The sequence below is a fragment of the Gastrolobium bilobum genome, unplaced genomic scaffold (genome assembly GCF_033153095.1).
Source record: "Gastrolobium bilobum isolate Gb01-03AN ecotype WA unplaced genomic scaffold, APGP_CSIRO_Gbil_v1 utg909, whole genome shotgun sequence".
Lineage (NCBI taxonomy): Eukaryota > Viridiplantae > Streptophyta > Magnoliopsida > Fabales > Fabaceae > Gastrolobium > Gastrolobium bilobum.
The window spans coordinates 68,770-129,739 of record NW_026895707.1 but is presented as its reverse complement, the minus strand read 5'-3'; the positions used below and the strand labels follow the sequence as shown (position 1 = coordinate 129,739).

General features: G+C 33.4%; 3 protein-coding genes and 1 pseudogene across 10 annotated transcripts; 3 read left to right on the top strand and 1 right to left on the bottom strand.

Moving 5' to 3' along the window:
- Positions 1 to 511: 511 nt before the first annotated feature.
- LOC133293498 (transmembrane 9 superfamily member 2) lies at positions 512 to 4,030 on the top strand. Its single transcript, XM_061492077.1, has 7 exons — positions 512 to 663; positions 1,580 to 1,620; positions 1,718 to 2,303; positions 2,398 to 2,535; positions 2,647 to 2,803; positions 3,200 to 3,684; positions 3,811 to 4,030. Exons 1-7 carry the CDS (start codon positions 512 to 514, stop codon positions 4,028 to 4,030), a joined length of 1,779 nt encoding a protein of 592 aa, XP_061348061.1.
- Positions 4,031 to 4,777: 747 nt separating this feature from the next.
- LOC133293051 (pre-mRNA splicing factor SR-like 1) lies at positions 4,778 to 15,679 on the bottom strand. Of its 2 annotated transcripts, XM_061491576.1 has the most exons (6): positions 15,574 to 15,679; positions 14,611 to 14,984; positions 13,242 to 13,322; positions 12,691 to 12,762; positions 12,384 to 12,456; positions 5,861 to 5,993 (listed from the first exon to the last, which is right to left on the bottom strand). In XM_061491576.1, exons 2-5 carry the CDS (start codon positions 14,896 to 14,898, stop codon positions 12,385 to 12,387), a joined length of 513 nt encoding a protein of 170 aa, XP_061347560.1. In that variant the 5' UTR covers positions 14,899 to 14,984; positions 15,574 to 15,679; the 3' UTR covers positions 5,861 to 5,993; position 12,384. The 2 variants fall into 2 exon arrangements, with proteins under 2 accessions (XP_061347553.1, XP_061347560.1); XM_061491569.1 differs by lacking the exon at positions 12,384 to 12,456 and having other exon boundaries at positions 4,778 to 5,993.
- Positions 15,680 to 25,014: 9,335 nt separating this feature from the next.
- Positions 25,015 to 33,881, top strand: LOC133292610 (protein OPI10 homolog). 7 transcript variants are annotated; one of them, XR_009748952.1, is made up of 5 exons: positions 25,018 to 25,316; positions 25,412 to 25,877; positions 29,008 to 29,145; positions 30,009 to 30,107; positions 33,358 to 33,881. XR_009748952.1 is itself a non-coding variant. In XM_061491039.1 (3 exons), the coding sequence occupies exons 1-3, from the start codon at positions 25,214 to 25,216 to the stop codon at positions 30,055 to 30,057; spliced, it is 618 nt and encodes a 205-aa protein (XP_061347023.1). In that variant the 5' UTR covers positions 25,015 to 25,213; the 3' UTR covers positions 30,058 to 30,072. The 7 variants fall into 7 exon arrangements, 5 of the variants coding, with proteins under 5 accessions (XP_061347023.1, XP_061347036.1, XP_061347029.1 ...); XR_009748951.1 differs by lacking the exon at positions 29,008 to 29,145 and having other exon boundaries at positions 25,016 to 25,316; positions 33,358 to 33,879; XM_061491039.1 differs by lacking the exons at positions 29,008 to 29,145; positions 33,358 to 33,881 and having other exon boundaries at positions 25,015 to 25,316; positions 30,009 to 30,072.
- A 26,857-nt stretch (positions 33,882 to 60,738) lies between these two features.
- Positions 60,739 to 60,970, top strand: part of LOC133293482 (transcription repressor KAN1-like) — a 5,853-nt pseudogene continuing 5,621 nt past the window's right edge.

Genomic DNA, 60,970 nt, shown 5'->3' with positions numbered 1-60,970 from the left:
AAGGAATGAGAGAGAGAGTTGACAAAAAAAAAATAAAGATGTGGATCACACCTCCCTCTTTATAAGAGTAAAAGAATATAAGTTGTTTCATTTTAAAGTATAAATATTTTTCCCATAAATCAATCAAAGGAGGACCCTTATCATTTATGAAATCGAGACAAAACAACAAAAGAGGACGGATATAGATATGTTAAAAGGAAAATAAATCTGAAACAGGGAAAGAGTCGAGGCACGATGTCGTTACTGCCATATTTATTAATGTTAGACACGAACTTGTCATCATTCACCATTCACGAAGACGATTCATCTTTAACTTCATTCATTACGATGTAAAAAGTGCATGGAAATTGAAAACTTCTGAACTCTCTTTTTTCTTCTTTTGGTTGAAGGAAGTAGCGTGGAAATTTCTTCTTCTTCTTCTTATTCTTCTTCTTCGTCTCATGCACCTATTTGGCTTACGAGTACAGGAAGAACCCATTGCATTGCAGAGTCTCTCTCTCTGTCTGAATTTATGGGAAAGTCAACGGCATGTTTGGGTGGTGCCATTGTGATCCTGTGCTGCTGCATAAACCATGTCACATCTGATGCAACAGATCATCGTTACACAGAAGGAGATTCCGTACCCTTATATGCCAACAAGGTGGGACCCTTTCACAATCCCAGGTCAGATTTTCAATCTCTGTCACTTCCACTCTCACCTTTTCATTTTTGCTTCAAAACTTTTCAATCCCAATCCTCTTGAAAAGATAAATGAAGATTAAAGGGGGAAAAAAAAAACTTTTTTTTTTTCTTTTGGGTTTGGTTACCATTCAAGAATGAGATTTCCTCTGGAACTTGAGTGCCTTGCCTCTTTCATTCCCAAGTATTGATCTGATTTATATTTAATGAAGATTCAATTACCACTTCATCTTATGGTGTGGGTTTTGAACCTGTCCAAGAATGATAGTACCTGTAAAAGAAATGGGTTGAATTTTGGTTTTCTTTGATTAGTGAAAGCTAGTTGTTTGACTGATGAGCTGTTTGAATTCTACAAGATGGATGAAAGGGAAATGAATGTGACTTAGAAGTTGTGATATTAGTTAATCAACTCAAAATCGGATATTTTAGTTTTCTTTGCTTCAATGTCAATTTCAGAAATTGTAGTCAGTGTTCAATGGAAATTTAGAAAGAATCCAAGTGATCAGGTTGGCAGAGTTGACATTTAAATTGTTTTAATAAGACTTACCTTGACACTCAAGTAATGTTCTAACGTATCCCCTCAGGATATTTACCTCTGCCATTTGATCGCAGACCTTTTCATTTATTGCTTTTATTAAAAGTTTGATTTTTCTATTTTTTTATGGCCAAGAAAAAAAGTGCATTTCTTTTGTGCTGAAAGACTACTGAATTCATAAAATTTGCATTATATAACCATCTAAATGCCTCTATGTAATAAGAATGGAAATTAAAATAGTCTAATGCACTCACTAATTTCTAAACCATTAAGTTATCATGAATTTCTTCCTCACAATAGGCTGACTTTGTTAATTCTTTGTGCTTTCCCTATTTATTTAATTTTTTGTTTATTTTCATACCACAGTGAAACATACCGATATTTTGATCTTCCCTTTTGCTCACCAGGTTAGTTTGCTGTTGTCATTCTTTTTGGTTTTTCCAATTTCTTACTATTGTCTTTGTTTTCCCTATCCCTTGTAATTCCAAAATTTGTTGGTGGCAGCTAATGTGGAAGAAAAGAAAGAAGATCTTGGTGAAGTTTTGAATGGGGATCGATTAGTTGTTGCTCCTTACAAACTGGACTTCCAAATTGATAGAGAACCTGAGAGTATCTGCAGAAAGAGGCTGACAAGAGAAGAGGTTGCTCAATTCAGAGTTGCTGTCTTGAAGGACTATTTTTTCACAATGTACTATGATGACTTGCCCATTTGGGGTTTCCTTGGAAAATTTGACAGTGAAGACAAAGATGACCCAACTGGGGCCAAAGTCTATCTTTTTAAGCATATCCATTTTGAGATCCTATACAATAAGGATCGCATCATTGATGTGTTCATTAGAAACAATCCAAATGCAGTTGTGGACTTGACACAAGATAGAGAAGTAAATGTGGATTTCACATATTCTGTCAAATGGATTCAAACAGATATTCCATTTGCGAAGAGGCTGGAGAAATACTCACAGGCATCCTTACTGTTAAATCACTTGGATATCCATTGGTTTTCTGTTATCAACTCATGTGTGACTGTTATCCTCTTGACTGGATTCCTTACCATAATTCTCATGCGTGTACTTAAGAATGATTTTGTTAAGTAAGAATCATTCTCATTTACTGGTGTCTACTCTCATGAATTTAAACCTTTTAATTCACGGAACTTATTGTATCCACCATTTCAAACAAGACAGGTTTACTCCTGATGAGGAGGCAGTTGATGACATGGAGGAGAGTGGATGGAAGTATATTCATGGTGATGTGTTCAGGTACCCAAGATACAAGTCTTTGTTTGCAGCAGCGCTTGGAACAGGCTCCCAGCTATTTACACTGTGAGTGAGTTACACTCTCAAGTACTTAATTATCTTTTAAAGGGTGTTTCCTGTCTTGGCCTTGTATATTTCATCTATTTTCTGACCATGTATCATTGCTTTTGTTTTCAGTGCAATCTTCATATTTATGCTTTCTCTAGTTGGTGTTTTCTATCCATACAACAGGGGAGCTCTGTTTACTGCACTGATTGTCATATATGCGCTAACGTCTGGCATTGCAGGCTACTCTGCAGTTTCCTTCTATTACATGATTGAAGGAAAAGACTGGGTACTCTCCCATTTCATAGAAAGCATATACCATTGGTGTTCCACTCAAGAACTTTTGTTTTTGACTACTTATCTTAGTTCAGTGTTCACATTATGCATTTCATTGTCTCTAAGTAACCCATGCATTGATTGATTTGAAGTTCTTGCTGAAGTTCCTTTCTCATAGAAGAATATTGTCTAATTTCCTCGCTTTGAAACTTCATAACTCTCCACAGAGATCAAACAGATTCTTGATTTTAAACGTAAAGTATGTTATATGTTTTTATTTACTAGTCAATATTTTGATTGCTGTGCTATAGTTTTCTTCTCCCGGTTGCCTTTTCCTTAAAACAATTGAAAATATACTGCAGAAAGCACAAACCTACCTACATGAATTATACTTTTTGTTGCATGCCAGGTGAAGATTTTGGTGTTGACTGGAAGTCTGTTCTCTGGACCTTTGTTGTTGACATTCTGCTTTCTTAATACTATTGCACTTGCCTATAACTCCACTGCAGCACTGCCATTTGGAACAATTGTGGTTATTTTCCTCATATGGACTCTTGTAACCTCACCTTTACTAGTATTGGGTGGGATTGCTGGTAAGAATAGCCGATCAGAGTTTCAAGCTCCTTGTCGAACCAAAAGTCATCCTAGGGAGATTCCCCAACTACCTTGGTACCGTAGAACTCTTGCTCAAATGGCCATGGCAGGATTTTTGCCGTTCAGTGCTATTTACATTGAGCTCTACTACATATTTTCTAGTCTGTGGGGTCACCAGATTTACACCATATACAGCATTTTGTTCATTGTTTTCATCATGCTCTTGATTGTCACTGCTTTTGTCACTGTGGCATTGACGTACTTTCAGCTTGCTGCTGAGGACCATAAATGGTGGTGGAGGTGAGTATCCTGTAACATCGAGTGATCTCACTTATTTCCTTGTTTATCCATCAGAATTTAGGCTACACATTGATGTATTGTATGTCCCTCCATTCTCTAACCTCTTCATTTTTGGCATAATATTAGGTCTTTTCTTTGTGGCGGATCAACTGGCTTGTTCATATATGGGTACTGCATGTATTACTATCATGCAAGATCAGATATGTTTGGTTTCATGCAAACCTCTTTCTTTTTTGGTTATATGGCTTGCATTTGCTATGGTTTCTTTCTCATGCTTGGAACTGTAGGTTTCCATGCTTCTTTAATATTTGTCCGTCACATGTATCGTTCTATCAAGTGTGAATAGAATAGCCAGAAGCTCACTGGCACCAACAAGACGCTTTCTTTTCCCATTGTTGTAGTGATACAGAAATTTCTCCTCTTATGTCCTCAGTTCTCGTTGCAAATGGTTTACCAAAGAATAGCAGGGGGAAATTGAAAGGGTATGAGGTGCTTTACACAATTGCTGAATCCCAGATTTCTGTCAGTGCTTCAAATTGTCTAATAGAACATGAATGACAGTAGTGTAGCCCACAAAATTCTTTTTCTTGGAAATATTAAAGTGAAGCTTTTTACATCACTTTCGGGTTTCAGATAGCTTTAGGGCTTCCAGCATTGTATTACTCGCATCCCAATTGATGCAAGTGTTCTTTCGGGATTCAATACTATTTTATTTAAATACAAGTATGATCAAAACAATACCCCTTTACCTCGCATAACTTTTGCCTTTTGTTTATCTAATCGTTGGGTGTGGTTTGTTCTCGTTTGGGGAAGGTAAAATCTCTGAGAAAGCGAGCTAAGCAAACTAAGATAAGAAAACTTCAAAACTCATATAAATTTGATTTTACCATTCTTGATGATCCAGATTTAATAATAAGGTAAAAATAATAGATTCTAAACTTTTGGGCCAAAATAATATCAAAACTTTAAACTTTGCATCAATGCATCTACACAGCTACTTGTCCTACTGGAAGCATATTACAATGGCGCATCGGAATACCGCATCAATGTTTAACATGCCAAAGCCATTTCAAAATACAAACATTATCCTCAAATTATGAAGCTACACGGAAACGCAGTAAAATATTTAGTTTCAACTAATCAATGGAAGCATGGTAGTTTAGGACTACATAGAATGATCTTTAGTCTAAAACTTGCAATTACACAGCATGAAATTCAATGCACCGGGAATAAATTTTAGTATACAATATCAATAAATGCTGATATAGATAGCATTCATCAACCTATAACTTATGTCTACCAAGAGACCAGCAATAAAAGGGCAAGTTCCAAGATGCTTTTTTCCGTGAAACAGTTATCCAACATCTGATACAAGCATTCCATGATATCTCTCAATACTTCCACGTAGAACCACCAAGTCTGATAACCTCTTCGCCTCCATTATCCCTTCTAGGAATTCTTTCCGTGCTGGCATCTCCTTTGTTATCACCCAAATCACCATACATATCTTTAAGTTTAGCAAGATTACTAGAAGCAGAATTCTTCTTACTTCCATCTCTCTGTGGACTAGAATGTTTTTCCAACCGAGTAGTGCCAGCTTGCAGACTCTGACTTCTGCTCCTGCTCCTACTTCTACTCCGACTCCTGCTACGATAGTGCCTATTACCATTGCCACTGCTGTTGTCATAATCACGGCTGCTTTCTCTCTGGGGGTATCTAGACCTCCTATCATGATCATAACTCCGCTCCCTCTCTCTTTCCCGATCCTTATCCCTCCTGATTCTGTCCTTCTCTTGATCTCTATCTCGATCTCGATCTCGATCCCTGTACCTTTCACGGTCTCGTTCTCTGTCCCAATCTCTGCTCCTATCTCGATCATGATATCTGTCCTTTTCATGGTCCCGATCCCTGTCCCTTTCACGGTCCCGATCCCTGTCCCTGGACCGTGACCGGGCTCGATCCCTATCCCTATCCCTATCAGGATATTCTCGACTCTGGCTGCGTCGACTATTTGGAGATCTTCTTGTGTCATCACCACCATCTCTTTCATGAGGAGGAGGAGGAGGTAAAGTACGGCGAATAGGTGAAGAGTCCCTTGTGGAGGCACGATGTGGAGCCCTCTGACCAAAAGAGACTGAAAGGGCAGCTTTCACAGAAGGAGGTCTACGAGCAGTGTCATCAGATCCATGACGGGTGGATTCCCCAGTTGAACCAGAATGTGTAGTGGGAAGATTCAACTTTCCAAGATTAGACACAACCTGCCGCAATACAGGAACAGGGACGCGAGGAAAGAGTGTGTCGAAGTAATACTGCAATAGCAGAACAGACTCATCAATGTGCTTCCATAAAGTAGAGTTACATTATCTGGAATTAAAGGGGTAAAATAAAATTTGGGAATTGCAGCATTCAAGCCTGTCAATGAAGGCATATTGTGTACCACGCACAAAGTACCCAAAATCAAACAAATAGATCACAAAAATGACAACGACCATGAAGAGGTACCCATTTAACACAGTAAGCATTGATATAAATACTAACTATTCACGAAAATAGAAGGAATAGAAGTACAAGATTGTACTCCCGTGCTGAAATAGGTTGGACAACAAAGAAACAGTCTGAAGTTCTGAACCATAATTCACAAGAAAAACAAAGAATAAAAAAAATAAGCAAAAACAATTAAGAATCCAATCTGCACATATGATAACTGTTAGAATATTAGATATGATATGATTAGATATGATTGGATTCTGTCTTATCCGTAAATATTCTGACTGTATTCTGACTGTATTAGGATTAGGTTTGGGCCTTTCACTTAAGCCCATTAGGGTCTCTATATATTGTAACTCTCTGACACATATCAATACACAACATATTATTCTTCTATTATTTTATATTCAAGTTGGTATCAGAGCTCTTTCGTTCTGGGAACCCTCGCTTCCGCTTAGAAACCTTGTTTTTTGCTTTAAAACCTAAGCCCACTGCTTAGGAGTCCTCTTTCTTGCCGTGCGTCCTTCCGGCAAGCCTTCTAGGGCTGTAAACAGCCTCTGAGTGATTTTCCAAACGCGTCAGCACCTCCGACGGCCACCGGAACCACCGCCCGCCGTCAGAATCACTGTTCAGGCAACCAGAGACTTTTTCCGGCGACTTTTCCGACCAAACTTCACGCGATCAGGACCCTCTCTTCCCGGCGACCAGGTCTGTGGTGGTCCGGTCAGCAACGCATCTCCCACGCGCCGTCACGCGCCACCTGTCTTCTCTGCACGTGGGCTTCACGCGCCACCTTCTGCCGGCGCGAGCACTATTCCGGCGGCTTTTTTCGGCCGGTCTTGGACAGAGAAGCTCGCCTTCTCCTCCCCTTTCTGGATCTGTGATTGTTTCTCTGTGGGTCTGACCTTAGACGCATGGTTCTTCTTGATTGGATATCGTTTGCCTTCGTTTACGGCTTTTATATTTTATCTTTAAATGGCAGCAGCATCTCCTGATCTCTCGGAGGTTAACTCTCCTATTGTTGCAAATATAGCTCAGTCAGACAATGTATCATTTGGTTCAGGTTCGGACTATGCTGCACTCCAAACCCCTCTCAGGAAGGCTTCTCCTCAGTCTCAGCCTTATACTGGTAATCATGTTGCTTGTGTTTCTCATTCTACATCACTTGGCACTTGGATATTTGACTCCGGTGCTACCGATCATCTCTGTGGTAATAAGGAACTCTTTACATCTCTTACTTATTCTGATCATTTACCGTCTTTTACCCTTGCGGATGGAACCAAAGCCCCAGTTCGTGGGATGGGACAAGCTCGTCCGACCTCTACCTTGGCCCTGACATCTGTCTATTACATTCCTGGCATCCCTTATAACTTAATTTCTATTAGTAAGTTGATCCACTCCCTCACTTGCACCATTACTTTCTCTAACCATTCTGTTTCTGTGCAGGATCCGGGTACGGGGAAAATGATTGGAGTGGGTCGCGAGTCACGGGGGCTTTATTATCTGGATGTGCCTCATCCTTCAGTAGCATGCTCTCTCACAGAATCTCCACAACTTATCCACAGTCGCCTTGGTCATCCAAGTCTTTCAAAATTGCAGAAAATGGTTCCTCTTTTGTCCGGTCTTCAGTCTTTAGATTGTGTGTCATGTCAACAAGGGAAGCATACACGCTCCTCTTTTGCCAGTCGAGTCAATAAACGAGCTGATGCCCCTTTCTCTCTTGTTCATTCAGATATCTGGGGTCCAAGTCGTACCTTGTCTGTCTTAGGTTTTCGGTATTTCGTTACCTTTATTGATGATTTTTCCCGTTGCACTTGGACCTATTTAATGAAAAATCGTTCCGAGCTATTTTCCATTTATAAAAAGTTTTCTACTGAGATCCATACTCAATTTGGTGTTTCTATTCGTATTCTACGTAGTGATAATGCTAAGGAATATGTTTCTATTGATTTTTCTAATTTCTTGGCAACACAAGGTACTTTACATCAAACTACTTGTCCTCACACTCCACAACAAAATGGGGTGGCTGAACGTAAAAACAGACATCTCATTGAAACTGCCCGTACCCTTCTTATTCATATGCAGGTTCCCCTTCACTTCTGGGCAGATGCTGTACTCATCTCTTGTTTTCTCATCAATCGCATGCCTTCATCTGTGCTCCACAATGACATTCCTCATAATCTATTGCTTCCAGATGTTCCTCTTTATCCTCTAACTCCACATGTCTTTGGTTGTACTTGTTTTGTTCATGATCTCACTCCTGGTAAGGATAAGTTAACATCCAAAGCCTTTCAGTGTATCTTTCTTGGTTATTCTCGTCTTCAAAAGGGTTATCGTTGTTATTCTCCCGACCTTAAGTGTTACTTAGTTTCCGCTGATGTCACTTTTCTTGATCAACAACCCTTTAATTCTATCCCATCTCAGATGTCACAGGTTGATCATGTACTTCCTGTCCCTTTTCTTGACTTGTCTTTGCCAGCTGCAGGTGCTTCTATTCCAGATGAGCAACCTATTGCTTCTATACCTGAGGACCGTCCACTTCTCACCTATCAGCGTCGCAAAACTGTGCCTCCTGTCGACTCGACTCTTGCTGACTCATCGCCCACTGCTGTTGCTTCTTCCTCCGGATCCTTCATCAGAGACTCTTCCCATTGCTCAAAGAAAAGGTACACGTACTACTCGTAACCCTTATCCTCTTTATACCTTTTTGAGTTATGACCGTCTTTCTTCACCTCATTTCACCTTTGTTTCTAGTCTTTCTTCTATTTCTATTCCTAAGACCACAGGTGAAGCACTTTCCCATCCAGGGTGGCGCCAAGCAATGCTTGATGAGATGACTGCACTTCATTCCAATGGCACTTGGGACCTTGTTTCTGCTCCTCCAGAGAAGTCTATAGTTGGTTGTCGCTGGGTTTTTACTGTGAAAGTTGGACCTGATGGCCATATTGATCGTCTCAAGGCACGTTTAGTTGTCAAGGGTTTTACTCAAATCTTTGGCCTTGATTATAGCGATACATTTTCTCCGGTCGCTAAGATGGCGTCAGTCCGCCTCTTTCTTGCCCTTGCTGCTGTTCGTCACTGGCCACTCCTTCAACTTGACATCAAAAATGCCTTTCTTCATGGTGATTTACAAGAAGAAGTTTACATGGAGCAACCACCTGGTTTTGTTGCTCAGGGGGAGTCTGGAAAGGTGTGTCGTCTTCGGAAATCCTTATATGGTCTCAAGCAGTCTCCTCGAGCATGGTTCAGTCGCTTCAGTTCTGTTGTTCAGGCGTTTGGCTTAATCCGCAGTAAAGTTGACCATTCTGTGTTTTATAGGATTACATCTCCTGATAAGTGTATTTATTTGTTAGTCTATGTTGACGACATCATTCTCACCGGAAGTGATCAAGACGGAATTCGTCAGTTAAAACAGCATTTGTTTAGTACATTTCAAACAAAGGACCTTGGGAAGCTGCGTTACTTCTTGGGAATTGAGGTGGCGCAATCCAGACAGGGCATTTCTATCTGTCAAAGGAAATATGCCATGGATATCCTAGAAGAAACTGGTATGTTGGGGAGTAAACCAGTTGATACACCTATGGATCCTAATGTCAAGTTATTGCCCGGACAGGGGGAGCCGTTATCTGATCCTGGACGTTATCGGAGGCTAATTGGGAAGCTCAACTATCTTACTGTGACTAGGCCAGATATTTCTTTCGCTGTTAGTACGGCTAGTCAGTTTCTTGATTCCCCTTGTGATTCACATTGGGATGCTGCTGTGAGGATCCTCCGATACATCAAAGGAGCACCAGGAAAAGGTTTGTTGTATTCAGATCAGGGAAATACAGAAATTTGTGGTTATTCAGATGCTGATTGGGCAGGATCACCCTCGGACAGGCGCTCTACTTTTGGCTATTGTGTCTTCTTTGGAGGAAACTTAATTTCGTGGAAGAGCAAGAAACAACCTGTTGTTGCTCGATCTAGTGCAGAAGCTGAGTATCGTGCAATGGCAAATGCTACCTGTGAGTTAGTCTGATTAAAGCAGTTGATTCAGGAGCTTCATCTTTGTGAATAGAAACAACCCATGACACTCATCTGTGATAGTCAAGCTGCGCTACATATATCCTCTAATTCTGTCTTTCATGAGAGGACCAAACATATAGAGATTGATTGTCACTTCATTCGAGAAAAGATTCAGTCAGGAGAAATCAAGACTGCTTTCGTCAACTCCTCTGATCAACTAGCGGATGTTTTCACTAAAGCTCTTAGAGGTCCTCGGGTTGAATACATTTGTAACAAGCTTGGTGCTCATAATATATACGCACCAGCTTGAGGGGGAGTGTTAGAATATTAGATATGATATGATTAGATATGATTGGATTCTGTCTTATCCGTAAATATTCTGACTGTATTAGGATTAGGTTTGGGCCTTTCACTTAAGCCCATTAGGGTCTCTATATATTGTAACTCTCTGACACATATCAATACACAACATATTATTCTTCTATTATTTTATATTTATATTCAAGTATAACCAACAAAATAACAAGCATGGGATACAGAAATTCTCTTCAACAGTAGTATTTATTAGGGAAGCAAATGGGGTAGCACATAAGAAGCATTAAAAATTCTCTGCAGAATCCTTCCATGCATTAAAAAAAACATAACCAGATATTTCAGTTCACGCACTTGTTCCTTCATTTGAAGCAAAAATATCCATAACTTTAATCATTCAATTTCAAATCCTTGCGATACCTTATAAGAAGGAATCCAAAGCCTCCCAATCTCCCGCAGGAGATGGGCGATCCAGCAACTCCCACACCCCATGAAAAAGACTCATTTAGGAGAGGAAAAAACGGTTTGCTGTTACTCAAATTACATTCCCCTTCCAAAGAACTATTGTAAGATCCTGTAGCTATATCATATAAATTCTTGGTACTGCTTCACAGTTCACAGCAAACAGTGTATTAAGAAAATCAACAACAAGCATACCAAACACCCATACAATTAGGCAAGTGAAAAACAGGTTAAATTTCGATAGTCATCATTAACAGTATAGCAGCATAGTTAATTGACTCAATTAGAAATCATCCAACAGGAAACATCCAGCCTTCAGGGCAATAATATTGATTATTTATCTCTCCCTCCCTCTCTCTCTCTCTCTCTCTCTCTCTCTCTCTCTCTCTCTCTCACACACACACACCCACACACAACACACACAAAAATTAGATTCAAGCTCTGACACGAGAATATTTATTTCTTCCAAGAGTTTTGGTCATGATAGAATGTTAGTAGTAGTTTCTACATGATAATAATGCCAGGCAGCTACTGTTACCAAGTATTTTTTAGGTTACAATGACTAAAGACATAAAAACAGCATATTAGATAGAAATTATTTACCGCTTTTGTCTAAATCTTTCTCTAAGAACTCAAAAAAATTAAGCTACAGAAAGGATAACCTAAAAAACTCAAAGTTAAATAGAATAGAGGAAGACACGCATAAATATGGATCCATAAGAAATATGACAACTCTAAAAGTGCAGAAGCCCATTAGAGAAGGTGGGAAAGTAAGAACACGATTTCCCATACTATCAGGGATGTATTACCAAATACCAAGAATTATTTAAAAGCATATCATCATTGCAATGCAATCAATCAACTAGTATATACAATTTGCAGGTGAAACAAAACTGCAAAGTCAATGATATGAAGGACAGATATCAGCTCAACCACAGAAAAAGAAAGAAAGAAAGAAAATACGTAAAGAAGAAAAGCAAGGTGGGAAAAATCCCTTTTTAGTCCCTAAAAGATACGCCCATTAATAATTTGCTCCCTTACAAGATTAATTTATCAATTTCATCCCTCAAATTCCCAATTTTAGACTCCCTCCATCCAAATAATGAAGGTGAATGATGTGCGAACCAGACTTGATGCAGGACAAAATTATTGAGAATTTGAATTTTGAGGGATCAAACTAATTTGCAACTAAATTTATAATGTGTTTTTCAAGGACTAAATAGGTTTTACTCTAAAGCAACTATATGAAAAAATACTCAATTTCTTATGGAAAACCTCAACAGTATAGTGATTTTATAAATAAGAATACATTCTTCAGAGCATGCAATCAATAAAAAGATGTGAAAGAAAAAATGGAAGATTCCTTTGAACTAGTTTGTATCAGCAATTACTGGTAGGTATAAAAGTTTTATGTCCAAAGATACTGAAAGCACCTCATACTGTTACCGATGAGGAACATATCTGCAATTGAAATCTTGTGATGCATCTGGATTCTGGTGGAAAGCTCTGAAGAGAGAATTCTCAGTTTACCAAGTCAATACTTGAGTCAAATGAATTTTTTCCTTGCCATTGTACAACATTATATTTAAAAAATCTCTAAATCAAGGGGTCAGGGTATAATTTGCCAGTTAATCATGTAAATGCATTTGATTGTTTACAAGCAGAATGAAAGCATGAGTCCAAAGTGGTTAAATATGCTCTCATGTAAAATATAGGCTCATAGAGTTAATGATAACAAACCTGTCCAAGGATCAAATCACGCACATATACACCCATTGTAGTCGTTCGACCATTAGATCCAGGAGAAAATTCCTGAAATACAGCATCATCATTTAAAAAGAATAATAAATTGCAAACATAATGGAGCACTTTTAAATGGTAACCCAAGAATAGGGGACAATTCAAGACAACTGAAACCCAAACAAGTGACTTCTTCCACAGAAAAGGAACATATGGGCACACAATATTATTTGCATAGCTCCATATCTAGCAATGGTATAATCAGTGGTTAGACAAGTGAAAAATAGAATATTGCAAAAAGAAAAATGCATGATATCCAGATTCAAGCACCTTGAACAAAACCTCTTGAAAATAAAATCCAATTTGAGGCATGGGGAAAGTACACGTAAATGGAAGAAGGCAATAATCTATTACTTTTAAGAAAAAATATGATTTTTTAATTTGATTTATCATAATACAGAAAGAAGAAAAAGAATGAAAGCCTAAGAACTTAATAAACGTCATTGCATGAGACTTCCAGAGCTATATAGATCATAACCATATCCTCATACCTCATCATCTTTAACATATGGTTCAAACCAATTCCACAGAGTCTTCGGATCAGCAACATATCTCAGATAGAGAAATCCAACCTATAAACAATATAAGGAATCAATAAAGAGCATATGATAAACAGAAAGGAAGAAAAAATCACCAATAAGAATGTTGGCATACACCTAAAATTTAAAAATGAAGGGGGGAATCATCTATAAGCAACATAACACATCCTCTTTACTCTGATGCAAAGCAGAATATAACCAAACCAACATTTGTCTTATTAAAAAAAAAACCCCGAGAATATAATCAAACCATCCTCGGTTATGCATAGCTATCTCATGCTTGGCAGAGATAACATGTATGTAATGAGATAACAAACAAAAGTACATCGACAACAAGACCTACAATAACAGATGGTCATGCACTAAAATCTGGAAGAATGGTGGCACAAAATTCCATTTTTACCAAAATGAAATTTGAAAAGACATCAAATAGAATAATACAGGATACTTGAAAACAAAATAAGTTCAAGTGAGACCGATCAAAAGATTAATCAAGATGAGGACATAAGGTCATAAGTCACAAAGCTAAAGTTACCACTCAAAATATAAAAGACATGAGTTTTTGACAACACATGAAAACTGAAAGACTAAAAGAGAACTGCCCAACTAAAAGACTAAATATCTGGACATCACCAGGGCACAATCAGAGACAAAAGCCTAAAAACAATTGGAAACGAGCGCAAAACGGAGCAAATAATACACCAGCGAGAAGCCAAGCACCACCCACAAGTGGAAACAGAAGCAGATCGAATAGGAAATAGGAAGCAAGGAAGAGGTTGAACCACCACGCACCCTCTCTCAAACATCACCCACAAGCCACAACTGCTAGCAGCCACAGATTGAAGCCACAGACAGAAGAGGTCGTGGGGCTTGGGATCTTAAAATTTCGGGTGGGCTCAGGTTTAATTGTTCAGAAATGGGTGACTCAGCCAGCATGATAGGATAATCTGATTCTACAGATCCCACAATCAATCACAGCGATCACAGATGATCTCACCAAATCACATTTTTGGCTGTTATTGAGACAGTAGCAGCAAGCAAAAATCATGGAAGAGTATGAACAGGATTTTGACTATCTTGCATTTGACAATTAAACAAAAATCCACCAGCACAGTCAGCTCAGACTCAGTTATGATGATTTTAAGATATATTTTAAACTTGAAACAAAATGGTTAAAAAGATATTCACACACAAACCAAAAAAAATTACAAGCACAGACACATGCAATACACACATCACTATGATTACACAATGCTTTCGCCACTTAAACATAAAACAAGCCAGAAAAGTCCCATATACATTGTCAGGCACCTCTACATACCGCTCTTATGTAAGGAGAATCAGGGTGTTTTAGAAGCCCGTGCATTTGTTTGACAGTGAGCTTCATTGTAAAGAACTTGTAAAGAAGACAGAAAGCAGTTGAAGGACCACGACAATTCCCTGTCATCCACGGTTCAACGTGATCAACTTGATTGTAGATCTCATCAATAACTTCATGGTATGTTTTTAATCGATAGAGCTCCTTGAAGTAATCAGATGACAAAATATTCATGCAAAGGACTTTCTCTAGCAAGGAATCAATTGGCCTGCCAGAAGTCTGTATCTCCATGATGGGTAAAAAATATAATATAGCTCCCACAATTACAATTTCAAAATGTCACCTCCCAGAACGTATATGAAGTCACGATCCCATTCCTACAGCAAAGGAAAAAGCAGAAGTATGAAAATTCAAAACAATAATTACAAGGATGAGATAACAACATAATGGTTCATGGAACCACCAAAAAAGAACAAGCTTTCAGTTACATTTCAAGCACAAGTACACCTACTAAAAGCAGGACAAAACTACTTATTTTAGGAAGAAAGCTAATATGCTGCAAAAATCATATAAAAAAAATAAAGGAAAGTGGAAGCGCATGAAAAAAGGTTATAACACAGTAGCGGAATTTATTTATTTAATTTTTGGCGTAAATTTTACAGAATGCGTTAAAATGAATCCGCTCAGAGAGACCAAATTTATTTAATTATAGCAACAAATAATCAGCTAGTTATTCGAAAACATCTTCAACACACAAATAGAAATCAAATAGAAGAAAGGTGCATGGGCAGAGGCGCGCAGAGAACCCTAGAACAAAACAAAAAGAAATCAAAGATAAAGCAAAGGCCTTTGTCGAGAACTCGAAATTGGTTCCAAATTGAGATTTGGGATTTTCGAAGAAACCAGAGGCAAAAGGTAAGAAAGAAAGCACATAAAAACAAGTTCAAGAAAGGGAAGCACACGCACCAATTGGTAAAAGCTGTGGGTGGAACACAGAAAGAACAAGGTTGGAGCGCGGTGATGAACCCTAGCTTCTGAGGCTCAACAGCTTTGGCAATCGTACAACGCAACCCGCAACGAAAAGATAAAAACAAGAAAGGTGCGCCTTTGTGTTATAACCCGAATCGGACCGGACCGGTTGGCTAAGAGACACTTACTTTTATTTTTTTTTGGTATCATGCAGACACTTACGCGGGTGTATTGGATTAGGATTTTAAAAGAACCTGAAGGGATTGCTTGATGCAGGGATCAAACATTGCCTCAAGCAGTTTCTTGGAAAATCTTTGGGGGCCAAAGGATAAGCCAAAAATCTTCGGTTGGGGGATTAGTCTCGTCCTTTTTCCGGTTACGAAGCTTAGTGCACCCGCTGTTACAATGAGGAGCTAGCCCAAACGGGCAGTACCCCGAGGGCATGGTGCCCAGAGAAGGTTGAATGGGGATACCTCCTGGCAATGTACCAAAAAAAAAAAGAATTTTTTGAGATAAAAAATCCTACAGATTTTAAAAGACAATTTAGAATTGGAGAGACTTTATAGACTTTTTTAAAAGACTTTCTTTACAATCAAGATTTCATAGGATTGGATTTTAAAGAATTTTAATAGAATTCATAAGATTTGAAAGGACAATATGGATTTATAAGATTTTAAAAAACTATATGAATTTTTAGCAAATATTCAAAATTACAAGAGTCAATAAAAACAAATAACAAAGAAATGCAATGGTATTAATAAAAAAAAGTAAACTTAACAACGAGTTGAAAATTATCTCAAAAATTACTAAGCAACAACTCTCCACATATCAATAAAATTTAATATAATTTTCTCAATGAGTTTGAGTTTGATTTCCGAAAATAATAACCATATATCAACGGTTAACTTCCAAGTTAAATATTAATTAATAAGTTTGATTTTTATGAAAATAATAACCATTGATTGACGAAAATCAACGATTAAAATATAGTTGTAAACAAAAATAGGTTGTGAGTATAATATTTCCCATAAAAAAATAACAAAGAAATGCAATGAAATTAAATAAAAAAAAAGTAAAACCTAATATAATTTTCTCAATCCGTAAAACATAATATAATTTTTAACAAACATTCAAAATTACTAAACAATAGCTTTTCACATATCTAATAGGTTGAAAATTATCTAATTTATTTGGTATCAAAGTTATGCATATATGATTATAAGACCCAATTTTTTTTAATTATAAAAATAATTCTAAATTTGCATATAGAACCTAAAGTTCATGATAAAATTTCGTTTGAAATTTTTTGCAATTGATCTTGAAAACTTTGGAATTTTTGTTTTACGTGATGAGAGTTTTCTAACCATAAGTCATATGCATATTTTCATTGAATATTCTAAGAAAATTTTGAATATGAAATTTTGGGTTTAATTACATGAAAGTTTAAAAAAATTCTCAAATTTTTTTCAGTTGATACATTGAAACCTTAAATTGCTTTGGGGCTTTTGAGAAACAAGTTTTTAGTTATCTATTGACACAAAAATTGTTTGAAATCGTTTCCTATAGTGAAGGAATTTCGTTCATGAATGTATTGTTACGAGGGTTCATATTATGAAAGTTTCAATCTTTTTTTAAATTGATATTGCTTCATTTATGTAAAACGAAAATTGGTTTGAGGGTTCTAGTTTTCCTGTTATTTTTTCACTATTTTATGTTGTTTTTAATACAAAAATCACACGTTTTTGTGCCAAGAAAAACCACGACCCATAGCTTGAAAAATCACTTTTTAAACTTTCAAAATTTCTCAAAAATAGCTCAAAAATATGTTATTTTTGAGATAAATTATATTAAAATCTCGTTGGTTTGTTGTTTCTCAGTTGTTTTGTGATAAAAATCGCTCAAAAATATGTTTTTTTTTTTAGTTTTGACGAAACTCCCATGGTGGAACCCAATTTCGAGCAGTCAACCTGCCAAAGGAAGAAGAAAACACTTCAACAGAAGAATCTCATGAAATCCTAAGGGTTGGGGTAAAATTGTGAGAGAGACATCCTATTTATATTTTTCACTAAAAAGTGTCACGAAATCCACACCAATAGAAAATCTATTGAAATCGTCGGATTTTTGAATACCACGAGATTGTGATTGTATTGTTTAAAATTCTGATTGAATACCAACGGATTTTAAATAATCCTTTAAAATCATAATCAAATACCACGTGACTTTTTTTCAATCCATTAAAATCCTAATTGAATACCAACGGATTTTTTTGTCTAAAAACAATCCATTAAAATCCTTTGAAATCTCAATCCAATACACCCCCTTACTTTTATTTATGAAGGAAATAAGATTACATTCAATAACATAAAAAATATTAATACCTTATTTTTAAAATAAGATCACGGATAAACAAATCTTTGGTATATCATATGTATCTAATTTAGTATATCTTTTTTTTTATATTTGGAAAAAATATCATTACTTTGAATTTTTTTTTTCACACCAAATTAAAAAAAAAAATTGGAAAAAAAATATACCCAGTTAAATACATACGATGCACTAAAAATTTATTCTATCGAGAGATGCTATAAAGGACAATATATGATTTTGTTATTTTTTTTTTGTACATATGATTTTGTTATTTTTAATAGAAGCCAAGATAAAAATAATTTAATGATTTAAGAAATAAGTCAATTCTTATAATACAAAACTCCAAAAGAGATACAGTTTCAAGAACGAAAAATTATCATATTTAACCCAATAAGTGTTACTCATATGGTAACAGAGGTTGAATAGAATGAGAAGAGAACCTAAATTTAATTTCTACCAAATACATCTCTGAGGAGAGACGATGAGTTATAACACTAAGTCCTAACTCAAGATACTATGGACCTATTTATTTCAAAAAGATAACTACGATCGATATAAAAAAATATCATATTTAATATTGAGAGAATATAGCTTTTTATTTAATAATAAGAGAATGTTTCCAAATTGGTACCAAGAATCTAAACAAACTCAAAAAGTTAATTAGATTGATTTAAAATATATTTTTAGGAATTAGTATTTATCATATAATAGAAGATGATTTTATCTTCTACACATAAAAATATGTGTTTGGATGAAACTCATTCTTATCTGTATATAGAAAATAATATTGAGAAACATTAATCTCTGCTCTTATTATAGAGAAACGCTATAGTGTGGTACTATATTATAGTTCTTCCAACTAGTGCAGCTGTGTGTTGCATATAGCACCACAAAAAAAGGCACCAACACTTTCTTCAAGAACCTCCTCGCCTATGGTCATGGCACAAGAATGGCAACACCCTCACCCTCTCATCCTCCGCCCCTCTCTGCCCTCCCAACACTCTTCGCCTGAAATCTGGGTTTTCAGTGGGACCGTCGGTTGATAAGAACTACTACGAGCTATTAGGAGAGGTTTTATTTACCCATCTAATTAGTAAAATAAGGAGTGAAATTTGACCAGGTTGTGCTTTATTGTTATTTATTTTCCCGTAAATTTTTAAGCTAAAATTCTGTGTGTAACAACGATGACATTCACATCACATCTCTAATGACTGTGGAGATATATAGTTACACGTTTGGGTTGTATGAGCAATTAATGTGGAGTTTATAAGGCTTTGGACACTCCCACCTTAGTTTTTAGGGTAGTGTATCTTATGGTTCTTTATATGGTATCAAAGCTTCGCCGCCCCCCACTTTCTCTTGTGGCGTTTCTTAGCACAGCTAGGCTGAGCTTGTTGCATTGTTTACTCTTCAAGTCCAATGAGCTCTTGTGTGAGGGGGTGTGTTGAAATATATAATTTCACATTGATTGTATGTGCAACTAATGGATGTGGTGGCAAGCACGATTCAGGAAATTTGTCATCCTATTTTAGAGGAAGAGGAGGGGGAAAATCATGGTTCCTTTAAAGATGCAGAGAATGGAATTTTCCAACTGTACTGTTCTGTTGATTCAGGTGCGTTACAAACTTGAATATAGAATTGGGAAGAGACCTCATTGTTTTCATCCTTATTTGAGAAGAGACCTCATTATTTTCATCATTGACCTGTTTTTGGCATGCATATTATACTGTTTAATCCGACCGGACCGTAACTCTACTGATAAACAGAAAGAAGCCGATGTCATACTTCATGTTTAGCTATTTGTATTTAAGAGTGTATCCACGTGTTAAACAAAAATGGTAAACCCAAAATAGCAAGAATTCATCAAAAGTCTAATACAGTAGTTAACTGCTTTACTTAAAATCTGCAAGTAATCCAATAATGTGCCTTAAAGGAAGGCACATACGAAATGAAGAGAAACTATTTTGAGCATAAATACAAAGGTTAAGGATACGTCCGAAAAGACTCGGAGGAGAAGAGGGGGAGTTCAGTTCACAATTGGAGGAGCATGCAGGATTTTCAAGATTGTCTTATGTCTTGTCATCTTAGTGATCTGGGGCACCAAGGTCCGAGTTTTACTTGGAGAAGAGGTAATCTTTTGGAGAGACTTGATCGTGCTTGTGTAAATCAAAGCTGGAACATGTCATTTTCGAACAGAGTTATCTCTCACCTTCCTTTTTATAACTCTGATCATCGTCCAATCCTTCTTTGGGATGGACAACCAAATTTTAGTAATGGAGGGGCTCGTCCTTTTCGTTTTCTAGCGGCTTGGTTGACTCATAATTCTTTCTCTGATCTAGTGAAGAGGTGCTGGGCAGGTGGTCACAATTGGAAAGCATCTAGTGAAAACTTTTGAGAGAAAGCCACATCCTAGCATAAGGATTGTTACAAGGAGGAGGAGAAGTTAAAAGATAATCTTCATTCTCGCCTCCGTGGAATTGAATATAGCTTAAGTCAACATCCTTGTCATTCTCTGGAGAGGCTGCAGAAAGAGATCTGGCAACAGTTAAATACTATTTATCTTAGAGAAGAGATTACATGGTACCAAAGATCTAGAACTGACTGGATTCGGTTTGGTGACCGTAATACTAAATTCTTTCATTCAGCAACAGTTGCCAGGCGTAGGAGGAATAGGATTGATGCCCTTCAAAATGATGTCGGGGATTGGATTGCTGACCCTTCTCTTCTCATGAGTATGGCAGTGGAATACTATGATAATTTATATAAGGAAGATATTCCTCTCCGGCCTAATTTTCCCATTAGGAACAAATTCCCAGAAATGGAAAGGAGAGTTATGATGGCTCTTGAGAGCTGCCCTAGTAGTCAAGAGATTAAAGGAGTAGTGTTCTCAATGGGGCCTTTTAAAGCGCCTGGTGTTGATGGTCTTCATAGCATATTTTTTCAAAGCCAATGGGATGTAGTGGAGAGCTCTGTTTGTAATTTCATTAAGGGAGTCTTCAATGATCCTAGTCGTATAGAAGAAGTGAATCAGACTCTTCTTTGCTTGATTCCTAAAGTTGAGAATCCTCATACTTTCAAGGATTTTCGTCCGATTAGCTTGTGTAATGTTATTTATAAAACGGTAACAAAAATTGTTGCTAACCGTTTAAAATTGCAGATGGACAAGCTGGTGATGCCTAATCAGTGCAGTTTTATCAGAGGTAGACAAGGTACGGATAATGTCATAATTGCTCAAGAGCTAATCCATTCAATGAGGAAAAAGAGAGGATCTAAAGGTTGGATGGCGATCAAGGTTGATCTTGAGAAAGCATACGATAGGATCAGTTGGAATTTCCTTCAGGATACCCTATATGATGTAGGGCTTCCTGAAAATTTGATAAGACTAATTATGTTGTGTGTTTCATCTTGCACTATGAATGTTCTTTGGAATGGGGCTTGTACTAAAGAATTTCGGCCAACTAGAGGCTTAAGACAAGGAGATCCTCTTTCTCCTTATCTTTTTGTCCTCTGCATGGAAAGACTAGCCCATCTCATTTCTCAGGCAGTGGATCACAGGAGGTGGAAGCCAGTGAGGATTAATAGGGGAGCTCCACAAATTTCCCACTTATTTTTTGCTGACGATCTCCTTTTGTTTGCATAAGCTTCTCAGGAGCAAGTGTTAATAATTCAACAGGCCTTACATATATTTTGTGATTCATCTGGTCAAAAAGTCAATCATAGTAAGACTAGAGTTTTCTTTTCTCAGAATGTTGGTCATACTCAAGCAAACTATCTTAGTGGGCTTCTTGGTTTTTCTTAGACTGCGGATCTTGGAAGATACTTGGGAATTCCTTTGCATCATAAGCGAGTGGGTCGGTCATCTTTCTCTTATGTTTTGGATCGAATGAATTCTAGAATTGCTGCTTGGAATCATGCCAGTCTATCTCTAGCAGGTCGTGTTACATTATCTAAAGCAGTGTTATTAGCAATCCCATCATATCCAATGCAGGTGTGTTCATTACCGCAAGTCACCTGTGAAGAGATTGATAGGAAGATTCGAAATTTTGTTTGGGGTTCATCTCCACACTCTAGACGTTCTCATCTTGTGGCCTGGAAGCAGATTTGCATGGATAAAAAAAATGGAGGCCTTGGACTGCGGAGTATGAGGGAAATGAACTCAGCATTTATCATGAAGGTTGGGTTCAACCTCGTAGCTCATCCAGATGCCTTGTGGTCAAAGTTCTTACGTGCTAAGTACAATGTGGAGGCAGGCATGACACCAATTATTCATGCTCCAAACAACAGCTCCCAGCTTTGGAAGGGAATTACGCGTCATTGGAATATTATAATGGATCATAGTCGGGTGCAGTTAGGCAATGGTCAGTCCACTATGTTCTGGCTTGATAGCTGGCTGCCCGATTGTGGTCCTTTGATCTCATATGCAGGTTCTCAGTTTTCTATTAGTGATACTCTTCAGAAGGTGGTGGACTACGTGGATGAATTGGGGCAATGGAAATGGAATTCTCTTCGACAATTGCTTCCAGATTCTGTGCTGCATCGATTTATGAATTTTCTTCCTCCTTCTAGTCAAGATGGCAAGGATCATTTAATTTGGAATGGAACGACAGATGGCAAGTTTACTGTTAAGTCAGCATATGCAATATTAGCCATCAAAGATACTACAATCCAACAGTTTCCTTGGGAAAGTGTTTGGAGATGGCAGGGGCCAGAAAGAATTCGCTTTTTTCTTTGGTTAATGGCAGGGGAGAAGCTGATGACTAATGTTTGTAGACTCCGCCGCCATATGGCTCTTTCAGATCTGTGTCATAGATATAATCAGTCTAGTGAAACTATCCTTCATACTATTCGCGACTGTCCACAATCAAAGGAAGTATGGTGCATGATAATGCCTCATATAAATCAGCGTGAATTTTTCAACCTCAACCTGCACAATTGGATCATTTCTAATTTAGACAGCTCAAAGGATTGAGGGATGGGGTCAGACTGGCCTCTTTTATTTGGAATCTTAGCCTGGAAAATTTGGAAATGTAGGAATTCTTGGGTTTTTGAAGGTGATCGCCAGAATGCTTATTCACTTATCCGTTCAGCAATTGGTTTCAGAGATAGTGTCGCTCTTGCAGCTAACCCTGTTTTTGGAGCGGGCAATCAATCAAGGAATCGAATAGAGAGATTGGTTGCTTGGTGTTGTCCTCCTGTGGATTGGGTTAAGCTTAATGTTGATGGTGCATGTGATGCTAATGGTACTAGGACTGGGTGTGGAGGAGTTTTTCGCGATGCCTCAGGAACTTGGATCTTCGGATTCTGTAAAAATTTAGGCTCAGGTACAGTTTTGCATGCTGAGTTATGGGCTTGCTTGGTTGGTTTGGAGCTAGCTTGGGATAGAGGTTTTAGGCAAGTTTGGCTCGAAGGAGATTCTCTTTCAGCTCAACAGCTCATTACAAATGGGTGCCACCATGATTATCCTGCGGCTAATTTGGTGAATCGTATTCGAAATTTGATGCAGCGAGATTGACAGATTTATATGTCTCACATTCACCGTGAAGGAAATAGAGTAGCGGACTTTCTAGCCTCTCATTCTTATGGTTTCTCTTGGATAATTCAGGAATTTGATTGTCCATCGTCAGGTTGTATTGATAGTCTGTATGGTGACACTATAGGTGTTCACTGGTCTAGGCTTTGTGCCTAGTTTCTTTTTGTTGTGTTTTTGTTTTAATTTCCTATTATTTCAAAAAAAAAAAGGATACGTCTGAAAAGATAAAGATTTTCCTAAAAAGTTTTCAGAATAGATTGATCCCAATGAAAGATAAACGCGTCGTTTGATAAGTGGCTTTTGTTAGGATTTCTGGGAAACTGATTTTTTTTAAATTTTAAAATTTCAGATATTATAATAAATTGAATGTAAAAATTATATTTTTGAAAATCGAGATTCTCGGAAAAAAAAATTTCTCCTCTACCAAACACCCAGTAAAATCAATATCATGACAAATGTAATGGGAAAATTGAGTCTATTAGCCAACCAAATTTTATATGTATATGTTATTCGTTTTATAATAATTGTTACTTTAAAATTTTTAATTTGTTTCATATTATTCATTAAGAAGAAATTAAATACTTTTTTTAAATTTTTTATTTGTTTTATTTTTTGGAAATCAACGTGTCTCAAAGTCTGACAGCCCGCACTAATTGAATTTTGGATTTGAGCATTTTCACTCTCCTCACTAATTATTACTCTCAGATATATGCTGCTGGATCAAAAACTATTGGGTTATTATTATCTTTTATTATCTTGGTTAAGTGAAATGAGAGAGCATTAATGAAATAGAATTATAATTTAGTTAAATAAAATTATTCTTAAAATTAAAAGTATTAATAATTTTTTAGTTCTTCTTTAGACAGGTAAAAAGCTTCATTGACCTGCAAGGCATGTTGGACCCTTTTATAAAATAGCTTGCTACATAATTCTTATGGAAAGTCGTAAACATTCTCCCAATCAGTGTTACTCTTCAGAAACCTCAATCACTTAAGATAGTGTTATATCATGTTAATAATAACATTCATTCTACATAATTCTTATGGAAAGTCGTAAACATTCTCCCAATCAGTGTTACTCTTCAGAAACCTCAATCACTTAAGATAGTGTTATATCATGTTAATAATAACATTCATTCTAGTACCTGTCTCAATTTTTGGTCAACACAATAAAAATAAAAATAAGGGAAAAGTTCACCAATGCCCGTGGTTTGTTTCAGAATCATTTATACCCCTGTGGTTTTTTTTCTATCACATATGCTCCTGTGTTTTGTAAAAAATAAGAAACCATAGGGGTATATGTGATAAAAAACATACCCTTTTACAAACCACAGGGGCATATGTGATAAAAAAAAAACCTCAGAGCATGAGTGATTTTGAAGTAAAACAAAGGGGCATGGGTGAACTTTTCCCTAAAAATAAAAATACCCACAATAGAAGCAACGTAGTCTTGAGATGCAGTGAGCTAGAGCCTAGAAATATATTCGTGGCTAACTGAGAAAATTTAGATTCTTTTTGAACCAAATTGAGAAGCAGTGAGCTAGGATTGCGTAGATTAGCATCCAAAAATGAAAAGACGCATCTATCCCCACGGATATCCAGAATGTTCTAGACAACGCAGGATATTTCTTTTTCATTGGCATCTATAGAACACATAAACATCTCTGCTTGTGCGATTTTAGCATCATCGAATATTGTCAGCACAACACGAGCGAGAGAGAGAGAGAGAGAGAGACTCAACATGTTCGGAGTGGTTTTTCCAAACCGAAGCTTCCCAATGGACATCTCAACCTTTGCTCAAATCGACACTTTCCACTGGATCCTCGACATGAACACTTTCGTCGGTAAATATATCAAATTATTTGACTACACCCGCGCACATTAGCATCCTCCGCTTTCAATTTCCCTAAACCTCAACGCTTTCTTCTAACGTGCGCAGGGGAGGCCTATGACCAGGTTCGCGAGCTCTGCATCTTCCTCCTCAACAGCTTCACGCTCCCGCCGGATAAGGCGCTCGCCGTTTACATCCAATCGCCGGGATCTCCCTTCGTCTTCTGCGGCGCCGTCACCCTCGCTCGCCCATCCGCCGTACTCTCACTGCAGTGGCCGGATCCCGGAGGCTCCGGCGGGCAGCTGCAGCTGACGGCGGACGCACAGACGCTGTCGGCGAAAATCGGGGTGTCGGTGGAGGACGTGGCGTCGCTGCCGTCGCTGGATGTGGGGGCGGAGAAGCGGATCGAACGGATGGCGATGAAAGTGGGGGAGAACTTGTTCAACTTCATGCAATCATTTTGCGGCGTGGATGGGTCGAAGTTGGTTGTCCCTATGGATATCTTGGATCGGTGGTTCAAAAAGTTTCAGGAGAGGGCCAAGCGTGACCCTGAATACTTGAAGGGTTTCGCTTTGTAAGTATTTATTTGCTCCAACATTTTTTTTTTTTTTTTATCTCTTTGTGTTAAATTGCGAAAATGATAGAGAAAAGAAAGGCCCATCTTGTGTTGTGATTCTACTCTAAATGTGTCTTTATGGAAAATCATGCTTCAATTCGTGGGTAACCATAGTACTAGAGAGGCAGATACTGTTCCAGTGTTTTTTGATATGAAGTTTAATATATGCTGATGATACTGAATCATGTTCTAGATCTTTCTTAGAAAAATTTCTTTCTTCTTTTTTGAAGTTGATACTACTAAATCTTGTCTATTATGTTTTTTGAAAGCATCTTGATTTGATTGGTGAATGAAAGAATATGAATATGTTATCTAAATCAGGATAAAGAATTGGCTGAATCAAGAGGCAAATGTTGGGGTAATTGTTGTGAGGCTGTTGTAGGATCGGTTAGAGTTTGTAGCATGCTGCAGTGTTAAAGGACGATTTGGTAGAAATAACGTTATAAATCCTCTCAAAATCACCCAGCAGTTCAGAACTAATATTCGTTCTATTTTATTTTTGTTTCATGGGCTTGGACATTTGGCTAAGTTCAATTGAAGTTTTAGGTAGTGTTTGGTTGAAGTTTTTGGTGGAGATGCCCATCTATTTGAGTTTGGGAATTGATGTTGTCTTTGTTTGGTAGAGGGTTTATAAAAATTTGCCCACCAATCTCTTTTGCCTGTTGAAGTTTTCCAACTTGAACATGGTATTTGCATATATAGCTGGGCAAGTGAGTAAAAGGTGACAAAAATGATAACAATACTACCTCTTCTTACCCAATTTTCCCGGTAAAATTTTCAGCAACCAAACAATTTTTTTTTAACTTTCCTACCAAATTCATTTTTCTACCATATTCTTAGTAATTGCATTTACCTAGTGAAAAAAAATATCTCCTCTACCAAACGCCTCTCATGCAATCTTAGGGTAGGTAAGTTTCTGGTTGGTCGTGCCTATAATTCTTTTGGCATCTCACTTAGAAACGGGAACCATGTTATGCAATCTTAATGCCATCTCAATTCTCAGTTAATGGGCGTCTTCTTCATATCCTAATGAATTACGGATATGAGTAGATTGGATCATGGGTCATGGTTGCATATACTTATAATTGAATTTGGTAAAACTTGAATTTGATTACAACCAAACTAGAAACATATGCTTCGAGTTAAGAAGAGACTAAACTTAAAAATCTCAGTGTATTGAGTAGTCCTTATCTTGATTTTTTTTATTATTTATTTTAGGTGAAATTGTCTGCAGATGGTTTTAGATATTATCAATGAAAAAGGTATTAAAATTTTAAGTAATTACTAGATGAAATGTTGAGTGGGTGCTTTTATAAAAAATAAAGAAGTAAAAAAGCTTGGAGGATGATAACCATTGCGGGTAACTGATACCATGGCACACCTTCCCAGGCCATTTGTCTACTTGATCGTTTCAGCTGCATTGTGAAAGAACATAATCCTTCAGCCTGACAAGGATGGCTCAGAAGAAAATTTTGGTTGTGGGATTTTAATGCTTCCTTTTCACGCTTTGATTGATGATGGTTTCTTTTTCGTTTTACTCTAGATATTCTTAATCTTATCATAAAAATATGTAGTAAGGAAAAATATAATGTTAGAGTCCCACATTGATTGTGTAAGCAACTAGTGTGAGATTTATAAGGTCTTGGGCACTCCCACCCTTTGAGCTAGCTTTTGGGGTGGTGATCCCATGGGTCCCTATCATTTGGTGCTTTCATTGAGAGTTGGACCGCGGAAAGGGCTATCTGATAGGTGGGTGAAGCCGCCCAAAAGGGGAAAGGGCTACCACCGGGTCAGAGTGAAAGCCGCCGTGGACGTCGGCCTTAAAGGGGGTGGCAATGTTAGGAGTCCTACATTGATTGTGTAGGCAACTAGTGTGACCTTTATAAGGTTTTGGGTACTCCCACCCTTTGAGGCTAGCTTTTGGGGTGGTGATCTCATGGCTCCCTATCATATACATTGGGTTAAGTATCTCCTGGTTGATGGGTAAAGATTGCAGGTATTTGGTGCACAGATTATATTTTCTTATGGTGTTTCTATTAGGAGTGATTCATGAAGCTTGTGATTGAGAATATGTTGATAATTTAATTCAAATCTCACTCATTCCGCCTTACGACTGTAGTTGCTGTTGGGATGGGGTTAATTTGCATATATTTAATTGTCACCCCTTGGATGTATCATTAACCTGGGGAAATCACAAATTTTGGTATTCCTTTTGCAATTCAATATACATGTTTCCCACAGCAGTTGAGCTCTTGGATGTCCCTTCTGTAATCGAATCATGTAGTGATGTAAACGGATTTGGACTGTCTTACCTTTCCATGGGGGAGGTCCTTCTTGATGAGAAGTATTATTATTTCATTGTGTGTCTTCGTGGAGAGGGTTTCTAGTTGGATAATGCACTAGCTATCAACTACCTGGCTCGAAGACCGAATAACAACAGTTTGGAGTCAACTTAATATGAACAATGCAAGAATATTACTTCATGTTAGATATCAAATCACTAAATTTCAAATTATGTGCTTTCACCAAATTACTTAAGTTTTTGGGATAAAATATTCATGAAACTCTTAACAGTTGGGGGAAAAGAGTACACTGCCTTCGCCCTCCCAATAATCTTGATTTTCTTTTTAATGTCTGAATAATCACATTTTAGCATTGTATTTGCTAATAATTAGTATTGTAATACCTTGGGGTCAACATTAGTTTTATCATGTTACTTTGTCCTCCTTCTTCTTTTTTCTGGGTTATAGGGAAGGAAAAGTTGCAAAAACAGACAGAACAATAGATGCGAATGCAACTTATGTGATGGATATAAATTAGAGCTTTATTAATCTCATGCAATAGGAGAGAACTTTCTTATGCAATAGAGATAATTATGTGTGAGATTCACTCATTATAGAAAAAAAAAAAAAAAAGTAATACGGAAATCGATGTATGTATAGGAGAGAAAAATTCTTTTTCACAACATAAGAGTATATTTTCTCTGTAAATTAATGTTCCTGTTCTAAAAAAAAAATTAACGTTCCTGTCTTGCTTTTCTTTGTGGGCCCCATGTGGATTTGCATGAATGGATAATATGCAATCGCAGGTTCAAATACCATTTGGGCACGGTTGTAGTACTTGAGTAAAGGTCCAGATTGCAGGTCCGTTCCATTCTGTTCCCAATTGAGCTCGTCAAGGTGGATCCATAATTCAAAGTTATTGGGCTAATTCCAAATTTCCAATGGTAGGTCCATTTTACATTGTCACTTGATGTTAGGCCCAAAGGCTCCATTCAGAGTTAATATAGCCAATAGCTGATATGTACCAAAATTTTTGAAGCCCGCGGGATACAAAGGGTTTTCACTTTTGGTTATTCTTATTTGATTAGGTAGACAACAAGGAGAAAAAAAACTCACTTTATACTTGTTCATTTTAAAAAAAAAAAATTAATGGATAAAATTACGTATGGACTCTATAGAAAATGAGTTTATACTTTATATTATTTAGTAAGGTTCATATAAAGGTTTATACGATAATAAAGAGAAAGTAAAAAAAAAAATTAAGAGTATATTACTAATATTTGTTTATAAAATATTAAAAAGACTCCTCACCAAAAAAAGAAAAAGAAAATATAAAAAAGACTGAAAGATCAAGCATTCGGCTTGCAGGTGACACTGTAACGAATGAGCCGTTCCCTTTCCTTTTAGACTGCAGTCACTGCACTCTGCAAATTTTGAATTATTAATTTCACCTATTAAATTTCATTTTTATTCCCATCATTATTTTTCACCTATTAAAGCATGCATAGCATTACGGATTGGACAATGTAACGTTGGGTCATCTTGATGAACTAATGGATTATGGAATGGTCAATATTTGTGATTTTGATTGCATGATAAAGAAGAAAGAAAAAAAGAACGCCAGATCTTGTAGAGACGAGGAAGCGTTGACGAGTTAAAGGGTGAGCCAATAATAAGTGAAAATAGTTGAAATTGATTAGGTGTGTCGTGTGTGAATAGATAGTTATATATTTAATATTTAATTTGAATAAAAAGTAATTATTTAACTGAGATGTGAGTAAAAAAATTAATATTTGTGTTTTTGTAGGGGATACAGAACCTATGAAAGTGAGGATTGTCGAAGACTGAAAAGTTGACCTTCTCTGGTGAGCTACCGTACACCAATGGCAATGGATTACTAGTAAAGGTATATTAGTTACTCACAAAAAAATAAACTCTAATAAATAACTCACGTAATGTTAATGAGTTAATTTTTTCTACTTAGATAACTTTATTCAATGTTCATCGAAACGATGTTATTTTGGGAAGGAAATCATGGTATTTTTATAATTTTAATTTATTTCAGAGTTATAATAGTCTTTATCATTCTAATTTTTTAATTTTTCGACTCCAAAACGACGTCGTTTTGATGAACATTAGACAAAATTATCTAAAGTAACATGATAAACTTTTTTCCCAATGTTAATTATTACATTCTCTTTAACATTCTTTATCAAACATCAATGGTCTCAAATTTGTACGTGACATCAATAGAAACAAGTTATGTAAAACTACGGATCAAACGAGTCAATGTATGTCTGCTTCCATGTTGATATAGCATTACATTCTAATAATATAAAAAGACACCCTATTTTTGTAATTTGAAATTTATCAGAAATTGTCTTAAGAATTGATTAAAGAATTAAACCAGAAATTATTAAATGAAAATAAAAACATTAAATATATTTAAAACCCAAATTTTTTTAAAATATTAAATACTTAAACAATTGTTAATTTTCCAATAGACTACTATATGAACGATAATAAAATTAAGGGTAAAATGGCCACACCAAAAAATAAAATAAAAAATTAAGGGTAAAATGAGCTTTAATTACCACCCTGATTAATAACTTCAGTTTCACTTTTTGCATTAATGTATTTAATTGAGTACATAACATCCTTATTTAATACATCTCATTTTAATTTTTCATCTAATTAGCCGTTAATATTGATGAGTAATCTGCGCATGCTGTAAATTACAAAGGTTCAAGCCAGTATGATTGATCCAGTTTGGATAATCTGTATTAGGGGCTTTTATTAATCGTTTCAAACCTATTCAAACTGTGGTGATCGAATCAAAAAATTGATAATCAAAAATAAAAAAATCAAAAACTGAAAAAAATGCATATTTTAAGTGATTGGATCGATTTTCGGTTTGATTGATGAAAATTGATTCAATGTATTATACATTTATCATTTTCAAAAGATGGTAACTTGAAATCTTATTATTTTGTAGAATTGGGATTTTGAATATTATTGATAGTAAACTATCTTGTTTTAGTTTTTTATTGTCTCCTAATCTATTTTAACTTTTTATGAGTTTTAAGACTTGTTTTAGTTTGAAGATTTAAATTTTTCAGTGATTTGTAACTTTGAATGACTTTATTTTGATATAGCTAGTGAATAATATGATTGAAATTTTAGATTTTTGAAAAAAATCAAAAACTGATTTATTCTAAATCGAATAAAATTGGATTGGATTTTTAAAAATACCCAAATCAAATGGATGAATAAATGATCAAATCGAAAGAATTGAATCAGATGATTTATGTTTCAAAACTAATCCAATTCATACCGTAAATATCCACAATCTGTATGATGCCATGAGTTTGAATCTCAATGTCACTATTGTATAAGAAAAAGAAAATACAAAGTCCCCACTTCTTATATCAAAATCATTTACTCTATTAAAATCTTTTTGCTTGTGTATATATTGGAACAGTGACCAAAGTGCCACTGCTGGCCAAAAAAATTACCAGACTGCCACGTCAACAGTAAATTTTTCCAAAATGCCACGTGGCATATTTCGCTATACTGTGTAGCAAAATATGTGTGCAAATAATTCGCTACACAGTGTAGCGAAATATGCCACGTCAGACTGCTCAGAACCAAAAATGTCATGTGTCAAAATTGAAGAAATTCGCTACATGGGTAGCGAATTTCTACAATTTTGACACGTGACATTTTTTGTTCTGACGTGGCATATTTCGCTACACTGTGTAGCGAATTATTTGCACACATATTTCGCAACATAGTGTAGCGAAATATGCCACGTGACATTTTGACAAAATTTATTGTTGGCGTGGCAATCTGGTAATTTTTTTGGCCAACAATGACAAAATAGTGACTGTTCCGTATATATTCAAGGACGTATCAAGTAAGAAGTGTGGATCAAGCTAATTTTGATTATGCAATTATACATGTTGATCATCCATGTACGTAAGATTAAATAATCAATATTATGATGTCTTTTCAATAAACATATACAAAGTGCAAAATTATTGTGATAATGCCTGAGACGCGTACGTTCCAAGTTGCAACTAAGCATATATATAATATAGTGGCATAGTGCTAAACTCCCAAAAGAAAAAGAAAAAGAAAAATTACGAAAGTGAGAAGGACTGTACAAGTCGATTCCTATATATGAGCCAAAGTCCTAGCTAGTCATAGGCTTCCAATGAGGACCATTTCTTCTAGCCCCCAAAGTCCATTTTAAAACAATATTTGAGGCTGAGTCAACTGCCTTATTCCTTACCCCATTTTTTTTTTTATTCATTGATGTCTCTTCTCCTTTAACCTCGTGGTAGAGGTTCGTCATTATTGGTCTTAAATTTTCCAACAACCTGAGGATGAAGACACCATCAAAGTATGTAGGTATTTATAGATGTATCCCTAATTGGTACAGACCATTAGCAAGGACAAATCTCACTCCATTTAATAACAAGACCCAGCAATATGGAAAGTAATAGGGACTGACAATAGTAAACTTGTTGGCTGAAGCTCTTACGGGAGCCTTGTAATTGTTCCCTCATTATTGTTGAGTTTTGGTCCAGATACTAATTAGAACACCCCTTCTGTTCTCTACCTTCTTGGCAATCATTATTATTTTTAAGTTTTTTATTTTTTGGGTTAATTTTTTTTTTTTTCTAAATTCTTTAAGTATGAGATTAATTTTTGTTTGGAGTATTAAAATTCTTTCTTTTTTTCCTATAAGTTCTTTTCTACAGGTTTGACTCTCTGACATTACAAAAGTTTTTCAATGGTTGAGCTACGTGAGTAATTACTTTTAGGTTATTAGTTTTAAAGTTTGGTTTAAGATCAAGGTTAGTTATTAATTAGTTAAATGACCCATATGGAGAAACTTACTGATCTATTTTTTTTTCTTTTTCTTGATGGGTTTTCTCAATATATAACCTAGTCAAACCTGGCTAACCTGAGGACTGGTCTGACACCCCTTTTTTTATAAGAATGAAAAAAGGTTACTTGTAACATTTAAATATCATGAATGAAAAGATCCTTGTAATGAAAAGTTTTTTACTATTAAACTACATGTTATTATTAATTTATTATTATTCAACTATATATTCTGACTTTTGAACATGGTATTATCACAGCAGTGGACGAGTCAATCTTGGGCAGGAATATGAGTTGCAAGCCAATCAACAACCTTGTTTCCTTCTTTAAGAGTGTGGGAAATTTCAAATTTCCAGCATTGATCCATTAGCTTTCGAGTTCGAGAGACTAAAGAGTGGCATGGGTGATGTTCTACACATCGCAGAGATAGCAATCTAATTAGGGCGTTGGAAGAGTACTCTCCCTCAAGGATGACTTGTCTGAACCCTCTTTCCCAAGCAAGGATGAGGCCTTCAAATGCACCCCAGAATTCTGCTAAAAAGGCATTACCAGTTCCTAGGTTCCTCTGGTGTCCAAGAATCCAATCCCCAGAGTTATTTCTCTGCTGAAAAGTAGGAGTTTATAAGGGGACATATTTTTAATATTAGTAGCTATTATTACGGGGAATAAAGGAGGAATAGAATAAATATTGTTGAATAGGTTAATTTTTTCCAACTTTCATGGGTGATGTGATTTTAGAATTAATGCTACACACACGTCTATATAATTTTTATTATATATTTCATCATAATTTCTCTTGCCCTAATTTTTCTCACATTTATATTTAGATTATGTGACCTCATAAATAATTCACAAAGTCTAGGGGTGTAAATAAGTTGGGTTGGGCTAGACTTTGGTTTAAATAAATCAGATTTGGGTAAAATACTTGAGGCCTGACATAGTCTATTAAAGTGTGTGGGTTCGAATTATAAGTCCGACCTAATCTATATTTAAAAAACAAAAATCTTAGCCTAAGTCTATTTAAATATATTAGACATTTGATAATTAAAAAATAATGAAAAAAAGATTACTTTATTATTTAAAATTATTAAAATAATAATTATTTATTTTATATAAAAATAATATGATATAGACTGATTTATACACTCATGTATAAAAAAAAAATTTATGATCTAATTTATAAGCTTTTTTAAGTCATGAGCCTATTAGTAATAGACCGAATTTAATCTAATAGAGGTTGAGTCATATGCCGAGTTGTAAACACATCTTACACCTCTATGGAGCGCGCTATAAATGCGGGGCAGACAATAGAGTCAGCGACTTTCGTGAAGGACATTATTAGAGGCCCCTTAACCAGGCATGAATGCACACAGATATACACAGAAGCCCACGATGCAATTCAAATTACCAACACAACCCTTTATTCTCCAAAATATTAAATAAATTCACAAACACATACCTCTCTTGTCCCAGTCCCAGCTTTTAATTTTATAGCTCTTAGCCATAGAAAGTGAGGGGAAAAGGTAAATTAGAAAGCCCACCAATCTATTCTTCAACGGAAATGGATTTTCTAATGTTTAAAAAAAAATATTACATGATCAAAATTACAACAATACAAAGATGAATTAACAATTATAATTTTATAATTATCTATTTTGATGTTATTTTTTATTACTATTAATTGACATGATTATAATTTCACACACGACTATATCATATGATTAGAGGATCCAGGATCCAGGATCCAGCTCCATCCTTCAACTTGGGAGTGAATCCTCTCATGTAAAAAAATAGTCATGTGATTATATTATTTGATTACAACCACTCATTAGTGATGACATATAAGAGAGAAAAATGTATAATTTTTAAATGGAAGGATCGAGCTCCATCCTTCAACCTTTAGCAGCGGAAGACAGAGTGTACAATTGTACGTCATATAGTCATCATAACCTCATAATTAATAGTTCTCATCTCTGGTCGCTTTACTTGATTTGTCAGAGTTGAAAAAGTAAAAGTTAAAATAGAAGAGCTTTAGTTTTTTTAATAAAGAAAGACCCTTTTTGTAATACTTTTCTTATCTCACTGTCAAATGTTCATCAATCATAAAGCAATCGATTACAAAATCATTTCCTATCACCTCTCACATCATTACCCTCTTTCCTGTTCTGCCAAAAAAGTACTGCTTTCTTCTGCCCATTTTCATTTATTGTTCTCTTTTCGAAGAACGGGCCATTATAGGGTTATCAGTTGTCACACCTCTTCACACTCACCACCACCGCCATGGCCACCTATTCTGCCCAACCTTGTTCCTCTCTCTCACACGCACATATTCATATGTCAACTTCAGAGCGTACAACTTTGTTCCGTGTGTCAATTGTAATAACAACGTATGATGCCTATGATTTTCTTTTTGCAAATTTCTTCATTTAGCCAATTCATCAATGCAACAATTCTTTACTTTAGCTTCTGTTGAGATATATAGTCCTACATTTGTTGTATGTGCAACTAATGTGGAGTTTATAAGTTTATAAGGCCTTGGGCACTCTCACTCTTTGAGCTAGCTTTTGGGGTGGTGTATCCCAAGGTACTCCCACTCTTTAAGCTAACTTTTGGGTGGTGTATCCCAAGGTTCTTAACATGTATCATAGCCTCGCCGGCTGGGCCTGTTGTCCCACATTAGTTGTATGTGCAACTAATGTAGAGTTTATAAGGCCTTGGGCACTCAAAGTATCCTAAGGTTCTTAACAACTTCCTTGCCTCTTACGCGCGTCTATATTATTACTGCATTTTCCGTTAATGGATTCATTTTATTTTTGCAATTTTGGTTGAACATAATATTATTGCGAATTATTAGTGGTATAAAAATTGGAAGAGGACAAGTATATACTATAGTGGGGTTTTGTAATTTGGACGCGTTAAGATCGAGCAAAGAGGTAGTGGATGAAATTCTGTGATTGATGAAGGTGTGTGGGTGGTTGAATTGGGTATGTAAGGGGTGGACACAACAAGGTACATTCTTTGGGAGGTGGCATTCCACCTTCAATATATTCGCTTGTCAATGGAGAAGAAAATTTGGACCCCACTTCCTAATTCTCTTCAATCCCTCACAATATCATAACAAAAGTGGACTTGGACATGTCTTTCTCATGCTTTTTTGTTTTTCTCCTTTTCTCTATCTTCAAAAGTTAAAAAATGAATCCATTGCTGTTACGTGTATATGTATATAGCGACTAGCTACACAGTTAGGGTAAGATTCAATTTGTTAAGTGTTCAATGAAGGCATGAAGCTGTGAGTGTTTTGGGATTGATATATAACAGTTGAAAATTGTAATCCAGGAGAGGAATATTCTACTGAACTATATTCTTGCAGTTTATTATTTAGCTCAGTGTGGTATAAATTCTAGTTCTGTGATGTGATAAAAACTTCGGGGATTGTTAGAGAATAATATAAATCCTTAAAAAAATCATCATCAAATACCCTTAAGGTTTTGGGTTGAATTGATTTTTTAAATGGTATTAGAGCTTCTTTGATCACAAAGTCACGAGTTCGATTGTCACTCACCCCCTACTTGTGAAATTAAATAAACATAAGGTATAATCAAAAAATAAATAAATTGAGCCTATGCAATATTCACGAAGTTCTAGAGATATCTTAGGAAATAAAATAAACCATTAAAAAGACCATAATTCAAAACTTTAAAATTTTGGGTTGAATTGGATTAAAAAAAAAAAAAAAGGCTCAATTTGTAGTTTACGAAGGTGGATATATATCAGGAGTCAAGTGCTCGAGATAAAATATATAGTGGGTGGAGAACATGAAAACATCATATACTTGTGTAGTCTTTAATTTATACAGATACAAAAGAAATGAACACTGTTATTATTTTGCTTTTTGTTAAAGAAGGGATCATCGCCAACTTGCTATACACGTGTATCGATTGATACGACTATTGGTGTCACAGATTCATGGCTTATGAACAACCAATTTGGAGGAGACTGCTTTTATTCAACCCTGTCATTTGGCCACTTGTGGCAACTTTTCATGTTTCAGTATCGAACTTGCGAATCCAATTATTAAGTTGAATTCTCTCATTGCATGAACACAGCAAATTAAAGATGAAGTGTTGTTAACTAAAAAAATCAGCACTTCGAATTTATATGTGTGTATATATATATACAAGGCTATTTTGAGTGTAAGTGGTGTTAGCAGCTATATATATTGCGTATCATTCTCAGGTAAGATTTTGAGTCGCTACCTATTTCTTTTTATTAATTTTGTTCTCAACAGTAAACAATAAAAAAATTGATTCTATTTAAGTTTAAATATAGCCCTGTTTACGTTTTCTTTTTCTGTCAAACTTCATGGTTTCAATTATCTTAAGATTTTACCTTTTATTCTATCTGTGAGCTAACTTGATTAGAATTATTTTAAAAGAAGTTTTTTTGTTTAAAGTATCTAAATAAAAGTAGGAATTAATGTTTCTTATATTGTAGGAAAAAATTTATTTATTACATATATATGAAAGTATGTGGAGTTCAAAAGGGATCATGTAAAAAAAATAAAATATAAAATCCATATATATATATATATGAGGTAGGATCCTTTGACACCGGTGTCAAATTTAAAGTTTGACACCGGTGTCAAATTTAAAGTTTGACACCTCATCTGAGAGCCGTTAGATAAAAAAAGATCAATGGTGTCACATGTTTATCAATCAGAGTCGTTGATCTTTTTTGATCTAACGGCTCTCAGATGAGGTGTCAAACTTCAAATTTGACACTGGTGTCAAACTTCAAATTTGACACTGGTATAGGTAGGATCCTTTGACACCAGTGTCAAATTTGAAATTTGACAACTCATCTAATAGCCGTTAGATCAAAAAAGATCAATGGTGTCACATGCTTACAAATCAGAATCGTTGATCTTTTTTGATCTAACGGCTATTAGATGAGGTGTCAAATTTTAAATTTGATACTGGTATCAACGGATCCTACTTCATATATATATATATATATATATATATATATAGAGGTAGGATTTTGTGACACTGGTGTCAAATTTCAATTTTGACACCTTATCTGAGAGCCGTTAGATCAAAAAAGATCAATGGTGTCACATGCTTGCAAATCAGAGTAATTGATCTTTTTTGATCTAACGACTCTCAGATGAGATGTCAAAATTAAAATTTGACACCGGTGTCAAATGATCCTACCTCATATATATATATATATATATATATATATATATATATATATATATAAGAGAGATAAAGCAAGCCTAGCGGGCCACGAATTAAATAGGTTTGTTCGGGACAAATTTTTCAACTATCAAGGTGTTTGACTTTGTAAATCACGATTTGCATGACAATGATAATTATGGTCCCCTTTCCAACATTAACTAAACAAGTATTTATATAATTGCACAAAAAAAAACTAGTATTTATATGATGGGTTTTGCATTTGCAATGTCGAATGACAAATACAAAATTTGCTACACATGTATTGATATTTGTGCTGTATTTTTTTTTTTATTTTTTTTAAAAATAGTGGATCCCATCCTTATTGTCTCCAATAACATAATCTTTGTCTTTCCCTTTATATAATCTTGATTTTCTTTTCAAACCGTAATAGTAGGAACTTGGCATCTGTGCTATTGTCCAAAATTCACAGGATACAAATAAAACCCAGAGAATATTGGGAATATCCAAATCCAAATTATTGTAAGATAGATTGCCATGTGGAATCAATAAAAATGTCCCAGGTTTTACATATTGGGAATAATTTTATACATTTTTATATTTTTTATATTATATTTAACTTGATTAAAAATGGGCAATATATATATATATATATAATATTTATTATTTTAAATGACATAACTTTGTGTCGTTTTAGATAAAATAATGTTATTTTGGTATATAATTAGTGATTTTTTATATTCTTTCCCCTCCACTTTCTCTCTATTCTTAATTTTATAGAGAAGAGAGAATATAAAAAATCACTAAATATATATCAAAACGACGTCGTTTCAACTAACCTGATACAAAGTTGTGTAATTTAAAATGATAAATATTTTTTCTATATATACACATTAAGAAATATTTTATTTATGAAGAATATTAGTCTTATGTTACATGGGAGCAATGACGGACCCACGTCGGGGCAAATGTCCGCACTTGCGGACATGAAAATTTTGATTTTTTTCTTCTTCTTCTTGTTTGTTGCATGATGTTCCAGAGCACTCAGGCACACATCACACTCCATCACAGAGCCACCATCAGCTTGCATATTCTTCAAGACTATGAACGTGGGCAGTGCCACAATGATGGCGGGGTCAAGACCTGTGTTGGTTGGTTCCGTGTGATGATGATGATCAACATTATGAGCCATGGTGAGGCTGAGTAGGTGAATGGAACCTCTAGGGCGAGATTGGCATGCTAGGACACACAACCAGATGTAGCTTGAAAATGAGAAGACGATAACCAATCAATGCCACGCATAAGCAAACAAGGGATACGAGGAATATTCTTCTGTTCATCTCACTGTCTTCCTCATTGCTAAGGAACACATCCTTGGCTTTGTTTTTGCCAGAGAGAAGGAAAAAGAGGGTTGCTTGTTTCTTGTGGAGATTGGTTTGGTTTGTTTTTGCCAGAGAGAAGGAAAAAGCGGGTTGCTTGTTTCTTGAGGAGATTGGTTTGGTTTATTATATGGGAAATTTTTTCTCAACTAGTGTTATTTTATTCTAACAAAGAGATGTGATCTACATCTTTTATTTTATTCCACTCCATGTGAAAGTTATATCAAAAAACATTTCGGGGTCCGCCACTAAATGTGCGGACATGAATTAAATTTTCTGGATCCGCCATTGCATGGGAGTAGTTCTCTCATGTTGTAGAGAGAGTTTAAGTGGGGCCCATCTTTAAAAAAGTAAAAAAGAAAAAGAAAAAAAAGTGCGATTTTCAAAGTGAGAGAAAATGAGATAACTATCTCATGTAAAATGAGAATAGTATTTTCTTTTATTTGTTTTATTTGTTTTCAAAAATGGTGTAAGAAAAGTATATATAGGATCAGTGGCGGAGTCAGACTCCAATTTGAGCCCGGGCCAAAAAATTATATGTGTATTTTTTTTTAATTTTAGTTAGTTCATATCATAATATATTTAAATTATATTAAATATAGAACACTTGAGCTGAGCAAACAGCACTAAGAAGAGTTATAATTTTATTAAATATTTTTTAGTTTTACTAAAAATAATTTTTTTCTATACAAATGGAAATTAGACAGATAACCTAATACAACTTACTCAAATTTTTCATAAAAAATATTTTAAGTTTTATATAGGACCAAATTACAAATTATAGTCCGGGTCAAATTACAATTAATTATATAATTATAGATAATAAATATAATTTATTAAAATTTAGCCAATATACCCACGCCATATGTGGCTCGGCCACTGTATAGGGTGTTATTTTTCTTCAATCTAAGGAGAAAACAACACTGCAGACTTATCGCTGAACTTCTTTGTTTTTTTTAATGAAGTTTATTTTTCCTGCAACAGCATAAACAAATACCCCAAATATATATATATATATATATATATATATATATATATATATATATATATATATATATATATATATAAAAGTGTTTGTCATTTTAAATGATATAAAACTATGTCATTTTAAGAAAGAGATAGATACAAGAAAATATTTTTTTATTTAAAATTTAAATTAAAAAAAATCACCCACTTTCTCGCCTATGATTTTCATAACTTATGTCATTTAAAATGACAAACACACACACACACACATATATATAAAATAGAGGAAGGTTATAGTTACATCTTTTTTTTTACAACCTCTTACAACCATACATCATAAACGTTGATTTCCGTCAATCAACGATTGTCATTTATTATGAATTAATAATTAATTAATGAGTTTAATTTGCGAAAATCATAACCGTTGATTGGCAGAAATCAACGGTTATGATATATGGTTGTAAGAAGTTGTAAAAAAAAAAGTTGTAACTATAATCTCTCTATAATAACGTTACTTTTTATAAATATCATGCTTTACAAACATCCTTTCCCCTCCTTAATTTATTTTTCTAAGATTTTCTCCGAAACTTATATAAAATAAGAAAATAATTATCTACGCGCGGTTAGAAAGCAACTGGATGAAATTAGTTTCACATCTATAAACATTTGTTTTAAAAAAATTTAAATTTGAATTTTACAATAAAAAATACATTTTCTACAGTTCAGCCTTGGCAAACTTCCTCTAAAAACTGTAAAAAAGAACTCACAAAAAAAAAATGTGAAAAAGAGAATTATTTCCCCCGTGGACCAACGGATAGCGAGCAGCACAATCGGCTAAAAATAGGGAAGAATTAATATATAGAGGCTCAATCAATGCATTAAAAATAAAAAATATTACTAACAAGTCACTAAGTAATGAATTAAAATAAAAATAAAAAGTATTAAAACAAAACATAAAAATATTTAATATCTTAAAATTATTTTTAAAAATTATTTTAATCATTCAATAATTATAATTATTTAATTTATATTTAGCAACATCAAAAAAGAAATATCAAAGCAAATAGTATCTAGGTTTTGAATGGAACAACTGCCTCAATTATTTAAGAATTTATCACACACGCATGTGATCTGATCCGGTTAAGAAACTTTGGAACTATTGTATTATTATAGTATGAAGCTCACTAAAAGTCAGATTGAGTTGGGTTTGACCGAGATTTCAGGTTAAAATTAGGGGAAATGTTTTTGTTACGTAACATAACATAAGAACAAACTTCCTAACCTCACAAAAGGAAGAGAGAAGAGAGAGAATAGGAAAAAGAGAAAAAATTTAAAGTGAGTCCCATATAAAATTTGTGTGTGTAGGAAGATAATTTTATGTTATGTAACGTAATAAAAATAAAGCCCTAAAATTAGATACAAAAAGACCACTTTTTATTGGTAAATGCAAAATGAGTAATTAAAAAGAACACTTTGTCACTAAATTAAAATTTGGATGGAGGATTCAATTAATTTAAAGAGGAAAGTTATACTTACAACTTATTTTCGTTTATAATCTCTTACAATCATATTTTTAATCGTTGATTTCCGTCAATCAATAATTATTATTTTTGCAAACTAAACTTATTAATTAATTATTAATTCGGAATAAATAATAACCGTTGATTGACGGAAATCAACGGTTAAAAATATAATTGTAAGAGGTTGTAAACGAAAATAAATTGTAAGTATAACCTTTCTCTAATTTAAATAATAGTAAATTTTTACGGAGACATTAAAAGTTTTGAACCAACTCCTGATATAAATTTAAAGAAGAGAGAAATTATTTTGACTCTTACAAAGAGGTGAGACTCACATATTTATTTTTTTATTCACTCTCTCTCTTTTTATTTATCTCTTAAAATGACATAATTCTACATCTTTTAAAATGACATACATTTTTTCTTAATTAAAATCCAAATATATTTTGTCCACCTTTTTAACTTTTAATGCTTGCCAGTGAATAGTCCGAACTAGCAAGGTACATTCTGAAAACAATCAGATTCACACGAGAACGCTATGTTTGATTTCTGTTTTGCAAAACAGTTTTTTAGTTTTCAGAACAAAAAGATTAAAAAACTTGTTTGGTAAAATATGTTTTGTAAAAAATATTTTGAAAATTATAACTGTTTTTTTGTTTTTAAAATCAAATTTAGAGAACATATTTGAGTTGTTTTTATTTTCTGTTTCGGTTTTTAACTTTTAAAAAGAAAAAAATATAGAAAATAACTGTTTCCATAACTATTTTACAAAACAGTTTTAAGAACAAAAAAATCAGAACACAATCAAACAGACCCTATATTTCTTAATTAATTAGTGGTTCTTTAAAAAGTTTTATGACGCCAAGATGTTAAATTTAAGACTTAAAGTTTCTCCCCCTTTAGGATCAGCAAGATGCTTTCCTTAAGCTTGGGAGATATTACCATTTTAATGTCAAAGATAGGTCCAATTCAAGTTTGCTATATATATATAGCAACAGAAACCTAGAAACACAAAGAGAACAGAGCACTGCTTTACTCCAAAAATCTCAAATCTCTCACGGTATCAAGTCATTGACTTTCTTAATTTTCAGTTTACCCAATTTAATTACCATAATTAAGCTTATGTAACTGCTGCTGCTAAATTATTTAGTTGTCAATTTGTGAGTGTACAGGAGGCATGGCTAATTTAAAATTAGATGTAGGTGCTTCATAGCTTTCCCCACCTGATAAAAATTATTTTCCAACAGTAAACTTGAACTTAATTTAGACTTCCCTGCGTAGATAAATAATTCTCTCGTGTGAGAGTGAAGCTTTTTAGCCACAATTATAGGAAAATTCTTCCAAAGCTGTAGGGCTAATAATTTTTTATGCTAATGGTAGTGATTATTTGGCTAAAAGAATGCCATGGCATAGTGAAATTACATACGCACGTATATTTAACAAAAAAGAAGAAGAATGCAATGCTGACCCAAAATTAAAGTAAGGTTGGGATGTACTAATATATAACTTATTAGATGGGCAAGTATGTATATATAGTATTTCGATTTGCCACAATGGAAGAAAACACAGATTGACAATGTTCCCCATGTATATGCGCTATTAAATTTCTCCTATTGGTGGAAAAGTTCGAAATTTATTGCATAAAGAAAAAGTGATGAGGCCGATCTTTTAAAAAAAAGTTGAAATGGAAATCAAACAGTACTCAACGAGACATTTGATAGAAGAGAAAATTTCTTTTATCAGAGAATCACAATTACTGAAAATATAGTGAAAAAGTGAGTTTTCTGCAAAAATTTAAAAAAATTGTTTGGTAGGCCAAAATATTACCAGAAAAATTGATTTAAGTTTACTGAGTCTATGTTTGGTTGAAGATAAAATACTGCTGAAAAAATGGGAAGAAGACTCTCTTTCTCAAATTTTTGCATCCAAATTGAGGGATATTTTTGTCCAAATTTTCGCACCCAAATTTTTGGTTTGTCGATAAAATCAGAGTATATACCACTCTCTGGGTGGTATTCTTAGGTGATATTCTGCCTTTAATTTTACACACGAATTATATTCTCATGCAAATAAGTTTTTTAGACAAATATTTTCCAAAGTCCTACCAAACATGGTCTCCTTTGTATCCCATCCCACTTTTTTAGGCAACAAAATAAAATTTCTCCCTAAGAGAAGATATTTCTCCTACAAAAGAGTACTTTCGATACAACGGGAATACTGATCATTGAGTGTGACAGGAGATTTTATATTATATAATTTTAAAAAAATATAGTGTAAAATATATATATATTTTTTATTCAGCAGAATAGTAAAAACTGATGTAGTACACTTTGATTGATATGTTATACCTATCACGAGAGTACTGTAAATGTCCCCCCTCCTAATAGGAGAATTGTTTTTGCCCATGTTATATGGGTTTTGCATTTGTCATGTTGCATGACAAATGCAAAATTTTCTACACATATATCAATATTTGTGCTGCATTTTTATTTTATTTTAAACATTATGGATCCCATACTTATTATCTCTATAGCATGATAAGAAAATTATCCTACAATATAATACTTGTTTTTTCCATGATATATATGCAAGACATTAAAGGGAAAAACATCTATCCTTTTAAAGGATATAAACTTATATCATTTTAGATCCTAACCATTGATTTCCGTCCATCAATGGATATAATCTATCGGGGCAAACTTAATGAGCCAAATTTATTATTAATTAATTAATAATTTTGATATAATAAATTATAACCGTTAATGAACGAAAATCAACGATTAAGATCTAAAATGATATAAGCTTATATCCTTTAAAATGACAGATGTTATTTCCAAACATTAAAAGACAGATATGACATGAGTATGGTAACTTTAGAAAAAGGTAAGGAAAGTGAATTCGATGGTGGTACCGAGGTGAGTTTTGCGTGAGCATATTACATGTCACCAGACCTGGCAGAAAAAGAACAATGACCTCTAATCTACGAAAATATTTTCAGTATTTATCACTTCGTATATTTTTTATTAAATATGAAAAAAAAAATTTATACTATTCTATTTTAATTTAGGGAACGGATCTACTTACCACCAAAAAAGTTTACAACTCTTACAACTAATTTAATCACCCTTGATTTCCGTCAATCTAACGGTTATAATTTATTGAAAATTAATAACATTTATTGTGTCACATTTATTAATTCTCAATAACTTATAACCGTTAGATTGAGAGAAATCAACGGTGATTAAATTGGTTGTAAAAGTTGTAAATTTTTTTGGTGGTAAGTGGATCCTCCCCCTTTATTTTATAAGATATACTTAGTCCGGTTGTACTGATACCAGGCAGAAAAAGAACACGACCTATAACCTATGAAAATATTTTCAGTATTCATCACTCGGTATATTTTTTATTAAATATGAAAAAATAATATTTATATTATTTTAACTTTTTATAAAGATAAATAAGAGTTATGTTGTAAAAAAAAAAATTTGATCATGTTAAGATATGACTAAACAAAATCATTGAACAAAGTATCTCATCTCATTTTATTATTATTATTATTTTTTGTCTTTTACTATTGCATGATAGGAATTTTCTTCATGTAACATGATAAAATAAAGACCCTTTTTTATAATAATATACCTAGTTCGGTTTACTTATATATATATATATATTAATTAAAATATGATCGGTCATACTTAGTGTAATTTGTAAACTAAAAGTTTGTAAACGGATCCTATATATATATATATATATATATATATATATATATATATATATATATATAAATATAGGGCTTATCATTTTTGCAGCCACCGGAGACAGTGTTATCTACAGCTAACACAGAAAAATGGGCCCCACAGCTTTAAAAAAAAAAACAGGATCCGGAAGCGGATCCTGGCTTGTTGTATGTGCAGCGACTGCAGAAATTATTTTGCCATATATATATATATATATATAGAAACATTTCTATAGCCACTTTAGATAAGGTTATCTACAGCTACTCTAAAACTACGTCGTTCTGTAACTTTAGGTGAATTAATAAAGGGTGTTTAAGTAAAATGTACATGATAAAAAATAAACAAAATTACGGAAACACCCTTCATTAATTCACCTAAAATTACATAAACATCCTTCATTAATCAAAACGACATAATTTTTGGGATAGATGTAAATAATCTTATCTAAAGTGGCTGTAGAAATGTTTACCATATATATATATATATATATGAGAAAAACTACTCTTATGCTACATGTGATAATTTTCTCTCCTTCACACCCTTCGATAATTGTGTCACCTTTTTTTTTTTTTCAGGTGGTGGAGCTCACAAATTTATCTCTATGACATGAGATAACTTATTTCCTTTAACATGAGATTAATAAAACCTATATATATATATATATGTATGTAGGGAAATATTTTTCTTATATTGTATAAAAAATACGTGGAGACTGGAGAGAGAATGCGAAATAGGAATGAAAGTATTTCCATAGATAGTTATATTAGGATGAGGGACAGAGGTGGAGTCAAAAAGCAAAGCTAATAATTGAATTTATTGTGGATGAAGAACCACGCACAACACAACATGCATACTGATTTGGCTTGGTTTAGCTTGGATTAAACATCTGATCTCTATCTATATGTAATATCTGTAAGTTTGGAATTGAATTTGAAAGAAGTTTGGAATTGAATTTGAAAGAGTCAAAGGGTAGGGTCCAGCAGAATCATGGAGACTTTCATTCCCCAATATATTCTTTCTCTCTCTTGCACTAGGTTGCTTTGAGAAGGAACGTACACACATGACAAACCCATTTACACAACATCATAACATTCTGAGAGCCATCCATCTACTCAAATTTGTTTTTTCTAAATTTAAAATAATAATTATGCAAATGCATATCACTGATAAAGTTTTATTTTAAAATAATTGAACAAACATTTATGATTAATATGAAGCAATATCATCTCAATTATTGCCATGGGATATAAAGTCATTGCCTGATGTTAATTAAATAAACGTCATTAGTTTGAATAAGATGAAATTGAAAAAAAAAAAAAAAACATGAGGACTCAATCAAAACTTTAATAAAATAGAATTATCAGCACATAAATATACTAAATTAATAAGTAGTGAATGATTTAATGTAATCTGCATGAACATATTATGTTAATCACTATTAATGTGACGACATCTTAAATTAACTTTTTTCTTCTCTTTCTCTCCCATACACATGACCTCCGGGAATCTAGCTTTTCATCAATTTTAAAAGGAAAATCTAAATAAATCCACCCTCCTACTCCTTCGATTCCGATTCTTTGTTTATTTTCTTTAATAGTTATAATACAACCCAAAATGACATAAGAACTTTGTCATTTCAGCTATCTTTATCTTAGTCTCCCGAGACATATATTCCTCCTTCTCTAACCAAATCACATCGCAACAATTTAGTTTTTCGTCTTTCTTTTTTGACTCTTATTTCAATCATCGCTCCAATTATTGATGTAAGGTTTTAAATACCCTTAGTAAGGGACAACTTTACAGGTGGATGCCGTTCATTATATCTCACCCTGTTAAACACAGAGTCAGCGAGCATTCATGTTCTCTTTCTGCCTTGCTTTTGTTCCGTTTAGTACCCTTTATTTCCTTCTATACAATGTTTCCATAGGCACTTTCTTATAGCAGTTATTTTTCATCTGTGGCTTCAAACAATTCATGGCAAAAGAAGTTCACATTTCTTTAATTTGGACTATTGTGTTTGTCACACGTTTCTTTCTTTCACCATCAGTGCCTCGTGTGAGGGGACCAATATTAATATCGGGTTACTTTTATTTCTATTTTGTTCATGTTCCTCAGACTGTGTGTCTCTGTGATAGAGAAAGTCAATCCCATATACAGTCAACATGTATGGTTTCATTCTATCAACAGTTGCTTTCCATCAGCCCCTTCTTCATAAATGAGAAAATATATAGTCCCTATAGTATATATTGAGAAGTATAAGTAATTTAAACACACTTAATTGATTGTACTTTTTTTTAAACACACTTAATTGATTGTACTTTTTTTTTTTTTTTTGGAAAATACTGATTGTACTTTCTAAGTTACTGTAAGTGGTTTAATTGTTAAAAGATGTAACGAGATGCTGTTTAGGATGCTCTCTTACTACGTACAGCAGATTATTACCAAATTTATTACACAAAAGGCTAATCATAATTTCTCAAACAATTTCATATATAATTTTTCAATTTTTTTTTTATCTCCAAAAAAAAATGTTGTATCCAAATAAACTTCTCACACTGTAGCAAGATAAGAAACGAGAAAAGTGATACTTATACAAATACTTATTTTTTTGGAAAGAATTATACAAAGAGATAGGATTCGTTTACAAATTTTTTTTGCAAATCGCACTAATTACGACCGGTCATACTTAGTGTAGTTTATAAGAGTTTGTAAACAAAAAAATTTGTAAATATAACATGCTCCTTATACAAATACTTATTGTCACAAGTACATCCTCACAAACTCTGACGTGGACTGACCTTAATTTAAAAAAAAGAAGAAGTTACAATGGGACAATATTTTATTCAAGGGAAAAACTTTTCTTATTTTACAGGAATCAAAAACTTATCTTCTATTGGAATAAATATTTAGTACTACTGTTGCACCAAAGATTCAGTACATCCCACCAATAAAAATATTATATGTCAGCTAAAGTTTTCTTTTCTCTGCCAATTTTTTTTTCTCTCTTATGATGTGTATTACTTTCATTGATGGGATGCACTGAATTTTGATGAAACAGTAGCACCAAATATTTATCCCTCCTATTGAAACAAAATAGTGGGACCATCATTTAAAAAATTAAAATAAAATATTAAAATAAATTTGACACACAACTCGATGTATCCGTAAAAAAGACTTCTTTTCACATGTGTATGTAGAAAATCATTGCCCTTTATTCAATGACTTCAGTGAAAGTTTTCGAGGGATTTGTGAGAATAAAGTTTATACTTTGGAAAAAACAACTCTTATGTTACATGTGATAAATTTCTCTCCTACACATCCTTCGATAACGGTGTCACTTTTTTCTTTTATTTTCTTTTTATTTTTCAAGTGGTGGAGCCCACAAATTTATCTCTATAACATAAGATAACTTATCCACTTTAACATGAGATTAATAAAATCCTTATATTTTATACAACCATTATTCTCAAGGAAAAAACTGTAGAGTGACTACTAATGACACTCACACATATAAGCTATTTTGTATGTTAATATAGATTATTTTTTTTATCCACACCTTATTGTTTACACTTATTCAATAATTATATATTCTTTAACATTTGTAATTGCTAGTTTAGTTGACTTATTGCTAAAAATAGTAGGGAAGTTGATCTTTTTTTGGCCCCTAGTCTTCATATATATTCATCTTGAGTTTTAGCACAAGAAATATATTCGCCAGTATATATATCATTTTTAGAGCCGCTTTACGTACAACAACGACAGGTGTATGGTTATGGTTCTCCACATTTAATGTTTTCAAATATATATATGGCAAGTATTTGATTGCTGCACGTACAACAGCTGCAGAAATATATATTTCGTATAGGGTTTACATTTCTGCAACTGTTGTACGTGCACCAATCAAATATTTGCCATATATATATATTTCAAAGCATTAAATGCGGAGAATCATAACCATACAAAGGATGAAAGCATTAAATGCGGGGAATCATAACCATACACTTGTTGTTGTACGTAAAGCGGATACAAAAATAAATTTACCATATATATATAGGGGTTCATTTTTTTGCAGTCACTGCAAATAAGTTATCTGCAGTGAGCCCAATACGACGTCGTTTTGATGCGAAAATTATGGTGTTTTTGTAATTTTAATTTATTTCAGGGTTATTACAGTCTTTATAATTATAATTTTTTAATATTTCAATTCTACAATGACGTCATTTTGAGAGTAAATGCAGATATCTTATCTGCGGTAACTGCAGAAATATTTATTTTGTTTATATATATATATATATATATATATATATATGGAAAAAGATGTATAATGTCACTGTATATAAGGTTTACTGCGGTCAAAAATTATAAGTAGTACATAGTGTATTTCATAAATTAACTATGTACTACGAGTAGTACATGATTTTCTCTCTCTCTTCATAAATCATGTACTACCTCTAGTACATAGTTAATTTCTGAAATACACTATGTACTACCCTTGGTACATTGTGTAATTACATCAATTCTTAGGTGCAGTCATTGTTCATCCACTTTACCATATATGTATATATATATATATACATACATACATACATATATATACATACATACATACATATATATATATATATATATATATATATATATATATATATATATATAAGGTAGGATCCTTTGACACCAGTGTCAAATTTGAAATTTGACACCTCATCTGAGAGCCGTTAGATCAAAAAAGATCAATGGTGTCACATGCTTACAAATCAGAGTCGTTGATCTTTTTTGATCTAACAGCTCTCATATGAGATGTCAAATTTCAAATTTGATAGTAATGTCAAAGGATCCTTCATATGTATATATATATATATATATATATATATATATATATATATATATATATATATATATAGGGCTTATCGTTTCTCAAGTTGCTTGAGATAACTTTATCTCCGGTTACTAAATCATAACCGTACATATATATATATATATATATATATATATATATATATATAGGGCTTATCGTTTCTCAAGTTGCTTGAGATAACTTTATCTCCGGTTATTAAATCATAATCGTACAAAGATAGATCAATGGTGATAAAAGAAGAGAGAGAAATGAAGTCATAGCCATTCAAAGGTGAACCAATAAATATAAGGAAATAAATAAATAAAACGACGTAGTTTTGTGCTGGTCGAAGATAAATATTAGCACCGGCAAAATGGGCTGATCCCGCCAGGCTGGCCCGCCCCGTCCGCCAAACAGGGCGGGCTGGGTTGAGTTTTTCAACCCACCAGCCCGCCAAACCTGCCCCGCCAAACCCGCAAGCCTGCCGGGCTAGCCCGCCAAGCCCTTTTTTTTTTTAGGTTATCCAATTGTTATGTAGCTCTTGCCTTAGATTTCTCTGCATGCAAGTGGCTTTTTCGAATTGTTGTGGACTGCTTATACAGCACTTTGTTACTTGTTTTGTTACTTTGTTTTACCTTGATATAATTTTATTTTTTGTTATTATTTTTGGATTGATAGATGCATATTTATATGTAGATTATTAAACATTGGTCTTCTTGGTTTCATAAGCACATTAGAATTTTATGCAATTTTTTTATGCTTTTATGCAGATTTTTGTGTGTTTTTATGCTGAATTTAATATTTTGTATTTTTTTTGTTTTAGGCGGGCTGGCCCGTAGCCCGCTAACCCACTCATAAAACGGGCTGGGTTGCTCATTTCAACCTATTTTGTCAAAACGGGCCGGGGCGGGCCAGTGACGGGCCGGGGCGGGATGGCCCGTATTGCCAGCCCTAATAAATATATCTCAAGCTATTTGAGAAATATTTTTCTCATATATATATATATATATATTTGTGTGTGTTAGGAGGGGGATAAGCAATTAGATTTAAGTGAGATCAATGATTAAAGTTGAGAATATAACTTATACTGATATAAAATGATTGTGACTATATAATATGTTGCACAAAAAAAAAAAAGATACTCTAAAGTTTATGCAAAAAAAAATTATGAAATGAATAAACCCGGAAATGGATAATTAATCGGCATAATAAACAATTGACATATCTTATTTTTAAAAATATATAATATAAATTTTATTTAAACATTATTGTAATATGAGCCATGACATAGTGATAAAGACTAGCACGGTCACAACAAGAAAATTGGTTTTCAGAGGCGTTTATATTTGGTTTTTGAGGCGGTTCAAACTGTCTCTAAATGCTTGGTTCAACAGTTAATGAACCGCCTCGTTTATCACCATCGTGAGGCAAAATACGACAATTTTCACAAATTGCTGGAATAACTGCCCATACTTGACAATTTGAGACGGTTATTTTAACTGCCTCTATATTACAATCTGAGGCGGTTAAAATAAGCCTCGAAATGACAATCTGATACTGTTATGTTAACTGCCTCCAAATTGGAGTATCTAGCCACACTGCTTGGCGAGATTTTTGGCCTGCAAGATACTGTCAAATGTTCAATCTTGTCTTGCTTGTTGGCATAGTAAGAATAAGACGTGACATTTTGATAAAATTTTATTGGATCTAAGCATAATAATAATTAATACTCAAAAAACTAGCACAAGGGTCAATGTCTCGTTGTTATTATGTATAAAAAAAAGAGAAAAAATAAAGCTTATATTGTAGAAAAATCTTAATCTCGTGTCATAGATACATTAAGTGTGAGACTGATCACCTATCTTAATAAAATAAAAAACAAAAAAAAGAGTGACACACCTTCTTTTGGGGTGTGTAGGAAGAATTTGTTTTCTCATACAACATGAAGAAAACAAACCCCATAAAAAAGGAAAAAAACTACTCTTATGTTACATGTGATAACTTTCTCTCCTACACACCCTTCGATAATTGTACCACCTTTTTTTTATTTTTTCAGATGGTGAAGTCCATAAATTTATTTGTATGAAATGAGATAACTTATCTCCGCTAACATGAGATTAATAAAATACTAAAATAAAATATAGTTGTTATTGTTATCACGTGGGGCCGGTGTTGTATTTTGACGGGACTGTGGTGATGAGTGGCTAGTGATTGAGGAGAGGAATGAGCATTATTTGCATGGTACAGTGTCTGTACTAAATGTTAAGTGTGATGATACAGGCAATTCCATATTCTCCACCATACATTCTTGTCAATCTGACAACCAATAAATGTGATGCATGTGGGGAAGAAATAAACTATTCTGAGATAATGACAACAATATGATTAATGCGGAATTTCCAAAAGGTTATGTTATGTTGTCAACCAAGTCTAACCATTCTGCTATGCTATGCTTTGCCCCTTTTTTATAAGGTTTTCATTTTATCCTTTAACATAACACAACAAACTTTCTTACACTCACAACATTTTGTGGGGTTCACACTTTTTAAAACAAAAAAATAAATAAAAAATTAAGGCACGCAAAACGAATCTCTATAACATTACACAATCATTTTTCCTACAACATAACTCTTATAAAACCCTTTTTATAAATTATAAAGTATATATACAACTTAATAACCTGGGGTGGCCTAATCAGCTTATAGGTCTGTCATTAAGTAATAAAGACATTTGTTAATGTGATAAGGACAGTGATTAAGGAATTGAACTACTCCTTCTAGGGGTGTTCATCAACCGATCCAAACCGATTCAAACCGCGGAAATCGAACTGAAAAATCGATAACCGAATAAACCGAAAACCGAAAAATCGAAAACCGAAAAAAAATCGCAAATTTTAATTGGATTGGATCGGTTTTCGGATGGGTTGATGAAAACCGATCAAATCCAAACCGATCCAATATATTAATTCTCCTCTACCTACTTGGTCATTTCCCCAACCATAGCCCAAAAATTGCTAAATCCAAGACTCATTAACTCATCAATTAAACCAAAAAAAAACTTAGTCACGTCTCATCAACTATAATATTGTTTACTGATATTTTTGTATTTCAAAAAATAATAATTTACAAAGCTAATATATACAAAAGATGTTATTTGCACAATAATCATGAAACTAATTGTAGGATATTCAAAAAACCGAAAACCGATCCAATCCAAACCGAAAAAAATTGGATTGGATCGGATCGGACTTGAAAAAAAATCTAAACCAAACGGATGATTACATGATCAAACCGAAAGGATTGGATCAGATGAGTTTTGCTTCCAAAACCGATCCAATCCAGACCGCGAACACCCCTGACTCCTTCTACTTATTTTTATATGTAACTTTTTTCAATTTTATTATTATTATTCTTATTGAGAAATATAATAAATTATTATTTATTTAAATTAAAAAAATTATGATAAAAAGTGAGAGAAAAGTTGTAATTAACTAAATAAAATATTTAATTATTTTAATAAAATAATTCAGTTAGGATACCCAAAAAAAAATAATTCAGTTAAATATAATTATTTTTTAACTTATAACTAAGAATATAATTAAAAACAATATAAATAAATTTTTACTCTTATGCAACAATCTTAAACGACAAATAAAAATATTAATTTTTCGTCTATTTTTATTTTAAATTTAGAAAAATTTGGGATAAATTACTTTTAATTAAATTTTCTTTTAAATTAAATTTTCAATTTCTTTGTATAATATGTGAGGATAAATTCATGCCCCTGTCGGGAAGACGTGGTTTATAAGTTTTCAAACTCTTCCGGTTGAAGGAAGATTATAGAACTAAATTTGGTGCTGGTACTATATTATTGGATTGTTTCAAACAACTGGAGAAGAATTTCGTCTTAACCTATTAAACGATCAAAATCTTCAATAAAGACGAAATTGGAACTTAGTAATTCCTTCGTTTGGTTAGAACCTCATTCCAGGTGAGGAAATTATTCAGATAAACGAAGAACTTTTATTCTAATATATAGGTAATACGAAATTTGGCATTTTATATATTTATTTATCATTTTGTTGATTACACAACAAAATTATTATTATCTAACGTTGAAACTGAGATTTTTTTATTTTTTTTCAAAAAATGGCACGATAGTTAAGATGAATCCCGAAGAGCTAATTATTTTGGGACTAATCTTTATTTTTTTTTAGAAAAATTACTTTGATTTTTGTAATTGCACAAATAAAATACCAAATATTAAATTAATTTTAACATGAAGTTAGATTTGGTAGTTATATGGACGAGCTTATCATTTTCGGTCCGTAAGTCTCTTCTTTAATTTGTAGTTAAGGTCGTTAGTTTGAAATTGATTAATACATATCAAACGGTGGTAGCTCAGTTGGTATGTGGGAGCTGAACTGCCTAAGCAGGTAGGATAAGAGTATGTGTTTGATCTTCCCTAGTGTTACCTTTGTGAGAAGGATAAGAGTATGTGTTTGATCTTCCCTAGTGTTACCTTTGTGAGAAGTTTAAAGCCTTAATCCTGAATCCGTCACTAATCAGATTAGTCATGAAGCAATGAACCGATTGTAATATTTAAAAAAAAAAAATTGGCTAATAAATTCAAGCTTTATTTAACTATTGCCAATTTTTTTGACTCTATATTTTATAAAAGTATTTAAATATAAAAATTAAAATTAATAGATTTAAATGTACCTTAAAAATAACTATTATAAATGTATTAGAACAAGTGGTTAATATATATATATATATATATATATATATATATATATATATATATATATATATATATATAGTTCGCGTTTTCTGCAATTACTGCAAATAAGTTATCTGCAGTAAGCCCAATACTACGTCATTTTGGGCAGAAATTATGGTGTTTTTATAATTTTAATATGTTTCAGGGTTATTATAGTTTTTATAATTATAATTTTTTAATCTTTCAATCCCAAAATGACGTCGTTTTGGGAGTAAATGCAGATAATTTATCTGTAGTAAATGCAGATAAAGTTATTTTACATTTGGATGTATGATCTGAAAATAACTTTTACAAAAAAATGTTGTTTAGATGTTAAAATAAAAAAACACTTTTTATATATAAAATTACAATAAATGATAGATATGGGATAAAGATAGATAAAATAGGTATGATATGATGAGGTTAAAATATTATTTTAAAAATTTATATTATCTTTTTCTCCCAAAAAAAAATTTATATTATCTTTTAAAATTTCTGTTTTTTTCAAAAGCAACTAACTACTGGCTACAAAAAAAGTAGCATTTTAACTTTTATTTTAATTTTTTTTTTTTAAAAAATTGTTATCCAAACACTTTGAGAATTTTTGTTTAAAAAAAACAACTTTTTTAAGAACAAAAGTCCATTCAAACGGGCACTAGGATGATCTTCAAAGCTGATCATCCCTCCATTATAAATATCAATATTCTAAACAGAAGGTAATATCTTCTCTAATAAAGCCATATATATAATTTTGAATAATTTTTTTACAATAACTTAATTTTTCAATTTATTATTTTAAATAATGACATATTATTTTTAATTTTTAATTTTTCATCTTTTATATTTTAATTTTAAATTATTTATAATTAATTATGCATATATTCTATATAATTAGAACATATAACACGCTTCTTATACACAGAACACAAAAATGTTGATTTTGTTATAGGTAATAAAATGTACATCGTGATTAATATAAATTAAAATATTTTAATTGAAATTTAAAAATTAAGTAATTATGTTCTTATTTGCTAATATGGTAAATATTCGAATTAAATTTAAATTTGTAAGAATTAGAGGAATTAACTTGTTATGGTAAACATTTTATGATCACTTGTACGAAAATAAATAACTCGTAATTAAATTGGGAGCAATCTTTGGTTATGTTTATTTCTTGAAAGCTGTAAAAGTTGTGTTCTTAATTGGTATTAATTAACTCAATGTCTTCCGGAGTAAATTTTACCATAGGAACATATGTATTGTTTGGGGAAAAAAATGATAGGAACATAGCCAAAAATAAAAATAAAATGAGAAAATTGCTCAGTTTTGAATCTTATACATTAAATGTGTCGGCTGCTTTACATTTACCGTCTGCTTGGAATTTGTATATGTTTCCATTGGCCAAACCTCTTGAGTCTTGAGCAATTGCACCGTAATTGATTTATTGACTCCAAGGACCTAGTTGCCGACTTGTATGCTCATATTTCTGACAATTAGATCTAATGGTCATATATACAAATTCGAATGGACCCCTCTAAACCATTTCTGAGTGGTGGCTATTATGAGTGCCAACATCATAGAGATGTTCACAGATGCTAGGGCAGTTTGACTCTTAAATTAAAAATCAATTTTTCTGCTAAATTTAAAAACTGCTTTGACACTAGGAAATATTCTAACAGTATGGAAATTTGAAGAAACTATCTATTTAAGTTTTTTCTATATTGATGTTAAGAGTATGACTGCACTGTACCAAGGAAAGGTGACATATCCCCTTCTAATAAATTTAATTTCACCGGCCACTCCTATTGAAATTTCAACCATTGACCTTTTCAGTTGAGTGTTTCAATTTTAACTACTGTAGATAAGATACTAGATTTATGAATCATATTACGACATCATACTTGTTGATGACAAAATGATGATTAGAACCCAATATTTGATTCAAAAGATAGAGTTAGCCAATTTAGAAAATATCCAAATATATTTTATGTTACTTTATTTTCACTTTAATTTGATGTTAATATTATAACTAAATGATTATGATGTTAACTCTTAATAAACGAAGTAGATACATACGCTCTTGTTTTAAAATAATTTTTATTTTAGTAATTTTTTAAATTTTCTAATTTAAAAAACTTTGAAAATATTTACATTTTTTCAAATTTATTATTTTAGTACTTTTAGTAAGTAGAGAGTTTGAATGGAGTTAGATTATCATATAATCAAATGAATATATATTTTATCAAAATTAAAAGTATTTATTAACTGTTTTAATCTTTGTATATGACCTTAATTAATTTTTTAAAACGGCGTGAGTAATTGAATCTCAGGGTAGAGTTGTGCAAAAATGTTATTATTATTTTCGAATGGGGTTATGCATATGTGATATGTTAATGTTGCTACCTCTAAAATATTAGTCACGATCTTATGGCTACGTCAATCTTAAACATAATTTTAAATAAAAATATGATAAGTGGGGAGATTTTGTTCTCATATATACTTAATTATTGAGAGTTAATTTATCTAAAGCTATATCATTATATAAAATCTGGTAAGTTGCGTAGCTACTTGTAATTGAATGTGCATTGTTCTAACTCGTCTACGGAAAATTTTTAAGAAGGGAGTCAATTATGTATTATGAAACTTCATTATTATATAATCTTCCTGAAAATTCCTGTGCGTGGAGAAGACAAAAGTGTGATTCAAGGTCTTATATAAGATCATGCACTATAAAACTGCTTACTATTTAATATTTGCCATTATACGATGAACAATATGAATGAAATATTTAACTACTTTCCTGTACATGTCGGATAAAGACCATTGCTCAGCACATCGCGTCAAAAAGATGGCAGAGAGAAAGACAAGAGAATGGTTGGAAATGTTAGAGGGGAAGTTTTTTTTAACTTTTTAAGTACCAGAAAATGGCATTTACTGTATCCAATTTCTGCATTTAATGAATCCCGCAAACAGTGCCTCTGAATTAGTGATTCCCTTCGGTAACATTGGAGTTGGTGGCACTGCTATATATACTAACTGTAAACCTTCATTAATTAACTGCTTGATTAAAAAGTCCAGACTCCATGAGCTACCTATAGAGCATTGTTTGTCACATACGGTGTCAGAATTAAAGAAAGGGGTTAGTTCCCCATAAGAGTTAATTAATTAAGGACCTTATATTGTTTATATTAAATTACCATTATCTTCGATTTAGCCTAGGGTTTTGGAAACCCTAACACACCTTCAACTGTAGTCAATGCTAAAGATTTTTCAATTATTTCAAAAGAAAATGGGCATAATTTTGTAGTGCCAAAGCCCAGACTTAGTTATTATTAATTTAATTTTTCTGAAAGACAACGCCGGAATATATTTGGAATGGGTTTATACTTTAGAATAGTACTAAGATTTTGTTTACATACGTAATGACATAGATGTGAAGAAATTAAAAGTAGAAATTATCAAACGAAAAGTAAAAGAATTTACTATTTTAAATTTGGGTTCGCTTTTTCTGCGGTTACTGCAGATAAGTTATCTGCAGTAAGCCCAATACGACGTCGTTTTGGGGCGGAAATCATGGTGTTTTTGTAATTTTAATTTATTTCAAAGTTATTATAGACTTTATAATTATAATTTTCTAATCTTTCAATCTCAAAACGACATCGTTTTGAGAGTCTGCAGTAACTTCAGAAATATTTTTTCCTTTAAATTTATATAACTTTTATTTTATTTTTCTTTATGTGATTAGTACTGAAGAGTAATAAATGCTAATTTTATTCCTTTTTTTATATATAGAGCTAATTTTATTCCTTGATATGCATTATCATTAACAAAATCATAATTTGTAGTTCCACTAACCAATATTCTTCAAAACGACATATATTTTAAATGGAGTATTTTATTGTGAAATAATTGAGGAATTTGTGTTTAGGAATAAATATAATATTTATTATGCACTATAAATACTTACAAAAATTAAATTATTGTATTTTTATGTAATAATATTTGTTTGTTATCGTGAGTCTAATTAGACAGTTAACAAAACTTAATGATTAATTTGAATAATCTAATATAATTTTTAATGTGGGGTTATAAAGAAATCAGCATTAGGTATGCATAGATGGACACAGATGAAGAAGCAAACAAAAACCCCTTTGCGTGGGTCTTTCTCACTCACAAGTCAATCGGTTTTTGTGTGGTTTTTTTATTTTTTTATTTAAGTACGTGGATCATTATAAAATCGGATATATGCCCTGATAATATAAAAATTGTAAGAACAAAAGAGTATTGTCGTATAGCTAAGCATTCCTATTTAAGGAAGAAAATGAGACACCATTGAATTATTTAATTGAGAGAAAGTTTTATATAATTAAACAGTGAAGAAAGAGAGAGATGGTGGGTAGCGAAGAGAGTGGGGGAAAAGGAATCACACATGAGAGTGTCTTTCTCTGTCTAATATTTTTTAACCCGTCGACTGCGCGGAAGGGAAATCCAAAGTGACCCTATTTTTTGGGTACATTTTTGTGGGTTTTGACCAGAGAAAGAGAGAGAGAGAGAGAAAAGACCCTATGTGCTGTATTGTATCTTCTTCTTCTTCTAGTGTCATTTTCCAAGATATACTCTCGAGGAAAACAAAAACCAAATCCACCTGTTTTCCTTTCCATTCCATACCTCTCTGGATTTCTTTTTCATCTTCAAATTTAATTCCTTCTACCTCTCTCTCTCTCTCTCTCTCTCTCTCTCTCTCTCTCTCTCTCTCTCTCTCTTATCTCTTATCACATATTCATGATCTCTTGCGCATGTCTGTTTTTTGTTTGTTAATTAAGGAAGGATTGCTAACACTACTCCGTGTCAATTCTTTTGTTTCCTAGCTTTCTTCACTGCCCCCTCTCCATCACTTTGAGCTTCTTCTCTTTAAGTTTTCAAGAGTTACAAGGTTGGCCTTTGTTTATAGCTTGAGCTAGCTTTCCAGATTCTCTTCCGGGGGTTAGATAGAAAGAAAGAAAGGGAGAAAAAAAAAATCCGAGTGTTAATCTTGAAGGAGCTGAACAAAACAAAAGTATTGATTACACACAATCCCCTTTAGCTAGTAGTGAATATTTCACTTTAATTGCTTTGTCTCTAGCTCCTTGGTATCAAAATCTGATTTTAATAAATTAAAGGGAAACAAAAAAGAAGCTATCTCGTACATATATATATATATATATATATATATATTTTGTAACAATCAAGGCATCCCCAAAAGTAAGAAGATGACCTTGGAGGGGATCTTCATTGAAGCCACTTCAACTACTAGTGCTCCTGATCTTTCTCTTCACATAAGCCCCCCAAGCAATTCCTCCTCTTCCTTGATTTACAATATTAACAGCACCAATTATGAATCCCAAGATTCTAGTACTGTCTCTCACACACACACTGAGCTCTCTCTTGGAAGGAGTTTCACACCTCCTCAGGAGACAACACCACCACACAACCCTTATTATT

Bases quoted from the DNA above. Each gene is read 5' to 3' on its own strand.
- LOC133293051 (XM_061491569.1), bottom strand. From the start codon at position 14,898: ATGGAGATACAGACTTCTGGCAGGCCAATTGATTCCTTGCTAGAGAAA. The intron at 13,323-14,610 runs GTATGTAGAGGT...TATTGTTTATAG, and splicing joins ATTCTCCTTACATAAGAGCG to GTTGGATTTCTCTATCTGAG. The intron at 12,763-13,241 runs GTATGAGGATAT...GCTGTATTTCAG, and splicing joins CATATGTTAAAGATGATGAG to GAATTTTCTCCTGGATCTAA.
- LOC133292610 (XM_061491039.1), top strand. From the start codon at position 25,214: ATGTTCGGAGTGGTTTTTCCAAACCGAAGCTTCCCAATGGACATCTCA. The intron at 25,317-25,411 runs GTAAATATATCA...TAACGTGCGCAG, and splicing joins CGACATGAACACTTTCGTCG to GGGAGGCCTATGACCAGGTT. The intron at 25,878-30,008 runs GTAAGTATTTAT...GTGTTTTTGTAG, and splicing joins TACTTGAAGGGTTTCGCTTT to GGGATACAGAACCTATGAAA.
- LOC133293498 (XM_061492077.1), top strand. From the start codon at position 512: ATGGGAAAGTCAACGGCATGTTTGGGTGGTGCCATTGTGATCCTGTGC. The intron at 2,804-3,199 runs GTACTCTCCCAT...GTTGCATGCCAG, and splicing joins TGATTGAAGGAAAAGACTGG to GTGAAGATTTTGGTGTTGAC. The intron at 3,685-3,810 runs GTGAGTATCCTG...GCATAATATTAG, and splicing joins GACCATAAATGGTGGTGGAG to GTCTTTTCTTTGTGGCGGAT.